Source organism: Triticum aestivum, chromosome 2B, assembly GCF_018294505.1.
Source record: "Triticum aestivum cultivar Chinese Spring chromosome 2B, IWGSC CS RefSeq v2.1, whole genome shotgun sequence".
NCBI lineage: Eukaryota > Viridiplantae > Streptophyta > Magnoliopsida > Poales > Poaceae > Triticum > Triticum aestivum.
This window is the reverse complement of record NC_057798.1, coordinates 71,359,281-71,431,369: the sequence shown is the minus strand read 5'-3', so window position 1 is coordinate 71,431,369 and position 72,089 is coordinate 71,359,281. Positions and strand designations below refer to the sequence as shown.

At 43.5% G+C, this 72,089-nt stretch overlaps 3 protein-coding genes across 3 annotated transcripts; all 3 read right to left on the bottom strand.

Moving 5' to 3' along the window:
* Positions 1-24,924: 24,924 nt before the first annotated feature.
* LOC123043538 (isoflavone reductase homolog) lies at positions 24,925-32,885 on the bottom strand. The gene is made up of 4 exons (XM_044466023.1): positions 32,496-32,885; positions 26,873-27,113; positions 26,542-26,745; positions 24,925-25,259 (listed from the first exon to the last, which is right to left on the bottom strand). The coding sequence occupies exons 1-4, from the start codon at positions 32,823-32,825 to the stop codon at positions 25,093-25,095; spliced, it is 942 nt and encodes a 313-aa protein (XP_044321958.1). The 5' UTR covers positions 32,826-32,885; the 3' UTR covers positions 24,925-25,092.
* Positions 32,886-34,635: 1,750 nt separating this feature from the next.
* LOC123043537 (isoflavone reductase homolog) lies at positions 34,636-41,827 on the bottom strand. The gene is made up of 4 exons (XM_044466021.1): positions 41,426-41,827; positions 36,357-36,597; positions 36,033-36,236; positions 34,636-35,107 (listed from the first exon to the last, which is right to left on the bottom strand). The coding sequence occupies exons 1-4, from the start codon at positions 41,759-41,761 to the stop codon at positions 34,944-34,946; spliced, it is 945 nt and encodes a 314-aa protein (XP_044321956.1). The 5' UTR covers positions 41,762-41,827; the 3' UTR covers positions 34,636-34,943.
* A 1,780-nt stretch (positions 41,828-43,607) lies between these two features.
* LOC123040504 (isoflavone reductase homolog) lies at positions 43,608-61,564 on the bottom strand. Its single transcript, XM_044463330.1, has 4 exons — positions 61,182-61,564; positions 59,732-59,972; positions 53,810-54,013; positions 43,608-43,859 (listed from the first exon to the last, which is right to left on the bottom strand). Exons 1-4 carry the CDS (start codon positions 61,371-61,373, stop codon positions 43,693-43,695), a joined length of 804 nt encoding a protein of 267 aa, XP_044319265.1. The 5' UTR covers positions 61,374-61,564; the 3' UTR covers positions 43,608-43,692.
* Positions 61,565-72,089: the final 10,525 nt, after the last annotated feature.

Sequence of the window (72,089 nt, the reverse complement as noted above, 5' to 3'; positions counted from 1 at the left end):
TCAGACGGTCAAGTCTCTGTGCTCAGGTGTCATCCCTGGATCAGTAATGCTGACACCACACAGTACTTCGAAGGATTTATAACAGAGTAGCAATCACACACTTATTACATCAAATGTCTCAAAAGAGAACTTATTACAATAATATGGCTTAAGGCCATCTAATGCGATAACAGCGGAAGGCTTGGAAGATAAAGTGAGTCCATCAACTCCAACGGCATAACTGAGCTGCGCGGCAACGGCCTACGAACCTTACTCCTCGTCTGAAAAGTCTGCAACATAATACGTTGCAGCCCGAGAACGGGTCAGCACATGGAATATGCTAGCAATGTAACACAGAAGAGCAATAACAGAATAATGCTACTACTACATGCATTTTTGGCTGGTGGAAAGCTCTTTGGTTACAGTTTTGCGAAAAGCCAATTTTTCCCTACTACAAAGGAATCAATTTTAATATAACTATCATGGTAGTTGAAACATCATTTGAGAAGGTACACCCCAACTCAATGATCCCAATTAAAAGTAATTTAACAACCCAACAATATTAATTTTTAGAATGTTGAGATACATGTGAATACTCAAGTACTAGATACTCAGAATTGTCCATAACCAGGGACATGGCTAACCATGATTAGATTGTACACTCTGCAGAGGTTTGCGCACTTTTCCCCACAAGACTCGATCGCCTCCGTTGATTCTCGCACTGCATGGTGTTTGAGAGACGGATGACCGAGACACAGTCTTTCAGAAGCATTAACTCTCTACTCCGGGCGGACCATACCAAACCTACAAACCCACTACCTGTTGATCCACCTCTTCAAGAGCTTCACGCAACTTACTCAAACTATGCTAGAGCCCATAATAGCTTGCGGCTGCACACGGAAGTTTCTAGCATGAATAGACTCAGTTCCCTTTGAGTCTGGGTGGCGGTCCATAGGAGAATCACACGGTAACCCCGGGATTTCCAAAAATAAAACAGGCAATCACTGGTAACCCCAGGTGCCTCAATCCACCCAGATGTGTATTAAAGTTGCCACCTTAAGTAAACCATTAATTTTACAATCTCACATCTGTCATGGATATCACTCAAACCCAATCCACGTCTACGAGCATAGCATGGTAATATAAGCATAACGTAGAAGTAACTCCCAAGGGTTTCATAATAAACAGGACAATAGGTTCTACCTCAGCAACTACTTCCCAACCCACAAGTTAAGGACATCCTAGTCATGCAATGTTTGAGGGTTGAAACTAATGCATAAAAACTGGGTATGAAAGAGTATGATCAATGTGTTACTTGCCTTGCTGACGATCCGGGTATCCTAGAGACTCGTAGTAACACGCTTTGCACTCCGGGAATTCTAGCGCAAGCAAACAATAGCGTACATAAGCAACAGTCAAAGATGCATAAGTAGAACTCCAGATAAAAGAGTCTGACCGGAGAGTTCAACTTAAGAACTCCGGTTTTGCAAGAAGAATCAATCAAACTAAGCAACGAAACTCAAACGGCAAAAGAAACAACGTCGTTTTACTAATCTGGATCTAAGCCAAATTTTACAGAAGAAAAATCTTGTTTGAGTTGATTATTCGGAAAGAGGGTTTCGAGACGAAACTCCAGGCGCTTGAATCGCCAGATTCCGATAAACGAGCGAAAAGATAAACAGGTTTGAAAATCGGATCAGAAATCACGATCAGAATAATCGCGGAATAAATCCGATAAAAAGAAAAGCGACGAACTACTAAACGGACGAACGTTCGTTAGCAGAAACTAAACAGTGAACTCGTTCGATAAAACGAACGGATGAACGGACGTTCGCTAAGTAAATAAACCGACGAAATAAACCGATCTAAAAAAACGATCTAGGGTTTTTTTAAAAACAAAACCCGAAGGGTTTATTTAAGAAAACCGGCGGCGGGGTCGGGTACCTCCGGCGAGGCTCGTCCGGCGGGGCGGCGGCTCCGGCAGGGCTTGGCAACGGGCGGCGGGCTGCGGGGCGGCGGCGGAGGCGGCGGCGACGCGGGGCGACGGCGGGTGGCGGGTGGTGGTGGGTGGTGGTGTGGCGGCGGGGCGGCGGCCTAAATAGGAGGGTGGGGCGGGGCGGCTTGGGGAAGGGGGCGCCCGGGGTGGAGTCCGGCTCGGACCCGCCCTCGGCGTCCGTTCCAAGCACGGCGGCGGCGCGGGGAAGGCGGGCGCGAGGGGTTTTTTTTTTTTAAACATTCCGCCCGAAGAAGAAAAATTCCTAGAAAAATAAATAAAAATCTAAAAATTCCAAAACAAGTTTTCTCGGTCTAAATAAAATATTTAGAACAAGATGAACTTTTCTTGGCCCCTAAAATGCAATTTTAAATCATGCAACAAATTTTTTTCTAGGAGCAAATAAAATCCCGAAATAAACTCAAATAAAAATCCAAAAATGATTTTAACATTTTTCCTCCGATATTCCAATTATTTTGGAGAAGTCATATTATCTCCCCTCATTTATTATTTTAAAATGAAATATTTTCCGGAGAGAAAATAATTAAAATCAAATCCTCGTCTTCACTATTTGATAAAATTTCAAATATGAAACTTAGAAAATCCCCAACTCTCTCCGGAGGTCCTTGAGTTGCTTAGGATTTCGAGGATTGCAAAAGAAAAAGCAATAAAATATGATATGCATGCATGACCTATGTATAACATGCCAATTGGAAATTTGGGATGTTACAAAACCTACCCCCTTAAGATGAATCTCGCCCTGGAGATTCGGGTTGGCGAGAAAATAGGTGCAGATGGTCCTGGCGAATATCTTCCTCTCGTTCCCAGGTGCCTTCCTCCTCAGAATGATGACTCCACTGAACTTTGCAAAATTTGATCACCTTGTTGCGAGTGACTCGGCTATCAAACTCAAGAATCTTAACTGGCTTCTCCTCATAGGTCAGGTTATTGTCTAGTCGAATCGCCTGCAATGGTACTGTATCATTCAAGGGTATATTGGCCATCTCAGCATGGCACTTCTTCAGCTGCGATATGTGAAACACATCGTGAACTCCTGACAATCCTTCTGGTAACTCCAGCTTGTAGGCAACTTCTCCCATCCGTTCCAAAATACGATACGGTCCTACGTATCTCGGGGATAATTTTCCCTTAACTCCAAATCGTTTTACTCCCCTCAAGGGTGATACTCGTAGATAGGCTCTATCTCCAACTTCATAAGTTACTTCCTTGCGTTTTGAGTCTGCGTAACTCTTCTGTCTGGATTGAGCAATCTTTAGTCTGTCTCTGATCAGTTTGACCTTCTCCTCTGAGTCTTTGATCAAATCTGGTCCAAACAACTGACGATCTCCTACCTCGTCCCACATCAATGGTGTTCTACACCTGCGTCCATATAGAGCTTCGAATGGTGCCATCTTCAAACTGGCCTGGTAACTGTTGTTATAAGAAAACTCTGCGTACGGCAAATTTTCATCCCAACTAGATCCATAATCTAGCGCACAGGCTCTTAACATGTCCTCCAAAATCTGATTAACTCTCTCTGTCTGCCCATCTGTCTGCGGGTGAAAAGCTGTACTAAACTCCAATCGGGTTCCCAAAGTCTGGTGTAACTGATGCCAAAACTTTGAAGTAAACTGAGTCCCTCTATCTGATACGATGCTCCTCGGAACTCCATGTAAACATACGATCCTGGTCATATATATCTTGGCCAACTTCGCACTGGTATATGTTGTTTTCACCGGGATGAAATGAGCTACCTTAGTCAATCGATCCACAACTACCCATATAGAATCATATCCTGTCTTGGTTCTGGGTAATCCGGTAATAAAGTCCATACCAAGTTTATCCCACTTCCATTCGGGTATTGGCATAGGCTGTAACAGTCCTGCTGGCTTCTGATGTTCTGCCTTCACTCTCTGACATACATCACATACGGCTACATACTCGGCAATATCCTTCTTCATTCCAGTCCACCAGAAATGTTCCTTCAAGTCCAGATACATCTAGGTGTTTCCGGGGTGAATCGAGTATGGTGAGTCATGGGCCTCCTGAAGTATCAACTTCCTGATCTCCAAATTGTTGGGCACATAAATTCGGTCCTCAAACCATAAGGTATCGTGCTCATCCTCGTGAAAACCTTTGGCCTTACCTTCGCCCATCCTCTCTCTTATCTCAGCAATCTCTCTGTCTTCCTTCTGAGCTTCTTGAATCTTGTCCAACAGTGTTGACTGAACTTCCATTGTTGCAAGAAAACCTCTTGGAACAATCTCCAATCGTAGTTCCATGATCTCTGCAGCTAATTCTTTTGGCATTCCATTGCTCACAAAAACATTAGCATAACTCTTCCGGCTCAAAGCATCTGCTACGACGTTGGCTTTTCCTGGATGGTAGTGTAGCTTCATGTCGTAATCATTTATAAGTTCCAACCATCTCCTCTGCCTGAGGTTCAACTCCTTCTGTGTGAAAATGTACTTCAAGCTCTTATGATCCGTGTACACATCACAACGGTTTCCAATAAGATAATGTCTCCAGGTTTTTAGTGCATGCACTACGGCTTCTAACTCCAAATCATGCGTGGCATAGATCAACTCGTGTGGCTTCAGTTGTCGTGAGGCATATGAAACAACTTTTCCTTCTTGCATAAGCACACATCCAAGTCCCAAGCGAGAGGCGTCACAATACACTTGAAACTCCTTATGTATATCTGGTAAAGTTAGCACTGGGGCTGTAATTAATCGTTCCTTCAGCTCTTGAAAACTAGTCTCGCACTCCCCCGTCCATTTGAACTTAGTATCCTTCTTCAGCAATTCAGTCATTGGTTTAGCAATTTTGGAAAAATTCTCAATGAATCTCCGATAATATCCTGCTAGTCCAAGAAAACTGCGGATCTCGCCAACTGAAGTGGGTGCCAACCATTCAGTGACCGACTGAACCTTACTGGGATCTACTGCTATACCCTCTCCTGATATAACATGCCCAAGAAATCCAACTTCTTTCAACCAAAATTCGCACTTGCTGAATTTGGCATATAACTGGTGTTCCCTGAGTTTCTCGAGAACCAAACGCAAGTGTTCCGCGTGCTCTTCTTCGTTCTTCGAGTATATCATAATGTCATCAATGAATACCACAACAAACTTGTCCAAATACTCCATGAATACCTTGTTCATCATACTCATGAAATAAGCAGGGGCGTTAGTCAGTCCAAATGACATGACCGTATACTCGTATAATCCATACCGAGTGGTAAACGCTGTCTTGGGTATATCCTTCTCTCGGATCTTCAACTGATGGTATCCTGATCGTAGATCAATCTTCGAAAACACCTTAGCTCCTTGTAACTGATCAAACATATCATTGATCATTGGTAAGGGATACTTGTTCTTTATTGTTACTTCATTTGAAGCTCGGTAGTCAACAACCATCCTTAGGGATTTGTCCTTCTTCTCCACCAAAAGTACTGGGGCTCCCCAAGGTGATGAGCTTCTACGAATGTAACCTTTCTCCAACAACTCCTTAATCTGCTTCTTAATTTCCTCCAGATCATTTGCTGGCATCCGATAGGGTCTCTTGGATATCGGTCCTGTTCCTGGCAATAGCTCTATCAAGAACTCGATGTCTCTATCCGGTGGCATACCTGGTAACTCTTCGGGGAAAACATCCGGAAAATCCTTTACTACAGGTACTTCCTCCTGTACAACTCCCGTGAGGGTGTTTACTTGGCTCCTCCTAGGCACATGCCTAGATACATACTTAATCCTTGTTCCCTCCGGGGTGGTAAGATAAATCGACTTACTAGCACAGTCAATACTTCCTTCATACTTTGACATCCAGTCCATACCTAATATCACATCCAATCCTTGTGACTCCAAGATAATTAGGTCAGACGGAAATACATGCGTGCCAATGATTAGGGGTATCTGGGTGCACCATCTGCTAGCCATGTACTCTGATCCCGGCGAGCTCACTAAGAGGGGTGTCCTAAGGGTTTGGGTTGGCAACTTAAACTTTTCCACAAATTCCCTTGATATGTATGAATGCGATGCACCGGTATCGAAAAGAACAATAGCGGTAAAGGACTGAACCAAAAACTTACCTATTACCGCGTCCGGCTGCTCTTCAACCTCCTCCACGTTAACGTGGTTCACTTGACCTTTGTTGAATGGATTGGGCTTCTTCCCTGCGCTCCCGTTTCCATTCCCGTTCTTTCCTTCAGAGCAGTCATTGGCGTAGTGCCCTATTTTCCTGCACTTGTAGCAAACGACTTGGCTTAAGTCCCTCTTTGCGGGTGTGGATGGGTTAGAGCGGTTCTGATTATTGTTGGCTCCATTCCCATTCCCGTTCTTCGCACCATTATGGTTATGCGATCCTCCTCCAGCATGATTATGTCCTCCATGGTTATGAACAAGTCCTCCTGAGTTCGGAGTCAAACGGGGCTTCTGGTGAGCTCCTGAATTGTATTTTCCTTGTCCATACTTCCTCTTACGATTATCAATCTGCTGCTGCTTCCCTTCAATCATCAGGGCCTTGTCTACCAACTCCTGGTAGTTGTTGAAGGTTGCTACCATCAACTGCATACTCATCTCATCATTCAGCCCTTCCATAAACTTCTCCTGCTTCGCGGCATCTGTGGCCACATCATCAGGGGCATAACGTGACAACTTGCTAAACTCATCCACGTACTGACCAACAGTACGATTCCCCTGGCGTAGGTTGCGAAACTCACGCTTCTTCATCTGCATAGCTCCAGTCGAGACATGGGCAGTGCGAAAAGCCTGCTGAAACTGAGCCCATGTGACAGTGTCGATAGGATAGGTGGCTGTGAAATTCTCCCACCATGCTGCTGCAGGTCCATCCAGTTGGTGTGCGGCAAAATGCACCTTCTCAGCATCTGTGCATCCAGCGGTGGTTAACTCCCTTCCAATACGACGTAGCCAATCATCTGCAACTATTGGCTCGATGCTACTGGAGAACACCGGCGGCTGTAACCTTAAGAAACGGGCGAGGTTATCCACTGGCGGCGGGTTGTTGTTGTTGGCATTGTTGTTATTGGCATTGCCCTGGTTCTGAACTAACAACTGCATCAGGGCATTCTGCTGCTGAATCAACTGGGTGATCTCCGGTGGGAAAACAAAATCGGGGTTTCTCCTTGGAGGCATCTGATGGGTTTAGATGGAAGAGATTTAGAATAGAAAAAGGTCTAGGGGAAACACTACCCATATGTATATGAGGCAAACACAAGCATTCATTCAATCAATCAAGCAAGGGCATACAAAGCGGTCTAGGACTATCGCAAAAGTGCTCACTACTACTAGTTACTTGGGGGAATATTAGTATCATATGGTGGTCATCTAAAAATTTTGATCGGTGGAAGACTCCATGATGTCTGCTCCTGCTTCATCTTCGTAGTCATCATCACTTGAATCTGAGTCGGTGTCGTCGATGATGATGTAGTTGTCCAGATGAATGAGGTCTTCTTTCGGAGCTGGTCCTCCCATAAAGATTCCGATCTTCTCAACTAAGTCATCATTCTTCTCCAATAGGGTCTTGATTTCCTCCTTATATCCATCATGTGTGAACTTAAGTTCTTCCTCCAGTTCGATGATCCTGGTCTTTGCCTTCTTCAACTCGATCATGTCTGCGCACATCTGGTTCTCCTGACGTCGAATGTGCTGGTTTTGCTCCTGGATAAAGGCTGCGACAGATCTATCCTTCCTGGTGCTAATCATCTCCCATTGTTCATCTCGGCGCCCACATATTTGATAGGTGGTATCCTCTAGTTCTTTGTTGTAGATTTCTCCAATGCGTCCCATGGTAATATGAGCTGCCATACTCTTGCCAAGGCTCCAGGTGGGTGCTTCGAAAGAAAACTCTATAGGTTTGGAATTTGGCGAGAACGTCCTTCCTGGAACTCATACTTGAATCATCCAGCGCTCTTCTTCCGGTAGGGTGGCGTTGTTCGTCTCGGTGAAGCTTCGTATTCCAATATTCAAGTACCTAGTGACTTCCCTCAAGTGGCGTCCAAAAGGTGTGTCTTCATCTGGTTGTGCAAACTTGGTCTTCATCTCCTTCATCCTAAAGGGTGGAAAGAGAAGAGGAGTCAGAAATGAGAAGAGAGTGTGATCTATGGTTTATCTTAGTGGCCGTGTCCTACACTCAGCGTGTCTCTGATACCATCTTGTAGCGACCCGACCTCAGACGGTCAAGTCTCTGTGCTCAGGTGTCATCCCTGGATCAGTAATGCTGACACCACACAGTACTTCAAAGGATTTATAACAGAGTAGCAATCACACACTTATTACATCGAATGTCTCAAAAGAGAACTTATTACAATAATATGGCTTAAGGCCATCTAATGCGATAACAGCGGAAGGCTTGGAAGATAAAGTGAGTCCATCAACTCCAACGGCATAACTGAGCTGCACGGCAACGGCCTACGAACCTTACTCCTCGTCTGAAAAGTCTGCAACATAATATGTTGCAGCCCGAGAATGGGTCAGCACATGGAATATGCTGGCAATGTAACACAGAAGAGCAATAACAGAATAATGCTACTACTACATGCATTTTTGGCTGGTGGAAAGCTCTTTGGTTATAGTTTTGCGAAAAGCCAATTTTTCCCTACTACAAAGGAATCAATTTTAATTTAACTATCATGGTAGTTGAAACATCATTTGAGAAGGTACACCCCAACTCAACGATCCCAATTAAAAGTAATTTAACAACCCAACAATATTAATTTTTAGAATGTTGAGATACATGCGAATACTCAAGTACTAGATACTCAGAATTGTCCATAACCGGGGACACGGCTAACCATGATTAGATTGTACACTCTGCAGAGGTTTGCGCACTTTTCCCCGCAAGACTCGATCGCCTCCGTTGATTCTCACACTGCATGGTGTTTGAGAGACGGATGACTGAGACACAGTCTTTCAGAAGCATTAACTCTCTACTCCGGGCGGACCATACCAAACCTACAAACCCACTACTTGCTGATCCACCTCTTCAAGAGCTTCACGCAACTTACTCAAACTATGCTAGAGCCCATAATAGCTTGCGGCTGCACACGGAAGTTTCTGGCATGAATAGACTCAGTTCCCTTTGAGCCTGGGTGGCGGTCCATAGGAGAATCACACGGTAACCCCGGGATTTCCAAAAATAAAACAGGCAATCACTGGTAACCCCAGGTGCCTCAATCCACCCAGATGTGTATTAAAGTTGCCACCTTAAGTAAACCATTAATTTTACAATCTCACATCTGTCATGGATATCACTCAAACCCAATCCACGTCTACGAGCATAGCATGGTGATATAAGCATAACGTAGAAGTAACTCCCAAGGGTTTCATAATAAACAGGGCAATAGGTTCTACCTCAGCAACTACTTCCCAACCCACAAGTTAAAGACATCCTAGTCATGCAATGTTTGAGGGTTGAAACTAATGCATAAAAACTGGGTATGAAAGAGTATGATCAATGTGTTACTTGCCTTGCTGACGATCCGGGTATCCTAGAGACTCATAGTAACACGCTTCGCACTCCGGGAATTCTAGCGCAAGCAAACAATAACGTACATAAGCAACAGTCAAAGATGCACAAGTAGAACTCCAGATAAAAGAGTCTGACCGGAGAGTTCAACTTAAGAACTCCGGTTTTGCAAGAAGAATCAATCAAACGAAGCAACGAAACTCAAACGGCAAAAGAAACAACATCATTTTACTAATCTGGATCTAAGCCAAATTTTACAGAATAAAAATCTTGTTTGAGTTGATTATTCGGAAAGAGGGTTTCGAGACGAAACTCCAGGCGCTTGAATCGCCAGATTCCGATAAACGAGCGAAAAGATAAACAGGTTTGAAAATCGCGATCAGAATAATCGCAGAATAAATCCGATAAAAAGAAAAGCGACGAACTGCTAAATGGACGAACGTTCGTTAGCAGAAACTAAACAGTGAACTCGTTCGATAAAACGAACGGACGAACGGATGTTCGCTAAGTAAATAAACCAACGAAATAAACCGATCTATAAAAAAACGATCTAGGGTTTTTTTTTAAAAACGAAGGGTTTATTTAAGAAAACCGGCGGCGGGGTCGGGTACCTCCAGCGAGGCTCGTCCGGCGGGGCGGCGGCTCCGGCGGGGCTCGGCGACGGGCGGCAGGCTGCGGGGCTGCGGCGGGAGGCGGCGGCGACGTGGGGAGGCGGCGGCGACGCGGGGCGGCGGTGGGGCTCCGGCGGCGGCGGTTCGGGGCTCGGGGCTGCTCGGGCTCCGGCGGCGGCGGCGGGTGGCAGGTGGTGGTGGGTGGTGGTGTGGCGGCGGGGCGGCGGCTTAAATAGGAGGGCGGGGCGGGGCGGCTTGGGGAAGGGGGCGCCCGGGGTGGAGTCCGGCTCGGACCCGCCCTCGGCGTCCGTGCCAAGCACGGCAGTGGCACGGGGAAGGCGGCGGCGCGGGGCTGGGCCGGCCTGCTCGGCTGGGCCTTCGGCCCAGTCGGGCGCGAGGGTTTTTTTTTAACATTCCGCCAGAAGAAGAAAAATTCCTAGAAAAATAAATAAAAATCTAAAAATTCCAAAACAAGTTTTCTCGGTCTAAATAAAATATTTAGAACAAGATGAACTTTTCTTGGCCCCTAAAATGCAATTTTAAATCATGCAACAAATTTTTTTCTAGGAGCAAATAAAATCCCGAAATAAACTCAAATAAAAATCCAAAAATGATTTTAACATTTTTCCTCCGATATTCCAATTATTTTGGAGAAGTCATATTATCTCCCATCATTTATTATTTTAAAATGAAATATTTTTCCGGAGAGAAAATAATTAAAATCAAATCCTCGTCTTCACTATTTGATAAAATTTCAAATATGAAACTTAGAAAATCCCCAACTCTCTCCGGAGGTCCTTGAGTTGCATAGGATTTCGAGGATTGCAAAAGAAAAAGCAATAAAATATGATATGCATGCATGACCTATGTATAACATGCCAAATTGGAAATTTGGGATGTTACAGGGAAGGTGATGGAGATGTTGGTGAAGATGACGGCGGTGTTGGTGAAGATCGCGGTGATGATAATGGCCCCCGGCAGTGTTCCGACGCCACCGGAAGCAAGGGGGAGAGGGCCCCCCTTCTTCTTCCTCTTCATTGACCTTCTCCCTAGATGGGAGAAGGGTTTCCCCTCTGGTCCTTTGCTCCCATGGCGTGGGAGGGGCGAGAGCCCCTCCGAGATTGGATCTATCTCTCTGTTTCTGCGTTCTTTGTTTCTATCCCTTCAGTGTTTCCTTTATATCTGGAGATCCGTAACTCCGGTTGGGGTGAATCTTTCGCCCAGATTTTTCTCGTAAAATTAGCTTTCTTGCGGCAAAAGAAGAGTGTCAACCGCCTTACGGGGGGCCCAGGAGAGTCCAGGGCGTGCCTGCCTCCCTGGGGTGCGCCGCCTATCTCCTGGCCCCCTCGAGCATCGTCTCGCATTGATTTTACTTCCCAAAAATCATAAATATTCCAAAATAATTCTCCGTCCGTTTTTATCCCGTTTGGACTCCGTTTGATATGGGTTTTCTGTGAAATAAAAAATATGCAACAGACAGGAACTGGCACTGGGCACTGGATCAATATGTTAGTCCCAAAAATAATATAAAAAGTTGCCAAAAGTATATGAAAGTTGAAGAATATTGGCATGGAACAATCAAAAATTATAGATATGACAGAGACGTATCAGTAACTACCATGGAGATACCCTGGTAAGATTTTTTACTATTACGACATCCGTGCATCTTTGCATACTTCTAAAACTAGTACATCATTGCTAACCACAAAGTTATTACTATGTTTTTCAACAGATAATCCTAAATGATTGTGTGCCTCATCTGATGTATCAGCATGGTCACCTTCATGTTTGAACATACAACCAGGTCATCCTACGAATCTCAACTGTCCATACCGGATTTCTAAAAGAAGTGGAGACATGACAATCAAAGAATGGAAAAAATGTATGGACAGTCGTAAGGAGGTTCTTGGAAGCAAAAGGAAGTGAAGCGCAAGAATTGGAGACAGGATGATCTCCATTCTCCATAATGGAGAGTGAGGGTCTATATTGTTTTATGCTATTTTACCTTAAGGGTATTTAGGTCCTACCTGATACTGATGATCATGTGCTAAGAATAATTAAGTAGGGTTGGTTCGATGACTATGAGGATGATCATCATATGACTTTTTATTAATAACGAGTAGAAGTTGTATGATGATGCATGATTAATAGGACTTGTAATTATATATGATGATGCATGATGGGAGCATGAAGAGTTATTATATATCAGCTGGTGAAATGAACATGGCAGTAGCGTTGGTAAACAAAGCACGAGGATATAAGAGAGGACACTTCTCTCTATTAGCTAGCTAATAACAACCTAAATTAACCCCCAAAACCCCTAAACCAGCCCCTTTCAAAAAAAGCTCAGCTCCAGCCAGCTGCTGACACGTGGATGCCTTTTGGTCCCGGTTGGTGCCACCAACCGGGACCAAAGGCCCCCTACCTGGGCTGGCCGCAGCGGCCACGTGGAGGCCCATCGGTCCCGGTTCGTGTAAGAACCGAGAATAAAGGTCTAGGGCATTAGTAATGACACTTTAGTCCCGGTTCATCAACCGGGACAAATGGCCCTTATGAATCGGGACAATAGGCCCTTTATCTACTAGTGTCAATGTATCCACCATACGAGTTAAGCAATAATGACAGTCCTTCTGCGCACAAAAGGAACATGAACGGTGATGCAGGGCATCCTTGCCGCAAGCCCCTTGAGGGTGTGAAATATGGTAGAAGTTCACCATTAACGCGAACTGTGAAGCGCACCGAAGTAACACACTTCATTATCAGTTGAACAAAATTGATGCTAAAGCCAAGTTTCAACAGAATGGACTCCAGAAAGTGCCACTCCACTCGATCCTAAGCTTTCATCATGTCCAGTTTCACTATGCACATATGATTTTCCCCCTTTTCCTTCTCTTCATTGTGTGAACGCTTTCATAAGCAACAAGTATATTATCCGTGATCAGGCATCCGGGAACAAAAGCGCTCTGTTCATCACTGATCAACTCATCCATCAAGCTCCTCAAACAATTAGTAATAACCTTAGCTGCTATCTTGTAGAGTAGAGGGCAAAGAGTGATGGGTCGATATTGGGAGATGGACTAGGGGTGACGTACCTTAGGTATTAATGTGATCGAGGTATCATTTATACCTGTTGGTAAATCTCCCCCGTTAAGAAACACGAGGACTGCTTGGGTTACATCTTCTATAAGAAAATCCCAATGCCGCTGGAAAAAACCCGCTGTGAAGCCATCGATACCCGGCGCCTTTGACGGAGACATCTGGAATAATGTTGTACGCACCTCGGAAGCTTCATAGGGTCTGTCCATAAACTCTCCCATAGCCGGTGTTACTCTGCTAGAACATGTGATAACAACACGCTACAATCGGATGCCCCTTGGGACTCATATAGCTGATGATAAAAATTCTGAACCTCATCTTTGTCCTCCTCCTCGTTTGCACACACCGAGCCATCTGCTCACTGTAGGCCAGCAATGTGGTTCAGTCATTGTCGTTTTTTCACTTGTGCATGAAAAAATCCCGTGTTGCGGTCGCCCTATCGTAGCCAAGGTACTCGAGATCGTTGCCGCATCCAAATTTCCTCCTACCTGAGCGCTTCTCTGAGCTTTATAACTGTTTTCTTCTCCTCTTCAAAAGGACCCCAACCAATAGATTGCCGTCGCAACCTGTCAAGACGTTGTTGTAGCTGACGGACTATCCTGGCTAGACAGCCGAACTCCTTAGCTCCCCATGGTTCGATTCTTCTCTGTAGTTCACCAAGGGAATCAGCCACACCCTGCAGTCCTGGTCCCCGTTGGCTCTGGCACCAAGTTTCAGTAACAAGGCGTTCATAATCGATGTGAGTCTGCCAAACATTCTCATACCGAAATTGACTCTTTGAGCGAGGCCTGTTTGGCAGTTGATTCATATTTGCAACAAGAAAGCAATGATCCGACTCAGCTTCACAAACATGCCTTACACTAATGTGATCAAAAACCTGCCTGAAATCTTCATTAGCAAATGCTCGATCCAGACGGGCTTTAACATTCAAATTTCCTCCCTGTCGATTGTCCCAAGTGTAGGGCACCCCGGACCAGCCAAGATCTTGGAAGGAGCACTCGTCGGCGACCTCTAAAAAAGCTCTCATCTGCCACTCCGGCCTGGCCGAGGTACTAAAGTGTCCGGTGGTGTAGAGAGTCTCGTTAAAGTCTCCCATGCATAACCAAGCAGAGTGTTGTATGTCATTCAACGTTCGAAGAAATCGCCAACTCTGATGACGATTCTCCACTCTTGGGGTCCCATAGAACCCCGTAAACTGCCATTCTGGCGAAGCTTGATCTGTCCTCCGCACCATCACATCAATGTGAGCGGAACTGAAGTTTTTCAGATCGACGTCCACATCCTTGGACCAAAACAATACAATGTTGCCGCTCAAACCATCCTATGAAACCCAACGTGTGTTGCAGGCTCTCTACTCTTTTCGCTGATATTTTCGTTTCCATGACAAAGAGTAGGAGGGGTAACTCTTGCTTCACAATATTGCGAAGCTCTCGAACTATCTCGGGGTTCCCAAGCCCCCGATAGTTCCAACTTATGCAGCTCATTGGGATGGGCAGGACTGCCCTGCAGTCTCTGCCGAATTCTCAGGTGCGGGTTTCTTCTTCTTTGCTTCCCTCTCTAATTCTTGTCCATCCCCAGGTGCTGCTGCATTTACATCCTCCTCCCGAGTAGGGTCAATGTTCCCAGAAGCTACAACATTCGTTAATAGGAGAGGAGTGTGATCCACCCGCCGGTAGACCTGTTTTGGGGCTCCCTTCCACTTGAAGTTTGCACGTTCCTTTGCTGGGGAGGTCACCTCATCGCCCTTACTGGTGTTGGAAGAATTCTTAGACTCTCGCTGGCTGCTCGGCTCCGTATGATGCTCATGACCTGAACTGTCCACCGAGGTAGCCTTCCGTCAATCTTCCGGTGCTCTCAACTTAGGTCCAAAGGGAAGATTTCCTTTGTCATCTCGAGGACCCGGTGTTGGACACATGATCTCAGAGTGGCCCAAACGACCAAAAGAAAAGCAAAAGTGAGGGACTTGCTCGTATTGTATATCATAGAGATCAACCCTCTTTATTTTAGCAGAATCTATCAAGATCCACCTCCTGAGAGGTTTGCTGACATCAATGGATACCCGCGCTCGCAGAAAACCACCATCGTGGTCGAACTGAATTGAGGTAGCATCCTTATCGATCTGCTGCGCGATCAGTTTCCCCCATGTATCATCTTGCAGATTGTATGGGAGATTTGGAACCCTAGCCCATAGAAGGAGCCGTTCAAACTTTACTTCGTCGGGCCGCATGCAATCTTCAAGTCAACCAGGATTACAGCGTTCTTACTCACATGTCATGGCGATCCCTGCCAGATGCGATCGCGGTCCCGTTGATTCTCAAACTCTGCCACAAACATATTCTCCCCCATCGATCTGAACTGTAGACCTCGGGGATTACCCCAGGCCGGCCGAAGAGCGTCGACAATGGTGTTGGTATGAAGCAGGTTCCGATAGAGAACCTTGTCGGCGATGAGCCATCTCTTCGGTCTGTCATCTTCTCGATCATCGATCACCAACGGTGTTGCCTCTTCATCGGTGATTCCCAGCTTTCCCAGAGCCTCCTCCAGACGGGCTCTCGCCGCCCTGGGTGACTCCGGCATCTTCTCCGCACCCGCGCCATGGGAAGGTGAAGCCATCCCCGCGCCGGGATCTCAGACGCGACCCGCCGGTGAGACACTAGCGGTCGCTGCGATTCCACATCAAAACCCCTAGCTGCCGCCAGAGGGGTGTCTAGGTTTCGGGGAACTTCGTAGATATAGCATTGCTCGCTTCTAACCCCATCACCCACGGCCCCACCCACAACTATAGCTCACACACCCCATCAAGGCACCAACGGGCTGCGACACCATAGGGTACACTAGGGTTTTGCCCTACGGTCTCCTGTGGGGACGACTTATTTGAGGTCAACTGTGTGGATTTAACTAATTATTTAGCACGACGAGCTGGTTGCTACAAGGTAGTTTTGACTTTTCTGGTCTTCACCATACAACTTTAACTATGATTTTCAGTTATTGCATGTCCACTAAATTAATACATGAAATAAAACTGTTTTGGAAGACATATATGATGTTGCCGGTTATACATATTCAATCCATGCATTTTTATATGTATTAACGGTTAACGTTGTGCACCAAATACCGTTTAAAGTCAAGCATGCTTTACATTTTAGGAAGGAGGGAGTACGACATGAATATTACTCTCTCCATAAACTAATATAAAAGCGTTTATAGAGTACTAAAGCAGTGATCTAAATGTTTTTATATTTGTTTATAGAGGGAGTAGAATATACACAAACAAAACTTAGCGATGGTCCTATGGATATGACAGTATGACGTGTACAGGGGACAGAAGAATAATTCATTTTCAGTTCCATCAACCTCATGCCGACTTGCCTTACATTTTGACTTTCCGAGGCTCCCACGCGTGCATGCATGACCGTTACCGGGTTCGCTTATTTCATTGACAGCTTCTCGACCAAATAAAGAAGAAATCAACCATCCAAAGACAGCAGCTGTGGTAGTACCATCGAGGTCAAGTCAACTTATACCCGCAAATTATTTCCCCTTTCCCGCTCGAAAAACACACTGCACGTACGGCACGGGGGCCTGTCGGCCGGTGCTGGGTGCATGCCGACTGCCGACTTGGTTCCAAACGCCGGTCATGGCGTGCACCAGCTCATTTCAGTGGTTCCGAACGCCGGCCGCTCTCCCCTATAAATGGGCACGCTCCCAAGCATCAACACACACCACCACTGATTCCAGTTCAAACATCTTGTACTGGCAACATGGATACGAGCAGCACGATTCAGACTGCCGTCGAGGCGGCCCGCGTGCCAGGCCTGTCGGTCGCCTCGGCGGTGCTCGCCATTCTGGTGGTGGCGCTCAGCACCTACAGCCGCCGCTGCCGCCACCCGGCGCTCCGCTTCGTCGTCTGGGGCGCCTCCGTCGCCTTCATCCCGCTCACCTCCTCGGCCATCAGCGCCTTGCTGGGGGAGAGGAAGGCGCTGCAAGGCTGCAAGGGGCGCCCAGGCTGCCAGAAAGTCGAGGAAGGCAAGAACAGCCGGGAGGTCCAGACCATGTGGACGCTCCTCCTGTGGAGCGTGCTCATCGTCGTCATCAAGGGCAACGCTGACGCCGCCGCGGCCTCGGCGGCCGCCGCCTCCGCCTCGCCTTCCTCCGGCGACGTCGGCGTCGACGGCCAGAAGGTCCGGACCCCCGTGGAGCTCCTCTTCATGTACGCCTGGGTGGCTTGCCTCATCGTGATGTGCATCCCCGAGGCGACATGGTTGGGCATACTGGGAAAAGCAGTTTTCATCGTCTTCTTCCTGCTCGGCTTTGCCAAGGTGGTGCTTAAGCTGGTCGCCTTCTTCATGGCGGGCAACTCTTACGCCGTCGGCAAGAACGCCCGGCTTGTCTCCGGCTACATGGCCCAGCTCGTGGAGGACGGCGCGGAGGAGGGCAATGGGCATGTGCCTCCTTACGTGGTGGTAGGGGAGAGCAAGGAGCACGTCGAGGAAAAGCCCCAGGGGTACCGCATCAAGAGCGACGCTCTCAAGAATAAGCTCAGCACACTCGTGACCCTCAACCGTGTTTGGTGGCTGTCCGACCATGGCGACGGCCTCCTCGCCAAGCGGCGGGAGCTCAGGGACCTCTGCCTTTCATTCTCCCTATTCAAGAGTCTCCGTCGTCGGCTCTCGGGGTACCCCTTGGCAGAGGCAGGGTCTAGCAACGCCGTCGACTTCGTGCTCAGGGGCATGGACGCTGCCGCCGGGGACGGCAAAGGAGGCACCGACACGGACCGGGTGTTCCGAGTCCTCGTGGACGAGCTCTGGTTTGCAAGTGATTTCTACTACTCTCCACTCCCATTGTGCTCGTTCAGTGGGTGGTGCGCCGTCCTGAACTACATCCTTTCGGTTCTCATCATCGCTGGAGCTATCGGCGTGGGAGTGGTTTATCATGGCAAAAGGGTAATCGCCTTCAGACCCGACTCCGGAGAGGACCCGGCTCCAGATCCAGCATCTTACCAAAAAGCTTATTACTTCATCACTTTGTTCCTCCTGCTGGCCACCGTGCTCACCGAAGCCTGTGAGATCATCGCCGGCGTGTGCTCCAACTGGACCAAGATGGCCTTGCTCGGCCACTACATCAGATTCAGAAGCGGTACACCGGGGCGCTGCACTGACGCGGCGCTAGAAAGAGTGTTGCGTCTCAGGCCGGCGAAGCGCTGGAGTGACAAGATCGGACAGAACTCTGTACTGGAGCCTCGCCGTTTCGGCAAGCGGTCGGGGCTTTTCTCGGAGAAGCTGTACGGGCGCGCAGGGCTGATGAGATCGGTGGAAGTCTCGCCGGCCGTGAAGGACGCGGTGCTCAGGTCCTTCAAGAGCAGCTATGGGGGACTGGACAAAGGAAGCACGCCGGCAGCGCACCTGGTGGGCCTCGGAGGCAAGGTCGACAGCTGGGCGTGGCCGGCGATCGGCGCCGGAAGCGGCACCAGCAGCACCACGGAGCATATCCTCGCTTGCCACATCGGCACGAGGCTCTTCGAGATCAAGTACTCGCACGCGGCCTACCCGGCGTCGGCGGCGGCCGACATGACAGCCGCCTGCCATTTGTCGTACTACTGCGCGTACCTGGTGGCGGCCACGCCAGGGCTGCTGCCGGACAGCCCGGCGTGGACCGACAAGCGGTACAAGGAAGTGGTGGCGGACGTGAAGGCGGCGCTGGGAAAGGACGACGACGGCGCCAGCGAATCGACGACGCAGAGGTACGAGCGGCTACGCAAGGAGCTGAGCGCGACCACCAGGGACGAGGTGCTGCAGCGCGGCGCCGAGCTTGGGAGCCGCTTGGTGGAGGCGTACCCGGAGGACGAGGCAGCGGCATGGCGGTTCCTGGCGGATTTCTGGTCGGAGATGGTGCTCTTCGTGGCGCCGTCGAAGAACGTCAAGGGCCATGTCGAGGCCATGGGGCGCGGCGGGGAGTTCGTCACGCTCGTCTGGGCGTTGCTCCTGCACGCCGGCGTCACTGACAGGCCTGGGACAGCTGACGGTAGTGGCGTCCCGTAACCGGGGAAATCCATCATGTAATTTGTTCATGCATCTTTCTCGTTTTGGAAGCTTCTTTTGTTTCCCTTCTTAGACTAGATCGTTGTAAGTTCATTAGTTTCGCAAGTACTCTCAGCATTAAGTATGGGTAATAAATGTATTATTTTGTGTTCCATTTAATTCATTTCTAACATGAAAATCTACTTTACTACTCTCAGCATGGCGTAAAATTTTTGTGGGAAGGCAAATAGTGCAACTTTGATCAAATTTGTAGATAAAACTATCAAAAGTTCTCACACCAGATAAATATCATTAGATACACGATAAAATATATTTGTCATGTTATACCTTTATTAGTGTTGTAGTAATTGTGATGGTTTTCCCTACAAACATGGCCAAACTACCCACCGATTGGCTTCATGCAAAATTTACATAACTTCTTTTGAGATGGAGGGAGTAGTATTTAGTACATGTTCGAATGCAGTGGATAATGATCTTCATGACAGACATAAAACATGCAACTCCACCCCTGTGACATGTTAGGGCCTCTTTGATTCGCATGATTGTAAAAATGCATGGACAATAAAAACACGGGAAGGAATATCATGCTCGTTTAAATTCTACATTATTTGAGTTTGTTTGATTGCGTCACGTGGAAAACAATGATTGTTTCCAATAAGTTGGAATGGATGCTAGAATGTAGTACAAATGAAAGAATTTGTATAGGTTCATTCCTATGAATCGAATTACCAATGTAGGAGAAATATATAAAGATTCTAATTCTCTAAAAATGGTATGATAATCCTTTGAATGAAAGGAGCATTGATTTTAAAACACGTGCATAGAAACTTCAAAAGGAGCATTAATTTTAAAACACATGCATAGAAACTTCAAAAAGTGCATTAGTTTTATTTCTGTTTTGTTCTTCAGTATTTATTTTTGTGTTACATTATTTTGGGGGAAAATAGTTAAACTTTTTCTTCAAAGTATATGAAGATATATCTAGACTTACATGAACAATTTTTCAATACACGGCTCTTTTGTAGAATAGGTGGACGTTTTTTCGAATACATGAATATTTTTTAATACAATACCTTTCTGAAGCATGAGATGAAGATTTATTTTAAATATATTAACATTTATATTGAGGAAGATGATTTTTTTCTAGTTTCCAGAATATATGCATTTTAAACTGGTTTTCATAACATTTCATAAATCTATTAATACTTAAATATTTTTGGAAAAATATATAAACAATGTGGTTACTAGGTTATGCTTGGGGCTGACCACCCGTAAATTTTAAACAAAAATGCTATAGGTTGCCCATTCCGAATAATACTAGGTGGATCGCTCAGTACACGTTGTTATCATGCCGACCATTAGTGGGTGGAAGCGAGAGGCCGACGTCGGTCTTAGGAACCTTCTAGAACCTTCTGCCCGGTTTTGGTAAGGTTTCAGAAGGTTTTTTGTTCATTTTTATATTCGGTTTTACCGGTTTTCTTTTCTATTTTCATGTTTTTTACTTATTTTTTGGTCATGTTTTTTCTGTTTTTTGAGAATGTTTGTAAATTTATACTCGTAACCATTACATGTACGATGATTTCATGTTTACGTGAACTCGTGGCGGCACTGGTGAACCCTAGCTGTCGTCGACCCGACCTCCTCCTTTCTCTATGCTCTCCTTGCCACTGCTGAAATAAGCCGACAGGCAACACTTGCTCAGTGGACGGCGGCGACAGGGTTTCTCTCCTCATGAGGGGGGCGCGCTGCTGATCTGGATGTGGCGGCGTTACTCCACATCGATGACGTTGCTGGTGACTGGATGTCGAGGCATGGTGATGGTGGTGTTTCCCTCCTACCACGGCAGGGTAGAGCAAGGTGTTGTCTTGGCTGGCCACAACGGATCTGGCGCCCCCGTGGGGACCGGATGCGTGGCATGGTAGCCATGTTGCATGGACCCGTCCCAAAAAGGAGTTTGAAATGTCCAGCCTATGGCCCTGTTTGGTTCATAAGTCCTAGGATTTTTTTTAGTCCCAACTTATAAGTCCCAAGTTCCTAAAAAGTCCCTACATGTTTGGTTCCTGGGACTTATAAGTCCCTATAAGACCATATTACAACTATAAGTCCCTATAAGTCTCTCCTTGAGAGTCTTATTTCATAAGTCCCAAACGACCACTTTAAGTCCCTATAAGTCCCTCCTGTTTGGTTTAGATGGGACTTATAGGGACTTTTTTAAGTCCCTAAGCCAATAAGTCCCTGAAAACAAACACCCTCTATGTATCATTGTGATGTGTGGGTGCTAGAATTCTAAATACCAAAATTGTATAAAATAAACAACTAATTACATATTTCACAGCGAAAAAAATTAATGAAATTTGATTGTTTTAGAAACAAATTTTAATCCTATTCGGATAGGATTCAGAATGCTTTAACAAGATATACTACTCTTTGCAATATGTATATCAAGCCGCCATTTGCTCAACTGTGGCTTCCTAGCATAAGCATCACTCGCTCATCATTTGCTATTGCATTGTCTACTGATAAGTACACAATTATTTGGTGCCCTCGAGGAAGAAGTACAAATATAAAAGGTTTCATGATCATGCATCACTGGAGCCGATGCAGGGGTGCTTTCCCGCGTGCTTCTTTTGTAATCGGCGGTTGACTGAACTGGCGAATGGAGCTCCAGGCGCGGGAATCTTATCAGGCTGAGCATCATCTTAATTACCTGCCACCCCCAGACAAGAGACGTCTCTCTGCCAACTTGCACCAAGGCCATAGGACGCAAATTTTCTGCATGGAAATTAAAATATGGTTCAGTTTGAAGTTTGAACAGTCGGTTCGACTGCTGAATAGTCGCTTGGCCTGTAGATTACTTTCGTTGTGGACCATCACGACCAGTTGTTTCTTAGCTCGTTCGATTAAATACCTCTTACACCCCGATGAGCATGCAGGCAGCGTTTACCCTGGGCCATGGCTACCCTTCTTTTGGCTCAAGTGGTGTCTATCAGTCCGGTAAATGACACCGTGGGCTCCTCTTGCATGTCATCTTGGATGTCGTGTCTCTGTCGAGGCAGTTTCAATATATCGCAAGCGTATGGGCAGAATGGATATGGTTTGGTCTGGTGCTCTGTGTATTGGAAGCTGACACCTGACCAGGAAACCACAGTGAACCATCATCATACCCAAGACATAGGCTTCATATGTGGTCAGCATGCCGTTGACTTGACACTGATGTAGATGATTGTTTAGATCGATCAAAATTGAGAAATCATTTTTTATTTGGAGGAATTTAGAAATCATGTCGTGTAACAAAATTGCGTCTCTCTCTTGCCGACTTCGCTGGTACAATCAACACCGACATGTGTAGTCCGCATCAGTTTGCTAAGTTAACAAGTACTCCCTCCGTTTCTTTATGTAAGGTGTATTTTTTTATAAAATCCACAATGTATGGTGCATTTGTTCCGATTCCTCATAATTTGGATCTTGGTCTTCCGGAAAAAGGAAAGTATCTACCCCCTATTGCATGTATCTGTCCAAAGAGGAAACTGTCTCTCCCGATTGTGTGTATCTCTTTCGTTCCTAGCCAAAATGATTTACTTGCTGCTAATTCACAAATTATACAAGGGTAATTTCGTCCTAAATTGTTTATATTTATGTGCATTGGTCACCATGATGAAAATAATACACCTTACACATAAAGTAATGGAGGGAGTACTCACTTCCAACAACTATATCGGATTTTCTCTCAAACAAAACAATTATATCAGAGTTAGTCGTCAAATGAGTTTCCAACCATATATTTTTGTGGCATATCACATAGTATGTTTTATTTGCCAAATTGAAGACTTTAAACCCATGCCCGACTGATAACCGAACTGGAAGGAGTATAGGAGATTTTTGATTCTTAGTCCATACACAAAGATGCGGACGGCATACCTGCATCGTGAGAGCCAACCCTCCCTTTCTTAGAAACCTTCAGAAACCATTAATCAACAACTCGCTCAAGATATTAAACAACTAAACATTCAATTATTCTAGCAACAACACATTGACAACTAGAAGCTTGGGTGCAACCTTACTAAATATCATCCACAATGCTTGCTTCCATGGCTTTTCACTAAATATTTATCTTCCTTCAACTGAAGCTTTCTCCCTATCTCATTCTAGCCTTGTGGATTTATCTTCAACATCCTTCTCTGTACTTGCTCCTTGGCTAAAGATTTTATATGAAAAAAATTAACTTGAGCGAGTGCAGCATCATCATACCTATCCAATGACCTTAACATCCAAGCTTTTACCTCATACCCAATGTCTTCTTGTTGACCTGGACTAAGCTCCTTGAGTATAGCGTGAAATTCCTTACATGGCTCTTGGTAACCCTAAATCTACGCGGTTATTTCATTTTGCGTGTATCATGTAAGTATTGGCTAGCATTCGTAAGTTCGAGACTATACATGATTAGTGGTTGAAATATTCAAGGATAGAACATTTTACGGCATGTATGCTACAACTAGTTTTCATATACATACAATCCAAATAATAAACTGAAAGTTCCTTACAGCTAATTCAAATAAATATTAAATTTTTATAAGTTCAAAGCTAAAGAAAATAGAATCCACACTATTGCAAACTGATGGAGTCTTCATTTCCATTTCCATGGAACACCATTTTTCTAGGGAATCTCCACGCAGGCCCGTCGACAAGGCTGTGCGAACGGTGCGATCGCACAGGGCCCCCGATCGGGGAATACCAACATCAGCCTGTAAAAAAAATAGTTGAAACCACCCCGGTTCATCAGCCTGATCTGATGCGAAAAATCAGGCTGATCTGATACGAGTCGTCGTAGGTCCTGCGCCCCGAGAAATCGGTAACCCGCCGCCTTCCCTCGAACTTCCACCTCTGTCTCGATTGTGCGCCACCTCCTCTCCTCCCCCAAGAGTGACTCACGTCCGGACTCCCCTCCTCCCCACGGGAATGGCGGATGGCGGTGGACCAACGTTGAAGGCAGATCGATCCTGGCCATGGCGGCATGGCTTTGTGATCCCCCAGTTTCCTCACTTCTCCGTACGTAAGCTCTGAAGCTTCTTCTCATGATTCCTTCTCCTAAATTATCTTCTATTTTACATCTATGATTTGGGTTTCAGGCAATTGTTTCACCAATAATAATAGCGAGTTAGCAATAGTAGCCGTTTTCACCTTCAATATATTTTTCTATTGCGCTTCATCCGATGCTTTGGCATTTAGCTAGTCCGCCCTCCTTTTATTCCCCACTCCTGCATCAATTTTCCATAGAGAATATTTTTCCTCAAATTATGTATCTCCTTCTGTCCAGATAGGATGGCAGGGCGCGTGGTGAGTGAGCTTTGATTTCTCTCTTCAGGCTGCGGGTTAGGAGGCACAATGGAGTACACAGCAGCTCAGCTCATGATGGCAGGGTGAGGTGAGTGAGTTTTGTGCCTTTTGAAGTGCTTAGTTTGATGAAATACCACGGGGTACCAAATTTATATTTTCTTTTTCAATTAGTTGATTTCACTTAAAACTCCTACCTCGAGCACACCTGGATTTTGCGACCCATACTTTTAGATTTTTAGCACTGGTATTATATACATGAATAAATTTTACATGAAATTAGAGAGTATGATTTATTTATGTTAGTTTGTTAGCATATGCAAATTTCAAAATTTGGGGCCTCATTTTGCGTTTCGCACCGGGGCCCCTATTTCCTGGAGACGGCCCTGTCTCCACGGAACTTACAGATGGTACATAACACATCATTAACTTGATTACAATGTCAATAACTATGCCCATGTTGAGTAACATATCAATGGAACTTTCTTCAAACATAGGTGGTGCATACTGTGTGCTGGTGTCGTTGAGAAAATAGAGTTCAGGTTCATCAAGTTTGTAGTTATAAATAGTGTTGCATGTACTCGTCCATCCTGGTGTACTGAACCTCTGGGTAGAGTAGAGAAGCCTCTTCTTCCCCATCATCTCTGATGTCAAAGTTTGTCAAGCAACCCTCATAAAAAATGTGATAGTAATGCCCTATCCCCACCTGATTAGCAAGGTCTGTACCTGCATGCGAGTAGAATATGTAATAGGTATGTCAATTGGGGGTGAAACTAGATTTTGCAAGGTTCTAAAAAGAGGTCTTAAATAACATAAGTAAACGCTATGGATACGCACAACACAACAACAAAAGAATTCTTATGGGCGAACCGACCTGTGGTTGAGATGGTTAGGTGGACAGTGGTATCCCCAACCCACCAGGGTTCAAATCCTGGTGCTCGCATTATTCCTGGATTTTTTTCAGGATTTCCGGTCATGCGCTTTCAGTGGGAGGAGGTAGGTGGCTTCATAAATCTCAAGATGATATGCTGGCTCAGTCTCTCGGAGGTGTACATAGGGGTAGGGTGTGCGTGTGTGCGTTCATAGGGGTGAGTGTATGCGCGTGTATATGAGCGCTTGTGTCTGTACTGATGCTCAAAAAAAAGAATTCTTATGGTGGAGGAATCATATTTCTCACATTTATCTAATCTGTATTTAATTATAATTTATGATCATGTACATGACTTCATATATTATCTAATGCATGGCTATGGTATTTTAGTTTTAAAGATCTTTGATCGCTATGTTCTATATGAATTTAAAAGTCTGTTCGTGACCAATCTAAGTATAATTAGAAAATTCATTTTGCAATATAAATAGTTTTCATACCAAATAATTGCTTCCAAATAGAAGTATTTAATAATAATAAAAATATGATAATGTTTACTATTTCTCGTGGAGAAAATCATGCACTTAATTCTATATTTCCACTTCCATAAGAGAGTCGTCTAGAATGGCGAGGATGACTTGCGCATCCTCATAAATGATAATCGGAATAAATAATAAATCTAAGTTAATTAGTTATTCTTTAATGTTGTCAAAAATAAAACTATTAGAAATCATTAGTTATTCTTAAATGATTTCATGTGTCAAAAATAGAAACTATTAGAGATCATGTGAACAAGGTATGCCTACTTTGTGTAAAAGAAAAGAATAGTTAAGGCGATTATCTTAGTGAAGTGATAATTCCTTGGCTAGATGAAGTCATGCTTCTCTCTCTCCCAAATTTATGGGAGAAGACAGACATAATTATGTTGTACACATGTCCTAAGATACTCCCCAGAAGCAAAAACGGTTATATACAATGAAAATATATTTTCACACAATTAATCCATTGCCCTTGTAAGGAGATGGCATGAAAAAATGGTAATATTTTCCAAGAAATTCCACGTCGCCCTTTCACCATTTTTGTACTAATAAGCTGAGATTTCAAATACTGTATACTCAACAAATAAATGATTTTTCTTACCTTTCATTGATACCAAGAATTCATCACTCGGAATGGGAATTTTCTTAAGAACCTTTCCTGAGAGCTTTTCCCATTTAGCAATCAACTCATTTTGACTAAGGATGTTTTCCTGTGGCCGTAGGTATATTGTCTTGTTCAAGGCCCGTGGATCATCAACGCACTTGATTGTGTATGCTGCAATGTCATCTTCGTCCACGAATATCGCTGCATAGTATGATATAACAATATACAATCAAAAGTGGAAATCCGAAGGGAGTCAAATACACTCAAAAGTAGGAGTCTTAAAAACTAGGAGAAATTAAATAGTACAAGTAATATTTGTTGATGGTACCTTTGACGTTGCCATCTCCATAGACGTGAACCTTCTCCTTGGGTGGAAGAAGGGTACACATTTGACATAGGTTAGGAACAAAGTAAGCAGCAAAGCAATTAGCAGAAATGTAGGTGTGGGGAATGTTTCCTTCTTCTATCGCCCTTCTTATCTCCATCTTCTCATCAAAGGTGATCCTTCCTGGTTCAAGGGCATGCCCCATCCTTGCTGGGTCCATGCCGAATTCAGATGGTAGGAAACGCTGCATGCAAAATTGTATGTTCATTATGAATGTATGTGAGGTCATAGTTAATGATGCCTCTATCAATTTAAAAAAAATTAAGAAGGATCGCCACACACACACACACACGCACACGCACACGCACACGCGCACGCACACGCACACGCACGCACGCACACACACACACACATAAACAAAACGTGGGTTTTTAGCAAAAAAAACAATGTCACGCCGATTAGGCGGTCTTAAGGTGTTATGGCTTGTTGCTTGGGCACTGCTAAAATAGGGAGTTTCAAGAAGGGCTTGTTTTGTTACCTGCATCAGTTCCCTAGCCAAGCTCACTCGACTCGATGAATTTTTTTAAGTGCTAATAGTTTGTTCGCATCTCCTATTTCCAGCCTTGCCTTTTATAGGGGAAAATAGTGGTCTTCATTCATTAATATTCATGGGCCCCATGGCGGTATCCCATGGCTGACCACTAAATTATAAGCATTTACATTATGCTAATATGCCCCGCACACAACCGCCTCGGCACCTCTAGCCAAGACCTTGACAAATCCCGCATCAACATTGAACTTGAACTTCAGGAAACCTTCCGGAGACTAAATGGTACAGAAAGCACACCCTCCCGAGAGTTGTTCTCAGTAATGGGCCCGTATGTGTACGCTCCTTGAGTTCACGGTAAATGGAAGGTTTTTGAACGCTTTTGGGTCGTCTTTCTGATTTGATTTCCTTCCTGTCCTCCATAGGTTTAACTGATATTTTCTTCGGTTTTTCCTTTTAGTTTTATTCCAATTATTTCTTCAATTTTGAAAATCCATATTTAAAAAAAATCATGGACACTTTTAATATTGGTGAATATTTCTAAATTTTTTGAACATTTTGAAGTCCATTAACATTTTTCAAGACCATGATTTTTAAATTCGTGAACATATTTTATATTAGCAAATATTTTTAAATTCATGAAATTTTTCTAATTTTTTTAAATATTTTCCAAATTCATGAACATTTGTCAAATTGCAAGCATTTTAAAAAAATTGTGAAACTTTTGAAGGCAATGAGGGTTGGTGAGTCGGAATTTCCTAGGGGCAAAATAGGGCGATAAGTTTCACACACCCGGCTCTAGCATCCCGCTCAAGGATAGGCCCATATAAGCTGAGCGGGAAGCTTCCTCCCGTTGTTGGTAAGCTTCCAAAACGTAGAATCTAGTCTGGGTGATTTTTTTTCATTTTCTTTGTGCTTATGCAGATTTTCTCATGTTTTCCTTCATTTTCTCCTTTTACCTAGTTTAATTAGACATAATTTTTTTTAATACATGAACATTTAAAAAATTTGTGGAACATATTTTCATATTTGTGCTATTTTTATAAAATTCAATCATTTATTAAAATTGGTGATTTCTTTCCATCCCATTAACTTTACAATAACTTACGATGATTTCTTTTTAAATATTAAAAAAATATAAATTCGTTAAAATAAATTGAAAACATTTTCCTGAGTTGACCAGTATATTTTTAAATTTGTATTTTTCAAAAAACCTGTCAACAATTATTGAGGTCATCAACATCACGGAAAGACAAGCGAAAAAAGCTAACCAGAGACAGGGGAGCGAGGGAACAACCGGAGGCGAATACTGGGTGGCCCATGTCACGGTTGCAATGTTCTTTTTTCGAGATCGTGATTTGTTTTTCAAAACTGATGAACTTTTCCAAATTCATAATTTTTTAAAATTTGTGAACTTTTTGGAAATCTGAAAAGTTTTCAAATTCGTGAATTTATTTTATCAAAATCGAAGAACCTTTTTCAAATCTGTGTTTTAGAAAAAATCTGATGAACTTTTTTTTATCAAAATCGATGAACCAAACTGTTTGCAAATCAGTAATTTTTTTGAAAATTCGGTGAACTTTTTTCAAATTAATGATTGTTTTAAATGTTTTCCTTATTTTGTAAAAAAATTTGAGATCCATGATTTTTTAAAAATTGATGGACTTTTCTAAAATTCGTGAATTCTTCTTCAAATTTTTGTTTTCTTTTTACAAATAATCTTTTACTGGGACTGAGCCATGGGCCAATGGTGCTGTTTTTTGGATGTAACACGCCAATGGTTATTTAGCCAAGTTGGTGGACGCTGGAATGCAGGTTTGAATCGTACATCATGCAGAATAACATGGGGAAGTTTTTTTCTTCTTCCTGTTTGTTTCTTTTTGAGCATGCACTGGTTGCGAGCAAGCTGGGCTGGCCAACTACCGCTCACCTTTGAGCGCCGACTAGCCTAAGCGACGCTTAGGGCGCCGAAAAGGAGCTCTCCTCCTCCGTGGCATATATTATGCGCTTTTTGATGAAATGGCACTGAAATGCATAGGCTAGAGCGAGCGAGCACCCTAAATGGACAATTTTGGAACATTCTTAGCATCTTTACAGGTTTAGGTCCATTTTTTATTTTCTATTTTTTTATTATCTACTGTTTCATTTAACAGGCTTTATTTTTATTTTTTCATGTTCCTTTTTTGTGAATTGTTTTTTGCTTTTTCAAATAGTTTTTCCTAATGATTGGAAATTTTGGAAAAAGTTCGTTTTCTTAAATCACAAATTCAAAAAAATTCCCATTCCCAAGAATAGTTGATAATTTCTAAAAATGTTTGTTCATCATTTTTTTAAACGTTCTCTTTTTCAAAAATCTTTGGAAATTCAAATAATGATTGTGTTTTCAAGTTATGTTCAGTATTTCAGAACAGTTCATGTTGTGAACAATTGTTCTTAAATTTAAAAATGCTTCAATTTTCGTAATTAAAATATTATGATCGAATTTAAAAAAAACAGATTTCAGAAATCTTCACATTTTCAACTCTGTTTCAAAAATTAAATGAATGTTCGGATTTGAAAAATTGGTTTTCCCTATAAATGTTCAGAAATTTCAAAATTGTAGGGATGCTCTGTGCTTCTAGGCGACATTTTGATGGACAGAGTGTCACAACGAAGGTAGGGATTCTTTGTGCTTCTGGGCGACATTGGGATGCACAAAGTGTCACAAAGGAGCTCCTCCGGCACATTGTACTGGAGGGAATGCGCATAGTAGCGAGGGACTAGGCACTTCAACACTCCGACACTGGAGCAATTATATGTCTCTTTTCCCCGTTTTCTCTAAGAAGGAGGATGCACAATTTAGTTACATATTTTAAGAACGCGTAGTTACAAGATTCTAAAAATTGTCCACGTATGTTATGAAAATATAACAGAATTTTAAGTGAAATGTTCACAATTTTTTTAGAAAACACAAATTATAAAAAATATCATTGGTATTATAAATGTTATCTTGTTTTCTGTTTTTGTGTATTTTAATGATGTTCTTGAAATTAGAAAGTTTACTACTTATAAAAAGTCCGTTTATTTTCATAAATTTTCTTGTATTTAAAAATTATTCAAGAATTCTTAATGATGTTGTTGTATCCTCAGAAATATTCACAGACTCTAAAATGGAAAAGGAAATGAAAAGGAAAAAAGAAATAAGTTGAAAAATTATGAAAAATGAAAAAAAATCAAAAGGTAAAAAATAAACCTAGAGAAAACCAGATGGAATTAAATTAAATAAAGGAAGGAAAAAGAAAAATAGAAACCAAAGGACCACTCAACGGAAATTTATTGGGAAGATTGGAGGAAAAGGGGGGGGGGGAGGAAAGATAACCAGTGAAAACAAACAACAGAAAAGTGAAGATTTCATGTGGTGGTGAAGCTATTCAATGCTGCTAACTAAAGTACTTGTGCATATCCCTGCAAAGAAAATACATGTGCATATTTTGTTGTCGACTATTTTTTGGAAAAAGAGACATCCTAACTAACATGAGCTGTTAATCATATGAGTTGAACAATTTCTGCAAAAGGTAACACGTCCAAACTTGGAGTACAACTCCCTCCGTCCCATATTAGTTGTCGTTAAAATGGATGTATCTAGATGTGTTTTAGTGCTTCATGCATCCGTTTGAGCTAAAAATAATATGGAACGATGGGAGTATTATCTACTTCATTCTTTCCAAAATATAAGGCACACTACTTTTTTGAACAGTTAGACATCTTTATATTGGACCAAGTTTATGGGGATTTTTTTTTCGGTATCTAGAATGCCAAATGAATACACTATGGAATACATTCCGTGGTGGATCTAATGGACTCCTTTGGCAATGTTGGTATGGAACTTTTTTCTCTGAAACTTGGTTAAATATAGAAAGTTGAACTTGAAAAAATACACCTTAGAACGAGAGATTCCTAGGTTGACTGAGAGGCTATTGTTCAACACTATTACAGTACGGCTTTCCCCTCTCTGTTGGCCACTGCTTCATATCCTCCACGCCTTCAAGTTTTGATGTGTTTCCACATGGTATAGTCTCGAACAGAGTTTAAATAATACCCCTCCGCTGGGATACATAAGACATATTTTGGCTGGTTAATAAAAGATCTTGACAAATAACTATATTTGTATGCGGTTTATGAGATACAAAATCATGGTACTAAGTATAATTAATGCTATAAATGAAATGGCATAGAAGAAGGGAACCTAGTTCTTATATCTTTTTCTTCCTTACGAATGAAGCTCCAATAATGCACCAGCGAAAAAGGGAAGAGTGAGATCTAGCGTTGCTGTTGCTGTGTGCAACTTCCGTGACCCACGTCAATTCAACAGTTACGACCAATAATAGAGAAGATGATATTTTACCAGAAAGTAGCCAAGCAAAGGCTTTCATTTTACTGGAGGTTGGTGCTCGTTATTTGGTCAAGACAGATCAAAATATACTTTGTGCATTTTCTTTCTATGTATGTACGAAAAAACTGGAGAGTATTGGAGCAGATGCATAGCAGACGGAATCCTCCAAAAATGCACACAAAAAACCCAGCTTTAGCGAGTATCAAACATAGGTTCTTATGCATGTAATAAAAAAGGAATTTCGAAATTGCTACTTATAATTTTCTACAGGTCGATCAAATGCACATGGTGAGAGTTTGTGTTGCACAAAAAGCTGCGAGAAACTTGCCGTGTATATAGAAATGTAATTTTCCAGTTGAACCGAATTGTTTTGTTAGAAAGAGACAACGGTTGAAGGTCGTCATCAACTAACTAAAAGTAATAAACTTCATACTTTCCTCCCAAAAAATGGTGCATACAAACTTTTTTTTGCGAGAAAAAGTTCACACTAACTTATACTCCCTTCGTTCTCAAATATAAGTCATTTTTAGAGATTTCAGTATGGACTACATACGAATGTATAGACATATTATAGAGTGTAGATTCACTCATTTTGCTCCGTATATAGTTCATATTGAAATCTATAAAAAGACTTATATTTAGGAACAGAGAGAATATTTGCATATATATATATTCACATATTAATTCGGCTGAGCGAGTTAGCCTACCTTGACATTTCCGGCTTCCTTGATGGCCTCCACGAGCTTGAGCTGCAGGTGGAGGTTGTGGCTACGGAAGTGAACACCGGACATGGCCGACACCACCACGTCCACCTGCTTCACGGCGGCGACGAGGCCCTGGTGGTCGTCGAGCGACGCCTCCAGGAGCCGCGCTCCCTGCGCCTTGAACGACAGCAGCATCTGGAGCTTGTCGATGTCGAGGCCGATCTCCGGCCTCATCAGCACATAGGTCTCGTGGCCCTGAGCTAAGCTCGCCTTCACGATCCTCCTGCCGATGTAGCCAGTGCCTCCAACGACAAGCACCCTGCTCTTCTCCATGCCTCTAGATGCAAATCGCTGCTTGCCGACTGCCTGGTGTGGTGTGTCGACCTGGTTGGGACCTTCACAAGATATGGAGATCGGTCAGTGAAATCGCTGTCAACCTGGTGGTAGGTTGGTTACGTTACGTGTACGGCCCTAGCTGATATTGCGCATCACTCTATCAGTGACCCGGCCGGCAGCTCTATCATGGTGGTTGATTTTGAGGCCGCATTGATGAGCTGTCGTGTATTTGATGTACTCCTACCTACTTTTATTATGAGCACATGTGATTTATGGCTTGCAAACTTGTGAGCTCAGCTGATACAGTTCACGCATGTTACAAAGTTCCATCCGCCATTGTACTGGACTTAAACTTACCGTTGAAAATCTCAAGAGGTAACATAAGGCATCTCCAACGGCGTGCCCTAAATCGCACACACTAAACGTCTGCAGACACAGATACGGGAGCCGGCCACAGAATGGACCAAACGTATCACTGGCGGAGGTATGTGTATGGCTGGGGGGGCTGTGGCCCCCCAAGCCTGGGATCTTCTTTGAAGAATTTTTTTTGTGATGGCATAGATTGGGAAAAATAGGGAGTTTTGCCTCTTCATAAACCCATATTTTGCCATTGGCCCCCCCAATGATCCTGTGCTAGCTCCGCCACTGAAACGTATGCCCATATTTCAAATGAACTTCATGCAAACCGGAGGAACTTGAAGCAAGTTTGATATATCACATTCAAACAGGACGATATTTGACAAGTTCAACTAAAATTTTCAAAAAACCAAACGGAACTACATGAGATACCAGATGGTGACTTCGTACACGTGGCCTCCCTGGTCAGCGGCTCCTCCGGAGTCGTCTGCTCCGTCATACGCGTGGCCTCCATGGCCAGCACTCCTCCATCGTCGCCGCGGTCTTTCCACCAGCGATATTAGGGCGCATAGGGACCACAACAACCCTGATTGACCGCCGCCGAGCTCTCGTGGTGTAGTCGATCGGCTTCCTCCGCCACCTGGCACAGGGCCCATCGGCCGCGGATGCCGACCTAGGCCTTGCCCTTGGGGAGAATATCTAGTGCTCCCACCCCTAGGGTGCTCCCGGTGCTCCAAACTCGGTAGCTCATTTTTAAATGTTCAAACAATTCTGAAAAAAAATCCAGCACATAGACACAACACGAATGTATGTTGTCACAAAATTTGAAATCAAAAATTCGAAACATAGCTTGAGAAACATAATGAGAAATTCGACAGTAAACAGTACACAACATAAGTTGGGCTTTAGATTTGGCCCATTATCACATTGATGCCGATTTTGTCATTTTTGTATCTCGAGCAATGTTTTGAATTTTGATTTGAATTTTTTTGACAACATACATTGATGTCGTGTCAATGTGCTAGATCTTTTTCAGAATTTTTCGACCATTTAAAAATATGCTGCCGAGTTTGGAGCACCGGGAGCATCCTAGAGGTGGGAGTACCAGATATTCTCCCCTTGCCCTTGCTAACGACGAGGGCGGCGACGCAGAGACTCATCCACCACGATCTTGACGAGATGGTCAGTGAGGCGACACCGCTCGAACGTCTCCACGGTGGTCCTCGACCAGTCCTTAGTCCAGGCCCACGGTAGGTCGGGGTCTATGAGGACCTAGTCGGGCGTGACGTCCGACGCCGCGCGTCGGCCGCTGTCACGGTGCTCCCTAACAATGGGTTGCCACCGCCGCGGCCGAGGTAATGCATGAGGCACCCACGCACATTATACGACGTGTATCTTGAAAGCTATTTTTCATCGGCGTACAATCCAAATAATTTAGAAGTCTATTACATCAAATCCAAAACCAATAAGAAATATTTTATAAGTTCAAAGTTACAAGAAATATAATCCCAATTATTTCAAACTAATGGAGTCTTCATTTCAATTTACATCGAACTCTTTTTTAATCTAGAACATCTCCATGGAACCTACAGACGGTACATAACACATAACTTGACTTGATTATAACTTGAATAACTATGCCCAAGTTGAGTAATGTATTAGTAAATCTTTCTCCAACCATAGATGCTCTTTATTCTTTAACATGTGTTGTTGTTGTTGAGCTTACATGAAGATAGTTCAGGTTCATAATGTTTTTTGTTACAAATAGCGTTTCATGTACTCATCCATCCTGGTGTACTGAACATCTGGGTAGAGTAGAGAAGCTTCTTCCTCATTTTCATTGATGTCAAAGTTTGTCAAGCAACCCTCATAGAAAATGTGGTAGAAATGCCCTACCCCAACTTGATTAGTAAGGTCCGTACCTGCATGAGTAGACCAATAGGTAGGACAATTGGGGCGAAATTAGATTTTTGTAAGTTTTCTTTAAGGAAATGATGGATACAAATAATAATTTCTCTAACTAGTCTTAAATAATGTATAATGTGAAAGATTATATAATTACTAGTTACGAACAACACACTAAAATTAACAAAGTCGCTTGTGGAGGGAATCATATTTCTCGCATATATTTAATTTGCACTTGATTATAATCAAAATTATCATGTACATGACTTCGTTGATCAATTTAGTTCATGCAGACTGTTTTCATTTTTGCAGAATTTGATTGCTATTTTTGTACGAGTTGAGAAAATCATTTCATGACTAATTTAAATATGAACTGTTATTGTAATGGATCAATGTTTCATCTAGCCAGTCTAAATAGTTTCCTTATAATATACAATTGTTTCAGAAAAGACACACACACACACACACACACACACACACACACACACACACACACACACACACACACACACACACACACACATATATATATATATATATATAATTAGTTATACTTTAATGTTGTCTGTAGCAAGTAATGACTTCATGTGTCGAAGTAAAAACTATTAGAAATTGTGTGAACAACGTATGGCTTCTTTTTTGCGCAGGGCTGAGGGGTGGGGGACAAGGCATGACTTCACTTCATGTTCAAACAAAGAAAATTAACCTGTTATCTTAATGAGGCGGTAATTACCTCAAAAATATTAGGCGGCAATAGACAATTCCTGGACTAAAAGAAGCAAAACTTCTCACATTTGAAAAATTATTTTCACACGGTTAATTCCATGTCCTAGAAAGAAGATGGCAATATTTTCCTGGGAAATCTATGTGGCCCTTTCACCATGCTACCAAAGCTGAGTTTATAATACTTCATGCCCAACCAATAAATGTTTTTTCCCTTACCTTTCATTGATGCCAAGAATTCATCACTTTGAATGGGAATTTTCTCAAGAACCTTTCCTGAGAGCTTTTCCCATTTAGCAATCAGCTCATTTTGACTAAGGATGTTTTCTGGCGGTCTTAGATATATTGTCTTGTTCAAGGCCCGTGGATCATCAATGGACTTGATTGTGTACGTTGCAACATCATCTTCGTCCATGAATATCCCTACATAGTTTGTATGACCGCACATTCAGAAGTAGAAATCTCAAGAGAGTCAGATAAGCCCAGGAGTCATACAACTAGGATTAAATAATGCTACGTCTAGTAATGTTTACATTGATTTACCTTTGATGTTGCCATCCCCATATACGTGAACTTTCTCTTTGGGTGGAAGTAGGGTACGCATTTGACCAAGGTTAGGACCAAAGTAAGCAGCAAAGCAGTTAGCAGAAATATAGGTGTGGGGAATGTTTGCTTCTTCTATCGCCCTTCTTATCTCCATCTTCTCATTAAATGTGATCCTTCCTGGTTCAAGGGCATGCTTCATCCTTGCTGGGTCCATGCCGAATTCCGATGGTAGGAAACGCTGCATGAAAAAAAAATTATTATGACTGCACGCAAGCTCATAGTTAATGATAGTTTGATCAATTTATCAAAAACATAAAAAGAATCATAATATATCATATTCTTAATTTAAAGGGAAAATCTAAGTGCCCCCCACTTAGTCTTACACAGCCACGGGGTCCTATTGGAGAAATTCCTAGGGGAGAGCACATGCATGTAAGAATTTTCCACCTCTCATCATCGCATTTGTTGGTAAAATTGGTTTTTAAAATGATTTATCTCACAAACCATTGTCGTATTACCGAGTCGTTTTCACCGAGTTATTCTCGGCAAGGGCTTCAAAACACGATCTCGTGTTACCATGTTTTTTTCGTCGCTGCCGGTTACCAAATTTATAGTACATGGTTTGCGGGATTATTCATATTGGGTTAGCATATTATTTCATAGGGTTACAATTTTTTCTCTGTCTACTTACCAGATTATAGTATGGAGATAATGATATTGACTAATCTAGAAACCAAGTTATGATAAACCTGATAATTAAATGGCTATAATATGGTAAGTAAGTGGAATTAACATGATAGTTACTGTTTTTTTATATCAAAACATATCAACACGGGATCTAGTTTTAAAAATCTTGTCACGATGAAGTCAACGGTGAAAGCGGGTCATCAATCAGATTATTGGTTTGGGAGATAAAAGTTTAACAAAAATAAAACCAAGATAATATCTGCTAATGTCATGCTTCCATGTATTACTTATTTGTTTGCATGCATGCATGTGTGAGAGACGGGTGTGAAGCACTGCAACCTAAGATTATGTGGGACACATTCCCACTAGTACTAATTTATTTTTTTCTTAATTCATAATAGATATATTTTGTGCGACTGAATTCATAATAGATTTTAGTAAGATTTGTTGTTGTAACACGGAGCAGGTTGTCTTAAGGTGTGATGGCTTGTTGCTTGGTCACCGTTGCAAAGAAATGGAGTCCTAAGAAGCCACTGTGCAGCAAAGTAAATAATTAGGCATGTTTGGTTTATTGGTTACCCTCATCACCAGTTCCCTAGTCAGCCCCACTGAGAACAAGGCTAGCCAGATGCAAAAACCTTAAGGGCTAATAGTTTGATTGCTTGCATAAGGGTTGGTGGGGTTCGTAGGTTAAATAACCTTTATGATTGTTTTAGGGATGTGTTTTGCATGAGCTGTGAGATAGAGGGAGAGATGCAACTTGGCCAACAAGAAATGATTTAAATTCCCTACTTCATGTTGCGTGTAGGCCTGCCCTGAATAACGGCCATCCTAATATGGCCTTTTGGGGCTTTTTTCTACATATGACGGACACCTAGCTACGGCCTTATGCAGGCAACCAAACATCACAAAAAGTAAACAATTTCATTTAGATATGACATACCAACCACCATGCAGGTAACCAAAAGTGGCCTTAGAGATTGTACTGAAGGATTTTTTTTCAAAGCTGCAATTACTTGTTTATATTTGGTCATTGACTTTCTTTTTTGAAAATTTTAGGAGACATCCAATAATCAGATGGGATAAACTGTTTTCTAAACAAATGACCTGAGTATCCCAACACAGAGTACTATTACCTATATTAAGTAAGAAGCCATTGTTCAACAATAATGCTTTCCTCATATTCCAAGACCTCCTTGGAGTTTATTTTTATGTTTTCCAAAATTTGATGTGTTTCTACTTGCCGTAGTCTCGAACAGAGTTTAAATAGTGCTTCCTCTGTTGGGATACATACAACATATTTTGGTTGGTTAATACAAAATCTTGAAAAATAACTACTATATTTTGTACATGGTTTATGAGATATTTATTACTGATCCAGTGATAACATTTTTGTAATACATAAAGTATATAGTTTTGGAGTAATATTTAACCAAATTCTGGTTTTATAGTTTTATTATAAGAATGCTAGCTTCTAGAAAAAGTCGATGTCTTCTAAGTGGTGTTTTTTGTGCGTCTAAGGAAAGTCTTCTAACTTTTTTTAGAACAAAGGCTCAAGCAAGAGCCCGGCTTTGAATTAACAAAGCCATCAACCGGCCAGGATTACAACTCCAAATTACAACACTCACCAACTAAATAAAGAAGACAAACAGCAAAGATACAAGGGCGCCAGGGAGCTGCTCACAATGCACATACAGCAAGCTAGGTAGAAGATTGGCGAAGAGCATATAGCTTGGAGATGCCATTAACCTCTTGCACGCCGAAAGCCAAGGCGAAAGCGATATCCTGATCAGGAGAGTGCACTGACGACGATGCAAGGCACGCCGTTGCCACAACAAACTGGGCTTGAAGAAGACACATCCGTCCAGATCCATCGTCAAAGAAGGCCCCTGCCTCCTCGCCTGGCTCGAAGGCGCCGCACCGTTGAACGATGGACATGCTCACCCTAGAGCCTGGAAGGATGGCATCGAAGAAGCCACTTGGGCGGAACCAGGCATTCCCGACATGCCGGCGACGACTCACCTAGAGCAGAGCAACACCATATGCCATAGTTCTGACATGAAAGAGGGCGAGCAGTCAGAATGCACTATTGGGCAGCAGCAAGGCCAAGATCAGATTGGGAGCAACGGCTCGGTCGACGAGCTGAAGTGCAGCCACCGTAGGAGGGGAACCCTATCCCCTCCCGTCCTGGAGATCCAAGGGCACCGGAGGAATACACTGCAGCCCGGCGCAGAGCACCACAACAACTTGACCCAGCACCCAGGGAGACACCGCCACCGCTGGATGCATGCTGCCGCCGCCGACACACTCCACCTACACCACAGCAAAGCCCACAACCCATCCTTGTTCCCAAAACAGCGCCTTCATGAAGGTTACGGCACCAAGGGCGTCGCCGCTGCCCAACAAAGTTGAGGATTTCTCCCGGGAGACAAAGGGGAAGGGGATGGGGGCAAGACCTGAACGACGCCTCCGGGAAGGTGCGCGGCGCCCGCAGGCGTCGCCGCCGGCATGGCGGCTGGCGTTTCCCCCGGTCTTGCATCCTTGACACCGCTCCCGCCCGAAGCAGAACCGGGGCCCCACGAAGAGGCAGGTCGGATCTGGGTGGGGGAGAGGCTCGCTGGAGAAGAAGGACAGTGGGGACGGCCAGATCTGACGCAGCCGGAGCTGACGCTGCCGTGCGCGCTGGCCCGCATTCTTTGGGGATCTCGCCGTCCACACGGCCAAGAACAGCCAACCCGCGTCCGCGCCACCGGAAGCCGAAGCCGGCGACGCCACACCCACCGGGGCCGCCGCCCCAGATCCAGAGGCCCCCCGCGGGTGAGGCGAGGCGGCGAGGGCCCCGCCGCCACCTTCATCGGCGGCGCGCCATGAGCACGGCCACAACGACCTCGGGCGGTGGCGAGGGGAGGGCGAGCAGGGGAGGGAGGCGGCGGGGTTAGGGTTTCGCCCCTCGGGTCGCCCGAGCGGGGCGACACGAGGGAGGGGAGGGAGGTCCAAGTCTTCTAACTATGCTAGCTCCAATAATGCACCAGCCAAAAATAATAATGCACCAGCCAAAAAATAATGCACCAGCCAAAAAAGGGTGACAGTGAGATCTAGTGCCGCTATTGATGCATGTGCAACGTCCGACCCACATCAACTCAGCAGCTACACAAACATGCCTGATGATGATATTTACCAGTACGTATCCAATCAAGCGCTCTGATTTTACAGAAGGTCGGTGTTTGTTATTTTTGTCAAGACCAACACACAGTAATTCAGATTATCTCTCTCCGTCTGCTCAGAGCTCATCAGTGGCGTGGATACTGAACTTATTCTTTTAGCTTTTGTGGGGATTGAACTTATTTTCTTTGTAAAAAATGTTGATCATTTATTTTTGTCGATGAGCTCTCAGCTCAGTGGTCAGGGGGCAGTACTGCCTCCGAGCGGGCGTGGGTTCAAACCTCGGTTCTTACACGGGTCTCACATCTACTTCTTTATTAAAAAAATCTTCTAGACGTGAATGTATTGCTGGGAGCATCAAAAGGTCTGGAAGACATCCAAATCTGCCACCCACGGCAATACGGTGGTGTCATCTATAAAGTACTGTAGACCGTTTACACATGAATGTACTCCCTCCGTAAACTAATATAAGAGCATTTGAAATACTACTTTACTAATCTGAACACTTTTATATTAGTATACAGAGGGAGTATTTGCTATTCTCTAAAAAATGTACTTGCTGTTCTAGATCGATTGAGAAAAAACTGCTACTTCTATGTCTGATCAAATTCACATCGTGATATGTGAGACTTATAGTCAGGGACGGGCGATCTAGAGGTTTGCCATGCCGCCCCCTCCAAAATTGCAAAATAAAATTTGACTACCAAATGAGCAATAAATACCTAGCAAGTTAATATATTTTTTCACAAATTATGGAAACCAAATTATACTATATATAGTATAATTTTTCACAAATTACGAAAACCAAATTATACCCAAGGCTGAGATTCTAGATCCGCCATTGGACTTAGTGTTGCACAAAAAGTTACGAGCAACTTTAGTTGTAGAAGTGAAATGTCGAGTTGCACCGATTTTTTTGTTGGATAGAGACAAACGGATGAGTGTTCAAGAAAAAAATAGAGACAAACGGTTCAGATCGCCACTAAGTATTACTACTAGTTGTATATAAGTACTCCCTCCGTTTCTAAATATTTGTCTTTCTAGAGATTTATACAAGTGACTACATACGAAGCAAAATGAGTGAATATACACTCTAAAATAGGTGTAGATATATCCGTATGTGGTAGTCCATTTGAAATCTTTAAAAAGACAAATATTTAGGAGCGGTGGGAGTAGTATATACTGACATAGTAATCACCCAGACTGAATTAGACTACCTTGACGTTTCCAGCTTCTTTGATAGCCTCCACCAGCTTGAGCTGCAGCAGGAGCTTGTGGCCACGGAAGTGAACCCCCGACATGGCCGAGACAACCACGTCCACCTGCTTCACGGCGGCAACGAGGCCCCGGTGGTCGTCCACCGACGCCTCCACGAGCCACGCTCCCTGCGCCTTGAACGACAGCAGCAGCTGGAGCTTCTCGACATCGAGGCCAGGGCCGATCTCCGGCCTCATCAGGACGTACGTCTCGTGGCCCTGAACTAGGCATGCCTTCACGATCCTCCTGCCGATGTAGCCGGTGCCTCCAACGACAAGAACCCTGCTCTTCTCCATGCCTGACAAAGAAGAAGCTAGAGGCAAATTGCTGCCCGGACTGTTATGCTGAAGTCTGGCGTGTCAACTTAGTTGGGACCTTCAGATATGGAGATCGGCCAGTGAAATCGTTGTCAATCTTGTTGGTTGGTGGTGACATTACGTGTACGGCCCTAGCTAATATTGCACATCACTCTATCAGTGACCCGGCAGCTCTATCATGGTGATTGATTTTGAGGTTGCATTGATGCGCTGTCGTTTATTTGGTGTACCTACTTTTACTTTATGAGCACATGTGATTTATGGCTTGCAAACTTGTAATTAAGCTCAGCTGATACAGTTCACGCATATTACAAAGTTCCATCGGCAATTGCAGTGTTGGAAATCTCAAAGGGTAACATAACTTACTAGTTAGCGAGTAGTATATACTAGAGGATGCCCTGCACGTTGTTACGGTAATTAGTTGCAATATATTTTTAATAAGATTTTTGATCGTGCGGAATATGCATACTTGTAAAATAACATGTGAGCCAAAATAAAAATACATACAATTTATTATGTTTGAGTATGCTTACTTGTAAAATATTTATTAAATATAAGTGGAATCATAGGATAAAAAATATTTTTCCATGCGTGGTTGCATGTTGAGGTGGGCCTCATCCCATACATAATTGTATAGTGATGTGGTATACTTGCATCTTGAGATAAATAACTTAGTGAAGATGAGTCTTTTAGGTATATAGGATTAGCAAGGCGAAGAAATTAAGCAGTCTACTTATAGTATTTCAAGTAGTAAAATTTTGCCTGAAGCTTAGTGCTTCCAGAGGCCATCATTTCAAGCATTTATAAGGGCACGGACATGTCGCTAATTTTGGGATGCCACACAGGATACTTGGTGAGGTGAAAAAGAGAGAGCAAACAAAATAATGGTTCTCTTCTTTCTGCTAGGAGATGATCCCTTAGTAAGAACTATAATACATTTGTCTTCATTGTACGGGGTGCCTTCTCTAATTCACATGTTTTCTTGCTTAATTTCAATCACCCCGTGATTTTAGAAGCATGCAAATAGTATTTGCTAAAGATAGCATTAAGATGTACTCCCTCTGTTTTAAAAATAGATGACCCAACTTTATACTAACTATGGCTGGTGATGATGGAAAGGACAAAAAAATAAAGAAAAAGAGATCAGCTGAATCCTGCCGGAATCTCGCCAGAATTTGGCGGTCGGACCACTAGAAAAAGCAGATATTGACCTTTAGCAAATTTCTATTTCGCAAGAACTAGTCTATATTCAGATATGACCAGTTTCTTATTACAACATGAAAGACGTAGATAACTTCATGTTGAATATCCTGATTTGCTTGTTTTCTTCATTTTGTAAAATGGATCATGTTTTGTAGCCTAGAAATTCGTATATGACGTGCTTTGGAGTTCAAATTAAAGGGAGAACCAAGCTATGCTTGTATATTTACCTAATAATAATTAATGGGCTAGCTCTAGGAGATATTTATACATATACTATTAGGTAATTAGGATGTTCAAGAGCCAAGGACAATACATAAATTTTGTATGTTTATATTAAAGGGGCCCCAGGTTTTACTTTTGCCCCGGGCCCCCGAATTGTCAGAACCGGCCCTGACCCCACCGCCTCCTTGGTAGCAGCTCCAGGAGGACCTCCGCTTCGTCGTGTCCAGACGAGCATGTTCCACATTGTGGTTGCGCTTGCAGAGGACGGCGCAACCACCGGGGATCTCTTCTTGGACGTTGGCGAATGGATCTCATATTCAAGAACCATTGCAGTTATAGAATATAAAGATTAATTATGAACATGCAAATAATATAATATTTTATTATCGCCTCTAGGGCATATTTCCAAAAAATAGCATATCAATGAAACTTCCTTCAAACATAGGTGGTGTGTAGCGTATGCCGGTGTCATTGAGCTAAGGTAGTTATGCATAGCGCTCCATGTACTCTTCCATCCTAGTGTACTGAACCTCTGGGTAGAGTAGAGAACCCTCTTCTTCCCCATCGTCTCCAATGGCAAAGTTTGTCAAGCAACCCTCGTAGAAAATGTGGTGGTAATGCCCTACCCCCACCTGATTTGCAAGGTCCGTACCTGTATGCGGATAGAACATATAGGTGATGTGGCAATTGGAGTGAAAAAAGGTTTTTGCAAGTTTCTTAAAAATGGTCAAATAACTGTTTCTTTGCCTGGTCTTAAATAAATCTGGAATGTGAAAGGCTAAATACTTGCTGAATACATGCAACACAATTTCAAAAAACACTTTCAGGGGACGAAATCGTTTTCCTGCATTTATTCGATTTCGATTATAACTAATGATCATGTACATGAAAAATCACTTAATTTCATGGGCATGGTTTTTATTTTATTTTGAAGAATTTTGATCACTATGTTCTCTATGGATTCAAACATGGTTCATAACCAATCTAAATATCTAACTGAACACATTTTCATCTCACCAGTCTAACTAGTTTCCGTAACTCTAGTATTAAAGGAGAGCTTGCTGGTTTCGCTTCCATCGCTTCCCTCATATCGATTTTTTTGAACCACGCGATAAGCCTCATTATTATTTTTTCTTAACCGCCCCCCTATCTCCTCGTTCATAGGGAAATAAATCCCTTGCGAATTAATAAACAGAAATCGAATAAATCACCGCTAGGAAGAAATCTCGTAGTTATACGTAGACAATGTCAATCACATTGTAACTTTCCTTACTTTTGCCTATGGATTCCCTTCCCACAACATATCTCAATCTCAACCAAAGCAAAATTTCCCTATGTTGAACCACTAGAATAAAGTTGCCCCATTGCAACGCACGGTTATTTAGCCAGTACTATCTAATTGCTTCCAAAGAGAGATAATAAAAAAATGGTAATATTTACTTATTGTGCTGGAGAAAATCACACACTTAACTTTAAATTTGTACTTCCATACGAGAGTCGGGTACAATGGTAGGGAAGCTTACACATCTTCATGGACGATAATAGGGATATATGTATATTATATAATTAATTATTCTTTAACGTTATCTCTAGCTAGTAATAATTTATTGCGTCAATGTTTTTTATTACAAATCATGTGAACATACATAGAAATACTTATTAAGATGTTATATTAATTAGGTGACAAGAGATAATTCCATGACTAGAGGAAGGCCTGCTTCTCACGCTGCACTCTCACGAGTGCAGAACCGGGCAATAGCACCGGTTCCTAAGGCCCTTTAGTGCCGGTTCCATAACCAGCACTAAAGTGTGGGCACTAAAGCCCCCCCCCTTTAGTACCGGTTCAGCACGAACCGGTGCTAAAGGGCAACCACGTGGCATGAGCCAGCTCCGGGGGCCTGGAGCCCTTTAGTACCGATTGGTAAGACCAACCGGTACTATAAGGTTTGGGGTTTTTTTAGTTTTATGATTTCTTTTTCATTTAATTTTGTGTTTTCACTTTAATTCTTTTTCGTTTGCTGGTATTTTACGATACTACACATTGTACACGTTATGCATATATATATATATATATATATATATATATATATATAAATAGAATTTCTAGTAGAACCAATCATGCATATATATATCATCAATGTCTCACAAACCACCATATTAATTAATTCACACATACACACATGCATAGCTATATACAATTTCTCCTACATATGCATGTTGCCTTCGGAGCCAGTGGCATTAGCCTAATTGGTGCCTTCGGAGCACGATGACAATTGGAAGTGGTTTTCATGGGGGCGGTAGCGGGTAATAGTATTCTCCCTTCAGATTTATGACCCGGTTGAGCAAAAATCCCGCTATTTCCTCTTGAAGTGCTTCTACGCGCTCTGTTTCTAGGAGCTTCTCCCGCACCTCTTTGAACTGTTAAGAAGGAGATCAATATGCATGTGTATTAGTTGTGTGACTAGATATCAATAATGGTGTAAAAATTGTGAATAGTGTTCTGACAAGCGTACCCATTCCTGTCTTTGAGATCTGCTCCTTTCGGACGCCATCATGCGAATGTTCTCGCAAACGCAGAATGCACACAGATCAGTCCCCTGCGCCTGCTTCAGGGCCTTTACAAGAATGGAATTTGATCAGATAATAATTAATCAAGCATGATAATTAAAGAGATGGCAGCTAGCTAGCTAGCTAGTACTACTTAATTACTTACCTTGGGTCGAAACCATTTAAGCTTTTTTTTCCATTCGCCTTCCGTGACGCTGATGAACCTTGCCCAAGCCCTGCCCGCCGACAAAGAAAATGAATAAATGGGTTATTAAATAGTTCATATCATGAAATGACGAACTAAATAGGCCAAGATATATAGTTAATAATGATTGAAATTACCTGTTGACTATCCCAAACAAGATGTTATAGTCAGTATTTGCTTTGAGTAGTGAGTCCAATATTTCAACTGTTCCGGCGTCAACTTTAATGATACACAAGATCCAGTGAAATCTGCATGCACACACGTTTGCATGTCTTAATTAAGCGGGCATATGTAAGCAAAAACATGTAGCTAGCTAGTAGGCAAAATAGAGAATTTGTAGTACAAGACAGTGTGACTCACTGGAAGTTGTAAGGAAGTAGTATATCTTCATTGTATTTGAGGCGCTTCAAGAACTCTAGCATGTTGTCCTCTACGGCCTTTTCATGATGTGGATTTATTAGCCATGTGTATTCATTAACGGTGTTTGGGTCAATGAACCCAATGCCAAAGCGTCCACCTTTTCTCATTTCATACATCTTCATCCTGCATAATACCACAGAAAAGAATATATATAGTGAGGATAATTACAGGTAATGATTGATCAAAAGGATCACTACAGCTAGCTTGAGACTTAAATTACAGAAAGAAATCACTTACAGACAATAGCAACTGACGATAGATTTGTCGAGTGCGTCTTAATTGTATAACTGAAACAGTTCAGAATACTCAACGGACAGAGCTTTCTCATGGAAGTAATGCTCCTTCTTGACATTCACCATGAGGGACAATCGATCAGAAATCTTGGTAATGTTCATGTACCATTGATGCAATTCATACATTCTCGTTGGGAGATTCTTGACCTTGTCTGGCTCGACCAAAGGTTGGCCCCGAACATATTTCCGTTTTATTTCATCCTTTGTAAGCACAGGCATGGGCTCGATCTCGAGGAGTTGTCCAACAATGAATACTATATTTCTTTTGGATTAGTTCAACAGTGAATACTAAATTTTCAATACTTGGCAGTGAAGAAACTGCCAGGGATTGGAGAACCTGCCGTCCTCTAACGCAACCATGTAGCAATGGACGTGCTCGTCCTCCTCCCTGACACGGCGACGTACCACCTCCAGCTGGGCCGGCTCCCTCCGCGCCGAAACTGGCCCACGCGAACGCCACCAAACGAGATCAAGGTCGACGACGGGACCCGGGGCCGGGTTCCTCATCAAGCGGCGCGCCCCTCCAGGCAGCACCTCCCATGCCAGCCCGGCGGAGCCCAGTCCCGGAAATGGGTCAGCCGGACGTCGTCGCGGACGTGTCGACGGCGAGGATGCGGGTCGGGCATCGTCGAGAACAAATACTAGCTATATGCCCGCAAAAAGTAACATTTTTTTAATGATTGGATTTTGATAACTAAATTTTTTAACATTTCTATATAACTAACATTTCTATAACATTTCTAACAATGCTATATATAACTAACATTTCTATAACATTTCTAATATTTCTATAACTAAAAAACAGAAAAAAATTATAACATTTCTATATATATAACTAACATTTTTATAACTATTTCTATAACTAAAAAACAGAAAAATTTCTAACAATTCTAACTTTTTTATAACTATTTCTATAACTAAAAAACAGAAAAATTTGTAACAATTCTAACATTTCTAACTATTCTAACAATTCTAACATTTCTAATTATTCTAACAATTCTAACATTTCTAACTATTTCTGAAAAACAGAAAAATTTCTAACAATTTCTAAAAAACAGAAAAATTTCTAACTATTTGTATAACTAAAAAACAAAAAATGTATGTGTGTGTGTGCGCGCGCTCACCGGCGAGGCGAGGGACGACGGGGGGCGGCGACGGGGGCCGGGCGCGCGGCGACGGGGACGACGACGGGCGCGGCGACGACGGGGACAGGGACGGGGCAGCGGCGACGGGGACGGGGACGGACGGGCCGGGGCGGCGACGACGACGGGGACGTACAGGGCGGCACCGACGACGGGGATGGGGACGACGCGGGACGGGCCGGGACGGGGCGGCGGTGACGACGGGGACGACAGGGACGGGGCGGCGACGGGGGCGGCGACGAGGGATGGAGACGTACGGGGGCGGCGGGCGATGGTGCAGAGGAGAAGAAGCCAGATGAGAAACTGAAATTTTCGTAAGTGTTGTTTATATAGGAGGGGCCTTTAGTACCGGTTTGTGCCACCAACCGGTACTAAAGGCCAGTTTTGGCCAGCCCAAGCGGCGGGAAGCGACCCCCTTTAGTACCGGGTGGTGGCACAAACCGGTACTAAAGGGGGGCCTTTAGTACCGGTTTGTGCCACCACCCGGTACTAAAGGGGGTGTGCTGGCGCAGGTGCGGTGCAGCAAGTTTAGTCCCACCTCGCTAGCTGAGGGGCGACCGCACTGGTTTATAAACCCCCGTGCGGTCGCTCTCTCAAGCTCCTCTCCAAAGCAGGCCTACTGGGCCTACGTGTTCTTTGCTGCCCTGTGGGCCCACTTGGCCTTTGCGGGCCTGCATCCTGGCCCAACAACAGGTTGGGTTTCTAGTCGTATGCAGGCCGCTCTGGCCTAGTAGGCGGGCTTTTTTCTATTATTTTTTTGCTTTATTTTTGTGTTGTTTTTTGTGTATTTAGAGTTTGTTTGTGAATATTTTTGCTTTAGGTACAAAAAATTACAAACTTTTTGTTAGTGCCCGTAGTTTTCAAATTTGAATAGTTTAAATTTTGAATTATTTGAAATTAGTGTGAATCACTAGTTTGTGAATAACTTAACTTTAAAAATCAGTAAAGGCATGAAAGAATTTGTTTGCACATAAAATTTCTTCGCGTTTCAAATGCCAAAACACATAACTACCCTAACTATTACAGAGATTCCCCTCTGGGTGTGAAACACAGAAGAAAGTGATGATAGTGAAGCCGATCACATCCCAGATCTTTGGGTGTGAAACTTTTTCTTCGCGTGTGTCCCTTTGCGCCGTAACCATGGAAAATCTTCATCATTTAACGGGATGCTCGGGTCAATATTCACTGTGAATGGAGCAATTTCATCAAACTTTTCATAATCTTCTGACTTTTCTGTCTTGCCATCCACTCCCACGATGTTTCTCTTCCCAGAAAGAACTATGTGCCGCTTTGGCTCATCGTACGATGCATTCACTTCCTTATCTTTTCTTTTTCTTGGCTTGGTAGACATGTCCTTCACATAGAAAACCTGTGCCACATCATTGGCTAGGACGAATGGTTCGTCCGCATACGCAAGATTGTTGAGATCCACTGTTGTCATTCCGTACTGCGGGTCTTCCGTTACCCCGCCTCGTGTCATATTGACCCATTTGCACCGAAACAAAGGGACCTTTAAACCACGTCGATAGTCAAGTTCCCATATGTCCTGTATATAACCATAATATGTTTCCTTTCCCGTCTTGGTTTCTGCATCAAAGCGGACACCACTGTTTTGGTTGGTGCTCTTCTTATCTTGGGCGATCGTGTAAAATGTATTACCATTTATCTCGTATCCTTTGAAAGTCATTATATTCGAAGATGGTAACTGGGACAGCAAGTACAGGTCATCTTCAATAGAGGTGTCATGCATGGTACGTGTCTGCAACCAGCTGGCGTAACTCCTGGTTTGTTCACGTGTAATCCAGTCATCAGACCGCTCCGGGTGTTTGGAGCGTAGAAAATTCTTGTGTTCATCCATATACGGAGCTACCAAGGCGGAATTCTGTAGAACTGTGTAGTGTGCTTCAGTGAGAGAATGTCCGTCCATACATATTATTTGTTCCCCTCCTAGCATGCCTTTTCCATCCAGTCTGCCCTTATGCCGCGATTCAGGAACACCAATCGGCTTAAGGTCAGGAATAAAGTCAATACAAAACTCAATGACCTGCTCATTTTGATGGCCCTTGGAGATGCTTCCTTCTGGCCTAGCACGGTTATGAACATATTTCTTTAAGACTCCCATGAACCTCTCAAAGGGGAACATATTGTGTAGAAATACAGGACCCAAAACGTTAATCTCTTCGCATAGGTGAACTAGGACGTGCGTCATGATGTTGAAGAAGGATGGTGGGAACACCAACTCGAAACTGACAAGACATTGCACCAAATCATTCTGTAACCTTGGTATGATTTCTGGATCGATTACCTTCTGAAAGATTGCATTGAGAAATGCACATAGCTTCACAATGGCTAATCGAACATTTTCCGGTAGAAGCCCCCTCAATGCAACCGGAAGCAGTTGCGTCATAATCACGTGGCAGTCATGAGACTTTAGGTTCTGGAACTTTTTCTCTGCCATGTTTATTATTCCCTTTATATTCGATGAGAAGCCAGACGGTACCTTAATACTGAGCAGGCATTCAAAGAAGATTTCCTTCTCTTCTTTGGTAAGAGCGTAGCTTGCATGACCCTGATGTATGCCGTCTTCTCCGTGCATACATTGCTGGTCCTCCCGTGCCTCAGGTGTATCTTTTGTCTTCCCATACACGCCCAAGAAGCCAAGCAGGGTCACGCAAAGATTCTTCGTCACGTGCATCACGTCGATTGCGGAGCGGACCTCTAGGTCTTTCCAATATGGCAGGTCCCAAAATATAGATTTCTTCTTCCACATGGGTTCACGTCCGTCAGCGTCCTTCAGAACAGGTTGTCCGCCAGGACCCTTTCCAAATATCACCTTCAAATCCTTGACCATATCATGTACATCATCACCAGTAAGGTGGCGAGGCTTCGTCCGGTGATCCGCGTCACCTTTGAAATGCTTGCCTTTCTTTCTTACGGAATGCCTGCTCGGAAGAAATCGACGATGTCCCAGGTACACATTCTTCTTACAACTATTCAAATATATACTGTCGATATCATCCAAATAGTGCGTGCATCCGCGGTATCCCTTGTTTGTCTGTCCTGAAAGGTTACTGAGAGCAGGCCAATCATTGATGGTCACGAACAGCAATGCCTTTAGGTAAAATTCTTCCCCCATGTGCTCATCCCACGCACGTACACCTGTTCCATTCCACAGTTGTAAGAGTTCTTCAACTAATGGCCTTAGGTACACATCAATGTCGTTGCCGGGTTGCTTAGGGCCTTGGATGAGCACTGGCATCATAATGAACTTCCGCTTCATGCACAACCAAGGAGGAAGGTTATACAAACATAGAGTCACATGTCAGGTGCTATGGTTGCTGCTCTGCTCCCCAAAAGGATTAATTCCATCTGCGCTTAGACCAAAACCATACGCTCCTTGCGTCATCTGCAAACTCCTTCCCGTACTTTCTTTCGATTTTTCTCCACTGCGACCCGTCAGTGGGTACTCTCAACTTTCCGTCTTTCTTACGGTCTTCTCTGTGCCATTGCATTGCCTTGGCATGCTCTTTGTTTTGGAACAAACGTTTCAACCGTGGTATTATAGGAGAATACCACATCACCTTGGCAGGAATCTTCTTCCTGGGGCGCTCGCCCTCGACATCACCAGGGTCATCGCGGCTGATCTTATAGCGCAATGCACCACATACCGGGAAAGCGTTCAAATCCTCGTACTCACCGCGGTAGAGGATGCAATCATTAAGGCATGCATGTATCTTCTGCACCTCTAACCCTAGAGGGCAGACAGCCTTCTTTGCTTCATACGTACTCTCGGGCAATTCGTTGTTCTTTGGAAGCATATCCTTTATCATTACTAGCAACTTTCCAAATCCCTTGTCAGATACACCATTCTCTGCCTTCCATTGCAGCAATTCCAGTGTGGTGCCCAGCTTTTTCTTGTCACCTATGCAATTCGGGTACAACAATTTTTTGTGATCCTCTAACATGCGCTGCAACTTCTTCTTCTCCAAATCACTTGCGCAGTTTCTCTTTGCATCGGCAATGGCCCGACCTAGATCATCAACGGGCTCATCTGATGCTTCTTCTTCAGCTTCTTCCCGCATTGCCGGCTCAGCTTCTTCCCGCATTACCGGCTCAGCTTCTTCCCCCATTGTTGTATCATCGTATTCAGGGAACCCATGGCCAGGATAGTTGTCGTCGTCCTCTTCTTCTTCATTGTCTTTCATCATAACCCCTCTTTCTCCGTGCTTGGTCCAAACATTATAGTGGGGCATGAAACCGGACTCAAATAGGTGGACGTGAATGGTTCTTGACGTAGAGTAATTGCGACCATTCTTACAGCCAGCACATGGACAAGGCATAAAACCATCCGCCCGCTTGTTTGCCTCAGCCGCAAGCATAAAAGTATGCACGCCCTCAACTAACTGGGGAGAGCATCGGTCATCGTACATCCATTGCCGGCTCATCTTCATTACACAACACCGAATAGACCAAATTAATACAACTTCATACATAAAGTTCATACAACACTTAAATGCAACAAACAAATAACTCTCTAGCTAAAGCATTTAAATGCAACAACAAATGCGATCAAGATCGCAACTAAGGTAACAATTGATCCAACAACATAATGATACCAAGCCTCACTATCGATGGCATATTTTCTAATCTTTCTAATCTTCAAGCGCATTTTCTCCATATTGATCTTGTGATCGTCGACGACATTGGCAACATGCAACTCCAATTCCATCTTCTCCCCCTCAATTCTTTTCAATTTTTCTTTCAAGTACGCGTTTTCTCTTTCAACTAAATTTAACCTCTCGACAATAGGGTCGGTTGGAATTTCCGGTTCACATATCTCCTAGATAAAAATATCTATGTCAACTTGATGGGCATAATTTGTCATAAACACGAAATGCAACAAATAGTTTTAAAAGAGAATATACCACATCTGAATCATAACAAGGACGAGGGCCGACGGGGACGGATATCAAAACCATGGCACTATGTATAACAAACAACGTACGGGTAAGATAATTATACGAGTAACTATATATCCAAATCACACAAACATCAATTTTTTATATAAAATTTCATGAACAAGAGGCTCACCACAAGGTGGTGCCGGCGACGGGACGGTGCAGGCGATCGACGGTGGGACGGAGATTTAGAAGGCACTAAGTAAAACACACCTATATATGCAAACTAAGTGTTATTTTGACCTCAAATTGCATATAAATCAAATACTACCACATATAATTCCTCCCAAATTACTAAAACCCACAATTAGTCACTATATAAACCAATGCAAGAGCTAATCTAGCAATGAGAGATGAAAGGACAAAGTTGCTAACCTTGGTGATCATTTGAATGGATGGGGGCCTGCAAATCTTGACAAATTTGGGGCAAATTTTGTGATGAACTCGAGAGGAAGAAGGGAAGAACAGAGGAGAGGGAGAGGGGAAAGGGGGAAGAACAGAGTGCGGGTGGACGAAGGGTTTATATAAGACGACCTTTAGTATTGGTTCGTGCCACGAACCGGTACTAAAGGTGCTGGAAGGGCCCCACTCTGACAACATCCTGCCACCACTTTCTTTAGTACCGGTTCGTGGCACGAACCGGTACTAAAGAGCTCCTCCCGCCTAGCCGTTGGAACCGGCACTAATGGACACATTAGTGCCGGTTCTGTTACAAACCAGGACTAATGTGTCTCACATTTGACCCTTTTTCTACTAGTATCTGTCTCTCAAGCTTTCAGGAGAAGTCTAACATAATTATGTTGTATATGTCATATGATAACTCTCCACAAGGACAAATATCGTCCTACAGAACTTTGTATTAAAAAAATATTTGACACAATTAATTCCATTGTCCTAGTAAGAAAATGACATGAAAAAGGGTATTAATTTCCTAGAAATTTGATGTGCCCTTCCACCATATATTGGTACTACTAAGTTGAGAAAAAAACTGAGATATATTATACTTTACACTCAAGCAATAAATGTTTTTCTCTTACCTTCCATTGAAGCCAAGAATTCAGCACTGGGAATGGGAATTTTCTCAAGAGCCTTTCCTGAAAGCTTTTCCCATTTAGCAATCAACTCATTTTGACTAAGGATGTTCTCCAGCGGTCTTAGGTATACTGTCTTGTTTAAGGCCCGTGGATCATCAATGGTCTTGATTGTATACATTGCAATGTCATCTTCATCCATAAATATTGCTGCATAGTACGATATAACTTTAAATAGTCAAGTGGAAATTTCAAGGGAGCGGCATAAACCCAGGAGTAATCATACAACACTAGTAGAAAAACACCAATTAGTCCCGGTTCGTAAGGGCCTTTAGTCCCGGTTCATGAACCGGGACTAATGGGTCGTTACAAATACCTCCACCCATTAGTCCCGGTTCAAACACGAACCGGGACAGATGTGCCTCCACGTGGCCGGTCCGCCGAGCCCAGTCAGGGGGGCCTTTGGTCCCGGTTGGTGCCACCAACTAGGACCAAAAGTCCATATATTTTTTTACAAAAGTGACTGCTTTCGGGGTTATTTTTAGGTTGTTATTAGCTAGCTAATAGAGAGAAGTGTCCTCACTTATATCTTCGTCCTTGGTTTATCAACGCTGCTGCTATGTTCATTTCACCCGCTGATATAACATGCTCGCATCATACATCATCATGTATAATAACAAGTCCTATGCATCATCATACAACTTCTACTCGTTATTAATAATAAGTCATACGATCATCATCCTCATAGTCATCGAACCCAACCCTACATAATTGTTCTTAGCACATGATTATCAGTATCAGGTAGGACCTAAACACCCTTAAGGTAAAATAGCATAAAACAATATAGACCCTGACTCTCCATTATGAAGAATGGCGATCATCCTGTCTCCAATTCTTGCCCTTCGCTGCTTGTTGCTTCCAAGAAGCTCCTTGCGACTGTCCATACATTTTTTCCATTCTTTGATTGTTATGTCTCCACTTCTTTTAGATACCCGGTATGGACAGTTGAGATTCGTAGGACGACCTGGTTGTATGTTCAAAACATGAAGGCTACCATGCGTATACATCAGATGAGGCACACAATCATTCGGGATTATCTATTGAAAAACATAGTAATAACTTCGTAGTTAGCAATGATGTACTATAGTTTTAGAAGCGTGCAAAAAGATGCACGGATGTTGTAATATAGTAAAAAATAATCTTACCAGGGTATCTCCATGGTAGTTACCATAGTTCAACACGTGCACTAGTGGCACGTATTGACCATAACGTTGAGGAGTTTGATTGTAGATATTGTAATTCTCAAGATCGGTACAAAATGCGACCAGATGATTTTTCTCCTGATAAGTTAATTCGGAGCCTTCGGTGTAGTAGGTTCTGTCTACCATCTTCCGCACATTCTTTGAAGAATGAAAATAAGCTGTCAATGGAGATAAGTTGTCAACTATTTTGAAATAAACAATATAAATTACTTAATAACTATGTTAAGCTCACATGGGGGAAGAATTGGAGGTGTATCCACAAGGACCCAAATCGAAGGTCTCTCTTGCTCGATTATAGGATCACCAAGATCCATGGTGACAAGCATACCTTCATCAAGACCATACATCTTGCAAAGTGCTTCCCAATTTTTGCAACCAAAATGGGTTACACTCTGAGCATTGTACAACTTTACTTGAAAATCCACACCATGATTGGTACTTAGGATAATTTTTTTGGTTTTGAAACTTTCATGCTCTTCAAAACCCATCCTCTCCAAGACATAGCGTCTTGCAAAGCATGGGATAAGCTAGTCGAATTGGAAAAGATGAAAAATATTGTCATGATTAATTACGAAAAAAACTATTGTCGTCGGTTGCGTACCGTATGAACATCGAAGGTCTCCTCGAGCTTAATGCTGAAGCGACGATCTTCGTCCAGCTCAATGAACCTGTCGCAGATACCTCGGTCGTCGTGGCACCAGTCGCACTCCCCCGGGCAGTTTTCGTCGTCCGAGTACGACATTTCTGGCCTATGTTCATAATTCAAATATTAAACTAGATTATTAATCACGGGTTGACTATCAGTGATGTACGTAGCTCCTCCTTTCATTCCCGAGTGCATTATTACACCAAATTGTCTAGCACACGGGAATGAAGGAGAACTTATCCAATATGAGCATTCAATAAGCAAAACCAAATCATAAAATAAGCAAAACCAAATCATAAAATAAAGTAGTATTCAAATTAGCATGCATTTAATAATTATAAGCAAAAGTACATCATCTCTTGGTCTCCGTACATCGTCGAATATTATCACTAATATAGCATCACTAATACAACTAGAACCGTAGCGCCCGACGGGTATCGACGCGGGCGGTGGACACCCAAAGATAAGGAACCATCACAGGATCATAGCTCCAGTGAGATCCTTGAAGAACCTGCCAGGTATTGTCGAACCTGCCCTCCAATGCAACCATGTAGCGACGGACGTGCTCGTCCTCCTCGCTGACACGGTGACGTACCACCTCCGCGGTGTCCGGAAGCCTCGGCACCGTCACTGGCCCACGCGACCGCCACCAAACAAGGATCGGGTCAACAACGGGTTGCCTCCTCACCAACCTCCGTCCCCCGGAAGGTAGCACCTCCCAATATCAGCCCAGCGGAGCCCAGTCCCGAACATGGCCCTGATCAAGCAAGCCTCCACCACCGAGTCGACGATGACGAGGATGCGGGATAGGCATCGCTGACGTCGATGCGGGAACTACTTCTATATATAGTTAAATAAAGTAGTTTTATTAATTAAATCAACTAGCTAGTTCAACTACTAAACACTTCCTATAAATAAATAAAGTAGTACTTACTAAAAACAAACTACTTCTATATATAGTAAAATAAAGTAGTTTATAAATCAACTAGCTAGTTCAACTATATATGAAGCACTTACTATAAATAAAATAAAGTAGTACTTACTAAAAATAAACTAGTATTTTTCTAACTAATTATATTAAGCACTTTCTCTTCTTATTTTTTTCCTTTTTCTAAATACTATGAACAAAAAAATCATTAAAATTCTATAAACAAAATTACAACAGAAAAAAATCATAAAGATTCTATGAACAGAAAAAAATCATAAAAATTTGACATATTCAATCTTTGCATATATATGGACATACAAACATGCATATTCAACAATAATATCACCCAAAAAATCTATTAACAGAAAAAAATCTAACACAATATGAACAAATTAATTGCACAATATGAAAAAAAAATCTATGAACTACACATCTAAATTACTACACATCCAACAAAAAAATCTATGAACTACAAAAAAATAAAAAAAATCTAACAAAATCTAACAAATATCATAAAAAATCTAACAAAATCTAAAAAAAAAAATCTACTAACAGAAAAAAAATCTAACATAATATGAACAAATTAATTACACAATCTAAATTACACAATACGAACTACATATCTAAATTACACCACATCTAATCTAACAAATAAATCTAACATAATATGAACAAAAAAATCTACTAACAGAAAAAATATGAACTACATATCTAAACTACTACAAATCTACTAACAAAAAAATCTACTAACAAAAAAAAATCTAAATTAGTTACACAATCTACTAACAAAAATATAAACCACATCTAATCTAAAAAAATCTACTAACAAAAAAATCTACTAACAGAAAAAATATGAACTACATATCTAAATTACTACAAATCTACTAACAAAAAAATCTACTAACAAAAAAATCTAAATTAATTACACAATCTACTAACAAAAATATGAACCACATCTAATCTTAAAAAATCTACTAACAAAAAAATCTACTAACAGAAAAAAAAATCTAACATAATATGAACAAATTAATTACACAATCTAAATTACACAATATGAACTACATATCTAAATTACTACAAATCTAATCTAACAAATAAATCTATGAACTATACAAAAAAAATCTAACAAAAATAAAATAAAGTTGCTCACGGCCGGCGACGGCGACGGCGAGGTGCAGCAGGGCGGGCGGCGACGGCGTCGGGGCGTCGGGGCGGGGCGGCGACGGCGTCGGGGCGGCAGGGCGGGCGGCAACGGCAGCGAGGCGGGGCGGCAGGGGACGGCGTCGGGACGGCTCGGCGACGGCGTCGAGGCGGGGCGGCGACGGCGTCGGGGCAGGGCGGGGCGGCGACGACGAGGTGGCGGCAGGGGACGGCGTCGGGGCGTTGGGAGAGATCAAAGTTGGGGCGGGGCGGCAGTGCTACTTATATAGCAAAGGCTTTGGTCCCGGTTCGTGCCGCCAACCGGGACCAATGCCCCTCTTTTGTCCCGGTTTGAGCCACCAACCGGGACCAAAGGCCTCTTTTCGGCAGCCCAAAGGGCGGGAATCGAAGACCTTTGGTCCCAGTTGGTGGCTCCAACCGGGACAAAAGGGGCGCATTGGTACCGGTTGATGGCGCCACCAACCGGTTCCAATGGACCCGTCTAATTTTTTATTTTCTGCAGCTGTTTTTTAGTTGATTCTTTCTACAGCTGTTTTTTCAGTCCCACCTCGCCAAGCGAGAGGCACTCGCAGCTGTTTATAAGCCCTGAGTGCAGAGACGATGAATAAGAGGCTCAATGCTCACCTGCACGTTGGTTAGCTTCAAGCCTTGAGGAATAGGGTAGACTGCACAGAGCTATGTGCAGTGTAGTTGACACTATTCCGAAAGGCTTGAAGCAAATTAACGAGCATTGCGCCTCTTTTTTATTTTTAATGACTTATTTTTAATAGTTGTGATTAACTTAACTAAAAAATGAGCATAGATGCTTATTTTTAATGACTTATTACAACTCAGAAATAAAAAGAAATAAAATAAATATAGTAGAAAAGAAAAAAAACTATATAAAAATCTACTCAAAAATAAATAGAAGCAAAAATAGTTGTGATTAACTTTACTAAAAAAGTGAGCATAGATGCTTATTTTTAATGACTTATTATAATTCAGAAATAAATAGAAGAAAAAATAGTTGTGATTAACTTAACTAAAAAATGAGCATAGATGCTTATTTTTAATGACTTATTACAACTCAGAAATAAAAAGAAAAAAATAAATATAGCAGAAAAAAAACTATATAAAAAACTACTCAGAAATAAATAGAAGCAAAAATAATTGTGATTAACTTTACTAAAAAAATGAGCACATGTGCTTATTTTTAATGACGTATTACAATTCAAAAATAAATAAAAGAAAAAATAGTTGTGATTAACTTAACTAAAAAATGAGCATAGATGCTTATTTTTAATGACTTATTACAACTCAGAAATAAAAAGAAAAAAATAAATATAGCAGAAAAGAAAAAAAACTATATAAAAAACTACTCAGAAATGAGCATAGATTCGCTTATAGAGAAAATTCAACCTAAATTCATAATAAATTTCTACTAACTTCAGAGAAATTCAATATGAATTTAGGTTAAATTTCCTGTATAAGGGCATCTATTTTCATTTTGAGAGGAGCTCAACAAGGCAGAGAGGGAGGGGCTTATAAACCGGTCTGATTCCCCTTCGGTTGGCGAGGTGGGACTAAACTCTGACCGCAGTAAGGACCAACCCTTTAGACCCGGTTGGTGGCATGAACCGGGACTAAAGGGCAGCCTTTGGTCCCGGTTCATGCCACCAACCGGGACCAATGGTGATGGGCCAGGAGCGAGGACCATTGGTCCCAGTTCGTCCCACCAACCGGGACCAAAAGTTCCAGACGAACCGGGACCAATGGCCCACGTGGCTTGGCCGACTCCCGGGGCTCACGAACCGGGTCCAATGCCCCCATTGGTCCCGGTCTGGGTTGAACCGGGACTAATGGACTGGACCGGCCTGGACCATTGGCCCCTTTTCTACTAGTGCAACTAGGATAAGTAAAACCTAGAAGTACATATGTTTGTATATGTTTACCTTTGACATTGCCATCTCCATATACATTAACTTTCTCCTTGGGTGGAAGAAGAGTACGCATTTGGCAGAGGTTAGGAACAAAATAAGCAGCAAAGCAGTTTGCAGAAATATAAGTGTGGCCAATGTTTGCTTCTTCTATCGCCTTTCTTATCTCCATCTTCTCATCAAATGTGACCCTTCCTGGTTCAAGAGCATGCCCCATCCTTGCTGGGTCCATGCCGAACTCAGATGGTAGGAAACGCTGCATGCCAAATTGTATACTTATTGATTATGACTACACTCGAGCTGTTTTCATCAAGTTAAAAACACAAATTAAGAAAAATCACAACATATCATGTTCTTAATTATTCTTATTTTCAGTACGCAAGGTGATTTTTTAACAAGATTTCTGCAAACGAACCAGGTTATCTTAAGGTGTGGCTTGTTGCTTGGGCACCACTGCTAAGAAATAGTTTTTTACTGCGTGTTTGGTTAGCAACATGAATTTCCCATGGAGGCCCATTGGGACAGACCAGCCATATGCTTGCAAGGGTAAACATAAAGGGTTAGTAGTTTGGTTGCTTGCACAAGGGTCATTGGCGGCCCGGTTTTTTCAGTTGAATTCCTTTTCAAAAATCCGTTTGTGGGATGTTTCGACAAATTTAAATAATATATTATATTATGAATATAGATCCATATTTTAAAAAATCAGAAATAAAAAAATATGCGTGAATTTTTTAACATGGTCAATTATTTTTGGAAAACATATCACAACTACAGATAATTATCTATTATAAAATAATATTCGGATAATCTTGAAAATGTTCAACGGAATTTTAAAATGTTCACAATATTTCTCAAAATTTTCAAAAAATATCCATATATGTTACAAATGAACATGATTTTTAATAAAATGTTCTCTGAAATTAAAATCTGTGTGCATAAAAATGTTACTATTGTTTAAAACATCATGAATTTAAGCACAAAAGGATGAAATAAGGAAAAAATATAAAAAACAGCAGAAAAGAAAAACTGGAAAAAAATGACATATAAACCCCCTTTTGTTTTTCTCCCTCTCGAAATGGATATTGTGAGAGTTACCTTTTTTAGCGACAAAAAGTTCATACTACTACTTAGAGCATCTCCAACAGGCGCCGAAAAAGAGCTCCGCGCACTAAAAAATCATTTTTTTGGGCGCCGAACAGCTCCAACAGAAGCTGTAGAGCTAAAAGGTTTTGGGTGCGCACTGAAAAACGCTATCGCGCGCAGCATATTTTGGGCTTCGGATTGGGCGCGCTTTACAATTTGCACTGTGTGCTTTTTGGGCACACGGTTTTGGCGTCTGCTAAAGCAATATTGATCCCGGCGCACTAAAAGTGCTACAGTTGCGCGCTATAACTTTTATTAGGTGCGGAATTTTTGTGCCACTGTTGGAGATGCTCTTATAATTCCCCTGAATGAGTTAGCGTACCTTAGTATTTCCGGCCTCTTTGATGGCATCCACGAGCTTGAGCTGCAGCTGGAGGTTGTGGGTACGGAAGTGAACCCCGGACATGGCCGACACCACCACGTCCACCTGCTTGACGGCGGCGACGAGGCTACGGTGGTCGTTGAGCGACGCCTCGACAAGCCGTGCTCCCTGCACCTTGACCGACAGCAGCATCTAGAGCTTGTCTATGTCGAGGCCGATCTCCGGCCTCAACAGCACGTAGGTCTCGTGGCCCTGGGCCAGGCTGGCTTTCACGATCCTCCTGCCGAGGTAACCCCTCCAACAACAAGAACCTTGCTCTTCTCCATGCCTAACAAAGGAGAAGCTAGCTAGCTACAAATTGCTGCCGGCTGAGTGCGCTACTTCTCGCCGACGCCTGGCTCCACCTGCGGTTGGGACCTTCAGATAAGGAGAACGGTCAGTGAAGTCGTGATCAAGCTTGTTGGTTGGTGTGGTGAGGTTACGTGTACGATCCTAGCTGATATCGCGTATCACTCTGGTAGTGACCCAGCAGCTCTATCATGGGCAAATAGCTCCCGTGCGATGTCGTTGAGGTGAATTGTCTCTCCTGCGACGTCGTTGGCTGTAATGGCTCTCATGCGACATCTGCGTTGGAAAAAATAGCTGCCGTGCGACACTGCTGCCTAATCCAAAGACACATGTTTAAAACTCGAATCAGGTGAGCCCCTACGCAACAAAGCGGGACCCACAACATGGGACCCACTAACTTATCCAACTCAGCATTGGTACGTAACAAAGCGGGACCCACAGCGTGGGACCCACTAACTTATCCAGCTCAGCATTGGTACAAAAGAGGACACCGAGCCGTGCAGCACCCGAGCCCGCCCCCCATCCTCGCCCCGCTCCTCGACCGTTCTTGTTCTTCTTCTCCGGCGACGACGCGCAGCAACGCCGTTCCGGGCCGCGACCTAGCAATGTCGAGCTCTGCTTCAGTCTCCCGCCGCTCATGGTCGCGCTATGGCGTAGTGTCCATGACAAGGTGCCCTGCATGCCCACGCACCGCACCCCTGAAGCGGCTAGTCACAACGACCGACAAGAATGGCAACCTTGGGCGGGAATTCGTGAAATGCGAGAGCAAACCAGAGCAGGGAAAGGTGAGATTTTACTTCTCAATATGCCAATTTTGGTTTTTGTCTCCCAACTTCATATTTTTCATCGGATTTGGGATTTAGGGTTCATCTTGCCCTCATGTTTCCGATTTCAGAAATTAAAGCAATGCACCCATTTTGAGTGGCTAGATGAATACATAGAGCGGATTCAACTGGAGGGTGCATCAGGGGAGCTCGATTTACCGTTGGAGGCGGAGAAGTTTGGATCGGGCCCGTCTGGATCTGGGGCCCATGGATCTGGCAATTTCATTGGTGCTACTGTGGGGGATGCAGGAGGGACGGCAGAGCTGAAGAAGCTGAACAAGCAGATGAAGAAACTCATCGAATTGAAGAAGCAGGGCAATTTGATGGCCAGAATTTTTTATGTTTGTGTAATTGCTCTCGCATTTGTTTATGTGATGATAATTAGTCGTTAGTAAATAGATTGGGCATCATTTGTAATCGTAATGATATGGATGTTTGAATAAAAGTGTTGCGCTGTACGAATTCGGCATGTCTTCTCCACTCTGTTTCGGCCCCGTTTTTTTCAGTTCTGCAGTTCGTCATCAGTTTCAATTTCAGGGGCAGTTTCAGTGGTAGAGGGAGAAAAGAAAAAACGGTTCATCGACAGTTGCCCGAAAAGGCCAGGCCCATATAGAAGGTAGGCAGGGCCGAATAGAACATATCGAGGCCCATTGATAAAAAAGGTGTAGCTAGTGCAAAAAAAGTGCACACGGTCATTGACATCGATATATCTTTTTGGCTTAGGTTATTTCACAAATTTTAAGCTTCTTGTTGTCATCTTTTTTGAGATAACTCATCTGATAATTATTTGAGCTATTTTTATGCACAAGCTATCGCGTCCGATGGTAGGGTCCCGTGTTGTTTCAGCTAAAACAAAAGGTTGGTTCTAGTTAGCAGTCTAACTTGCAGTCTTTGTGAACCAAAAACGTTGCAATTGTTTGGTTCTAGTTTACTTCCTCCGTCCTAGTGAACCTGGTCCTAGCAGTCTAGCCCACACCCTCAGGCTATTCTCGACGATGACTCCGGCCGGGTACTCCCTCTCCGGCACGGTGCGAGGGCGACGGTAGGTAGGGCCGTTGAACTGCATGGTGGCTCGGGGCGCCCGGTGCCTCGAGTGGTGGATTTGGCTCGAAAAGAAGAAGCGGAGGGGAGGCTTGAGAGATGAGTGTGAGAGGGATGAGGAAATGGTGCCCTTTTATAGCCGCCCGCGTTGCAGCCGTAGTCAATGCACATGATGCCTTCGATCGTTTTCTCTTCTCCATGCGTGGTGGCAAAATTAATTGCAGCAGAGCATCCAAAGAGGCACGGGCGGCACAGCCGAGATGCTTCGTTTTGGACTTGCATCGGCGGTGACGGTAAGGCTTCATCCGTGCGTGGCACTGAAAAAGGAGCTGCACAACCGACGCGTCCGTTCCGTGTGCTAAAGTATCTTATATGCGACGTACCTATACGCTGCGCCACTGCCGCTGCTTTACTGCGTCGCTGCGTGCATGCAAATCGCTAGGCTGTGTCGATGGCTTCACGAGCAGAATAGCTAGGCTGCAATGCCGTTGCATGGCATGCATGGTGGCCCATCCCTCTCGCATGCATGCGACGTGGCTGTGCGCACGCATGCCAGGCTTTGCCGGGCCCGATCCGCTCGGCCCAACGGTCACTGAGATGCTCCCCCGCTCAACCTTATCTGTTCGTCAGAGAAAAAAACGGTGGCCAATCAGATTGGAGAATCAGGGCTCCCACGGATCGCCCCAGCTGCACCCGCGGAATCCTTGCCTCCAAGACTGGAGCACACCCGAACGGGTCAACTCCTGGTTATTCCAGAAAGAAGCGGGAGAACGGCGCAGTGCAAATTTGCAGGATCGGTGGAGTTGGAAAAATCGATCTCCACAAAAACGAGGAAGCTGGAGTTGAAGAGAACTGCGTTGCTCTGCCACCGCCAAGTGACTCGCTCGACCAAAGCATCACGTACCGATTCGCTCCAGGTCGTCTCTCTTGCCGTGCGCAGTCCCTCCCCCACCAGGCCTATGGCCCAGCCCATCTTTTCCAAACCTTTTGGATTGCTTAGGCTGCTCCTGATGGGCCACAAAGGGGTGATTTTATGGGCTACAGGCTCGCTACCTCGTCCGAGCGAGAAGTCATGACGCCGAACGGATTGCTCAATCCGGGATCGATTGCGAGAAGCTGGAGCTGGATTTATGGCATCGGAGTTGAAGATTTTCTGGCCATGGAGGGCTCCCGAACACGCCCTAAGCTAAGAAAATCTTCTTGGGTGATTTTGAGAAGGTCGAAAAAACACTTGCTTAGAAAAGGGGTCGTTTTCCCTTACTTTGGAGCCTGTTTGGACGGCATTTTCAGTGACTACGAGTTGGACTTCGCAAAAAGGGTTGGATTTATGAACTAAAGTGCATAGTAGTATATAAAACAGTGCAACATCACAGAACAAACAAATGAACTCCAAAAATATTGGAGATATGTTCAAATTTGAATGTCAGTTCAAATTTGAATTTGAATTTCAAGTCAAATCAACATCATAGCACATAAGTTTTACATCAAAGAACATAAGTTTTCACATCAAATAACAACAAACTTAAGTTTTCACATCAAATTACATCACATTTGAATGATTTTGACTCTATTTCTTTTGCTTCTTTCTACCACTCGATTTCTTCTCCTTTTTCCACTGTTTGGTTCCACGACGCACGGTTTGTTGATGCTGATGCTCTTGGTTTTCTTGCCAACTCCACTAGGCCGCCTCAACTTTTGCACCTGACCATGTCCCACTTCTTCAGTTTGCACTTCTGCAGATTGAGTAGATGGCACACATTGTTCAACTTCTTCAGTTTGCAACTCAATACTTGGCAGCACAACCTCCAAACATGGCAACACAGCTGTCAAAGCAGATTCGCATGGCAGCACAATAGTTGCATCATCTGCAACAGTTTCAGATTGCCCTAGCGCCTGTAAAACAGATTCAATATGCATCACATCGTCCAAAACAGAAACAGTTAGCTCATGTTCAGCAGTAACAGTTTCAGTATGCATCACATCATCCAAAACAGAAACAGTTAGCTCATGTTCAGCAGTAACAGTTTCAGTTTGCTCCATATCTTTGTCACCAAACATTATCTGCTCAGTTCTCTTCCTTCTAAAGCCATTGAGTCTTGCTTTTTTCACTGGCCAGCATTGTTCAACAACAAGAGGTGGGGCTTTTTCTGCACGCTTCCTCCTAAAAAATAAAGCATTTCACTTGGTTAGATACTAGAACAAGTAGCAAAATCAAAAACTTGCAAAAATAGTAACATAAACATACTTTGGCCTCTGAGAAGTGTAGGTGCATTTGGATGAACCAACTCTGTGCCCAAGTACCTCACGCAACTTGCACCTATTTTTGTTACCTTTTTGAGCCCTTTTGGGCTTTTCATTCTTTTCCTTATCCTTTTTCCCCTTCTTACTACAACCACCTTTCTCAAACCAAGCTTTGAATCTGCTCTGTTTTGGCCTCCCAGCCTTTCTTCTAGTGACAGTGGGACACAAGGTAAATTCTATTTCCACCTCAGGCCACTGAGATTGGTCAGTCAGTGCAGGAATTGGACTTGCATATGCAGCTTTGAATTTTTGTATTGAATAATACTCATGCAAATATGGGTGCATATTTAACCTGGGTTTAGATGCCAAAAAAAAGTATTGCATGCTCACATGGTTTTCCAGTGAGTTGCCACTCTTGGCAAGTGCACTCATGCAACTCAGTATTTACCACATGCCTCTTGCCACTCTTTGTATCTCTAACTTCAGCACCCCACAAGGAAGATTTCTCAAAGATAGATGTGAAAGATTTCTACTCATGTTGACCACCTGTTGTACCACTGCTGGAAGCTTGTCCCCTTCCAAAATATTAGCAATTTTTCCTCTCAACTCCCACAAACGCATGATCATGATCCTTATTTGGTCCACCATGTCATGCACAGACAAGTCTTTCAAATCCTTCACTTTGTTGTTAAAACTTTCTGCCAAGTTTTTATTGATATGATCATATTTTATGGCAATATTAAAACCTGATCTGTACCACAATAGAGAATGGTGGTTGTTCAACCATGAAGCAAATTCATTATCACTACATGATGCAAATATCTTACCAAGGTGATAGGAATGTGTCTGTCTGGTGTAGGATCTTGCTGCTGGCCACATGCGCCCAAATTCATCTCCTCTGAATTTTTTTATCAGATTCATCCACATATGTCCAAAGCACTCCCTCTACTTAGCATGGGGGAAAACTTCTTTTACTGCATTTCCAACCCTTTACATGCATCTGTGTGGATGGCCAAAGGAGAAACTGGCCCTATGCATCTTTTCAGTTGCATCATGAACCATATCCATGATGCCTCTGTCTCTGATTGCAACATTCCTATTGCAACTGGGAACATCCAGCTGTGTCCATCTAGAGCATTGCATGCAGCCAACTGACCATTCCACTTTCCAGTCAAAAAAGATGAGTCTATGCTCAAATATGGATGACAACTTGCTTTGAATCCATCTATGCAAGGCTTCAAACACATAAAAAAACTTGCTCAAAAAATCCTTGCCATCCTCTGTTACCTCTGTATCTATCTCCACCACACTTCCAGGTGACCTTTTCTCCACCTCTGCTTTAAAACTATACAACATCCTAAATGTATTTGCCCAGTCACCATACAATGATTTCATGGCCCTTTGTTTTGCTTTCCACACTGTGGTATATTGCAGCTGGATGGGGTACAGCTTCTCCAAGTCAACTTTAAGCCTCTTTGCAGTAGTGTTTGGAGTCTTGGCTAAAATAGGAGTGATCTTCTCTATAATCCAAAGTTGTGATGTCATCTTTGAAACTCTTTGTGAAGTGGTCATACATGTATGACGGTGTGGTATTTGATTTACCCTTACTGTACTTCCATCAGGTTGTAGTCTGGCAGATATGTACCATTTGCAAGCATTGCCACCACCATCATAACCTTTGCACCGAGCATAAAATTTCTTTCGATCAGTCCACATAGTCTTGGCATCAAATTCGTTTTTCACTGCATAGGTCCTGAAAGACATCCTAAACTCAACCATGCTTGGCCACAACTTTCCCACCTCAATAACTGGGTTCTCTTTATCATACAAACAAACCAGCTCATTATCATTTGCATCATCCACATCATCTGCAGCCTCTCTCATCAGGTCTTCTTCATCCTCATTTGCATTTTTAGGGCCTGTGTTACCATCAGCAGGCAAAGAACTGTCATCCTTCTCCTTATCTTTGTCATCCACTTCAATGCCAAACATTTCGGCCATATCAATGTCAGATATTGGTGTAATGACCAAATTTGTTTTTTCATTCAACTCTACTACATTCCAGTCAACAACAATCTTCCTAGCACCATGGGTTCCCTCCTTTCCATCTGCATCAATCCCTGTATCTTCAGCTACTACAGTCGATTCAGTCAACAATGCCAACATCTTCTTTTGTGAAACCCACTCATCATCTTCCACCTGTGCAGCCATCTTTGATGGCACATAACCAACTCTGGAATGAGTTTGTAGATCAATTAGCTCTGCATAAAATGTTACTTCTTTGCTTGCCCACCCTTCTTGCTGATCAATTTCAGCAACCATGGTTTCTTCATCTTCAATTCTCACATATTCACCATAATAGTTGTCGAAACGTGGCAGAGATACCTCTTGTTCTGGACCCCAAACAATACTCTCCTCAATTCTCTCCACCAAATTGCCCACGGCCTTCTCCTTCATGCTCTCCAATTCCTGGGGATCAACATCTGCAAGTTCGACATCCAACCTCACGGTGGTATCTCCATCAATGTCTTGGACACTGCCATCACTGAGCTTGGCTTTACAGGGAAAAAATTCCACTATAATTGCGAATGTGGTGGCATAACCGGAACCTCCCTTGTTTTGTCAATGGCAGGCAGCGGCAGTGTAAGCGACGCTCACTACCAAATCGAGTTCGATAACAGCTAAAAGAGAAAAAAGGGCGGCATTACCGATTTGAAGCACTGTCTCCTCGCTCCATCTCATTCAGGCCCAATCGAGATTCTAAAACGCCAAGAAACAGGGGCAGCATAAGGCTACAGGTCTATCCAAAATTCTGGGGAATGGGACTACAGTTTCAAAAATACTCACTCGCAATAGCCGTTGCCGAGAAAGGCGCTCCACCACCGCGGAGAAGAAATAGCCCTGGATCCAATCGAGATTCTAAATCGCCAAGAAACAGAGGGGCAGCATGAGGCCACAGATCCCCCCATAATTCGGGCGAATGGGACTAGGGTTTCGAAAATACTCACTCGCAATAGCTCTGCCGCTGCCGAGAAAGGCGCTCCACCACCGCGGAGAAGAAATCGCTGCCTCTGCCGAAGAAGATGCTTACGGCGGCGCCGCTTGCCCAGTCCAGCACAGTCGAGTCGAGCACAGTCACCGGTCGGGGCGTGGACGGTTGACTCTTGACGATGTGGCCTTAGGTGGACCCCACCAGTCAGAGCACATAACTCCCAAACCTCAGCCCAACTAACAGCCAGCTAGCCGCGTAAACGGTTTGTCTTGCTTGAGCTATTTCTGCGCTGGGAGACGTCGCATGAGAGCCATTACAACCAACTACGTCGCATGAGAGACAATTCAGTTCAACAACGTTGCATGGGAGCTATTCGCCCATCTATCATGGCATCGTTGATTTGATTGATGCGCCATCGTTTACTTAGTGTGCGTACTTTTTTTGTGAACACATGTGATTTATGGCTTAACCAGCCATGCCGCAGTCACCGTCTTTGCTCATGTCTACTAGGTAGAAAGAGAGCGGCGCTACCAAGGCTGGCATCTACTTGTAGCGGTACCATTGCAGTAGAGCCAGGGCCGAAGCTCGATGAGAATTTCTCCAGGGTCAACTCTAATGCAATGAATCGTTCAGGTGGGACAGCAGCCGCCCCCTCTCCAGAAAAATGTTAGGGTTTCTTTGCCTCCCGCCGTCGCCGCCGTCGGTCCGCTACATCTCCTATGGGCTTTGGTCTGTTTCGCTTTTGGACATTTCTTTAAGTTCTGTTAGGGTTTGTATCTTACATAGACAGGCCAGACAACGGCGGCTCTCTGAAGATGAAATAATATTCTCCCCGCCGAGTCCTAATTCTGATGGTGCGTTTAGTATCGTCGGCCGGCGTGTGCATCTCCCACAAATTTGCCTTTGATGGATTTGCTAAAACAAAGGCACTAAAGCAATGGTGTCAGCTTATATATTTAATACCGATTTAGTGAAGGTTCTGCTAAGACTTTCCCCTTTTTTCCTTTTTTTAGAAAAGGAGGAAGACCTACGGTCTCTGTATCTGGACAATGCATGCAACCACTTTATTCATTATTCACACAAGACCTTACAAAGTAATACAACTGTAAGATTAAAGCCACTGTCTAAGCAACATCTGTCGCCACTCCTATATATCCAAATGATGAAGGATGTTGATAGTCTGGGCCTAATACCAAACATACCTCGCAACCAAACCTAACATCTCAGACCTGAGGTCCCATCTAGGACGCCTGCCAGGTATGGGGCACCCACCGGTCCGGCGCACTCCTCAACCAGGACGCCTGCCAGGTATGAGGCCGCGCAGCCACCTGCCACCAATCCATCTTCAGAGTTGTACTGCTACATCTACCTTGCCCGGTCTAGTTGCCGTCGATGCCACCATGAGGCCAGATCGCATCACCCTCCTGCGCGAGTCCATCTCCGTGCATCGGTCGCCGAGTCCCTGATACATCTCCAACATATCTACTTTTCCAAACACTTTTGCCCTTGTTTTGGACTCTAACTTGCATGATTTGAATGAAACTAACCCGGACTGACGCTGTTTTCAGCGGAACTGCCATGATGTTGTTTTATGTGTAGAAAACAAAAGTTCTCGGAATGACCTGCAAATCCACGGAGGCAAGTTTTGGAAAATATATAAAAAATTGGCGAAAGAATCAAGACCAGGGGGCCCACACCCTGTCCACGAGGGTGGGGGGCGCGCCCACCCCCCTGGGCGCGCCCCCCTGTCTCGTGGGCCCCCTGCAGCTCCGCTGACCTCAACTCCAACTTCATATATTCCGTTTCACGGAGAAAAAAATCAGAGAGAAAGTTTCATCGCGTTTTACGATACAGAGCCGCCGCCAAGCCCTAATCTCTCTCAGGAGGGCTGATCTGGAGTCCGTTCGGAGCTCCGGAGAGGGGGATTCGTCGCCGTCATCATCATCAACCATCCTCCATCACCAATTTCACGATGCTCACCGCCGTGCGTGAGTAATTCCATCATAGGCTTGCTGGACGGTGATGGGTTGGATGAGATTTATCATGTAATCAAGTTAGTTTTGTTAGGGTTTGATCCCTAGTATCCACTATGTTCTGAGATTGATGCTGCTATGACTTTGCTATGCTTAATGCTTGTCACTAGGGCCCGAGTGCCATGATTTCATATCTGAACCTATTATATTTTCATGAATATATGTGTGTTCTTGATCCTATCTTGCAAGTCTGTAGTCACCTATTATGTGTTATGATCCGACAACCCAGAAGTGACAATAATCGGGATACTTCTCGGTGATGACCGTAGTTTGAGGAGTTCATGTATTCACCATGTGTTAATGCTTTGGTTCGGTTCTCTATCAAAAGGAGGCCTTAATATCCCTTAGTTTCCACTAGGACCCCGCTGCCACGGGAGGGTAGGACAAAAGATGTCATGCAAGTTCTTTTCCGTAAGCACGTATGACTATATTCGGAATACATGCCTACATTACATTGATGAACTGGAGCTAGTTCTGTGTCACCCTATGTTATAGCTATTACATGAGGAATCGCATCCGACATAATCATCCATCACTGCTCCATTGCCTATGAGCTTTTCATATACTGTGCTTTGCTTATTTACTTTTCTGTTGCTATTGATACAATCACTACAAAACCCAAAAATATTACTTTTGCTATCATTACCATTACTATCATACTACTTTGCTACTAAATACTTTGCTGCAGATACTAAGTTATCCAGGTGTGGTTGAATTGACAACTCAACTGCTAATACTCAAGAATATTCTTTGGCTCCCCTTGTGTCGAATCAATAAATTTGGGTTGAATACTCTACCCTCGAAAGCTGTTACGATCCCCTACACTTGTGGGTTATCAGTCCCCACAACGACATGCCGTCGATGAGTGAGATGACGCACCGCTCCACCAAAGAATCCATCCTCTGGTCCCCAGAACACGTGTGTACCTCCAAGAATGACGCCCTCAAGGGGGAACGACACCAGAGCGCCGCTGTCATTCGATCATCTGATCTAGGGTTTCCCCCGAAGGTAGAAGAGAGTGACCTTGAACTTCTCCACGGTGATGCCTTCAAGAAGGGAAAGATGCAGATAGCGTCGCCACCGCCGGCCTTGGTAGAAGCCGAAAGCAAGTTTTCACCCATATCTGTTTGAAGAAATCCAACTGCCGAGCACGGCCGCCGCCATCACCAGGCTGAGCACACGCCGTCGCCGGCACCTCCACGATGCCCAGAGGCCGCGAGACTCGTCATCTGGAGGGGAACCGATCTGGGGTGGGGGCCCCAGATCCGCCGCCGCCAGCCGCCATGGCCGGCCCCACGCTGCCCCCACAGTCGTGAAGGCACAACCGCCGCCGGAATCCGATCGGGCCGCCGCCCCATCGCGCCTACTCCGCCTCCACATCGGGCAACCAGGTTCGCCATCATGTTTCGGCCAGAGGATCCCCTCGCGA

Excerpts from the sequence above, each read along its gene's own strand:
- LOC123043538 (XM_044466023.1), bottom strand. The coding sequence starts at position 32,825 with ATGGAGAAGAGCAGGGTGCTTGTCGTTGGAGGCACTGGCTACATCGGC. Across the intron at positions 26,746-26,872 it reads TGGAGATGGCAACGTCAAAG|CGATATTCGTGGACGAAGAT; the intron begins GTACCATCAACA and ends CATACTATGCAG. Across the intron at positions 25,260-26,541 it reads ATTCTTGGTATCAATGAAAG|GTACAGACCTTGCTAATCAG; the intron begins GTAAGAAAAATC and ends ACTCGCATGCAG.
- LOC123043537 (XM_044466021.1), bottom strand. The coding sequence starts at position 41,761 with ATGGAGAAGAGCAGGGTTCTTGTCGTTGGAGGCACCGGCTACATCGGC. Across the intron at positions 36,237-36,356 it reads TGGGGATGGCAACATCAAAG|GGATATTCATGGACGAAGAT; the intron begins GTAAATCAATGT and ends CAAACTATGTAG. Across the intron at positions 35,108-36,032 it reads ATTCTTGGCATCAATGAAAG|GTACGGACCTTACTAATCAA; the intron begins GTAAGGGAAAAA and ends CTACTCATGCAG.
- LOC123040504 (XM_044463330.1), bottom strand. The coding sequence starts at position 61,373 with ATGCTGCTGTCGGTCAAGGTGCAGGGAGCACGGCTTGTCGAGGCGTCG. Across the intron at positions 59,973-61,181 it reads AAGAGGCCGGAAATACTAAG|CGTTTCCTACCATCTGAGTT; the intron begins GTACGCTAACTC and ends TTTGGCATGCAG. Across the intron at positions 43,860-53,809 it reads ATTCTTGGCTTCAATGGAAG|GTACGGACCTTGCAAATCAG; the intron begins GTAAGAGAAAAA and ends ATCCGCATACAG.